Source organism: Cryptomeria japonica, chromosome 5 (assembly GCF_030272615.1).
Source record: "Cryptomeria japonica chromosome 5, Sugi_1.0, whole genome shotgun sequence".
Classification (NCBI taxonomy): Eukaryota; Viridiplantae; Streptophyta; class Pinopsida; order Cupressales; family Cupressaceae; genus Cryptomeria; species Cryptomeria japonica.
This window is the reverse complement of record NC_081409.1, coordinates 727,990,689-728,062,777: the sequence shown is the minus strand read 5'-3', so window position 1 is coordinate 728,062,777 and position 72,089 is coordinate 727,990,689. Positions and strand designations below refer to the sequence as shown.

The window sequence follows — 72,089 nt, the reverse complement described above, 5'->3', positions numbered from 1 at the left end:
AGGTCATTGGTTTGTTTTCTAAAGAGTAAATATGATGTTTTCCAATCATTTTAAAGAATTTAAAGCAATGGTTGAGTTGCAGTCTGAAAAAGAAAATAGTGTGTGATGACTGATAATGGAAGTGAATTTTCTCTAATAACTCTGATCTATCTTATAAATATTACGATATTTATAGATGAAAGAAAATTATGTATTCTCCTCAATAGAATGGAGTTGCAAAAGAATGAATAGGACATAGATGGAGCTAGGAGTATGCTGAGTGGTGCTAGTCTAAAAAAAATGGTTGAAGTTGTTGTCACTACTTGCTACCTTGTCAAAAGGTCTCTTACATAAACTCTTGTTAATAAAACAACTATGGAGGTATGGTTAGGTCATAAGTCTTCATTTAGACATCTAAGTAGAGTTTATGTATACAAGGAATATGCATATGTGCCAAAGGATGAGAAAACAAAGTTGGAGAATAAGGCTCTGTAATGTATCTTCATTGGATACAGTTATGATGTGAAAGGAAACAATTTTTGGAACCCTGTTGCATTAAAGGTGATGCAGAGTAGAAGTGGTATTTTTTTGAAAAAATAACCCTCATTATGTTACATTGTAGCTAAAAAAAACTAAATTGGAAGATATTATTCAACTTCCTTCTACACCTAACAAAGTTAAATTGAGACACCTAGATAGACAATAATTTGAGGAGAGCTCATCTAGCTCTGAATCTTCATAAGAGGAGGAAGAGCATCCAACTCTCCTTTTTTTAAGGTCTACAAGACATAGATGACCACCTAAAAGGTATTCGCCTAATGATTTGAGTTATATTTTTCTTTGAATAATAACATAGATGAACTTATATTTGTAGAAGAGGTATTATGTATGAATGATGTAGAATCTTGAAAAAATGTAATAGATGAAGGAGTGACATATTTGAAAAAGAATGATATGTGAGATATGTTGTACCATTTCTTAAAAAATAAAACCTATTGGTTGCAAATGGGTGTTCAAGAAAAATATTGGTTTAGACTGAGTTATTGAGAAGCATAAAGAAAGGTTAATTATGAAATGCTACTATTAGGTTGAGGGTGTTGATTATGGTATGATATTTTCTCCTATTGTGAAAATGGCATCCATTAGATTCTATCGATTGTTCTTATGATTTAGAGGTTGCAAAAGTGGATTCGAAAACTACTTTTCTTCATGGATATTTGGGGGAATATATTTGTATGACACAACTAAAGAACTACATGGTAAAAGGTAAAAGCAATTTGGTTTGTAAATTAAAAATATATATTTGTACGAACTCAAAAAGTCTTAGGATGTGGTAGTAGAAATTTAATATATATATGTTGAGTTTGGGATTTGAGTATTCTAAATCAAATAGTTATGTTTATTATAAATTTTATGGTGCTTATTTCTTGTACATTGAATTGTATGTTGATGATATCATATTCATTGGTAAAGTGAAAGGTATGATTTCTGAACTAAAGTCTCAGATTGCTACTAAATTTGAAATGAAATATATTGGTGGAGATAAACACATTCTTGGGATAGAAATTAGAAGACGTAGAGTAAATAGAAAGATATGGTTGGACCAAAGTATGTGAATAAAGGTTTAGCATGTAAGAGTGTAGACCATTATCTGTTCCCTTTATAGTTGGAATGAATTTATCTATCTTAAAATTTTGTACATCCCCATTACATATGGAAGACATGAGATAAGTGTCTTACTAGAGTACAATTTGAAGTTTGATGTGTGCTATGGTCTATACTAGACCAAACGTTACCCAAGTAGTGGAAGTTATTTCTATATATATGTATAATCCTGGTAGAGTTTATTGGGATGCAATTATTATAGTCTTCAAATATTTGAAGGGTACTTTTGAGTATTCTTAATGTTATCATGGTAATTTGATTATAGACAAGAATTCCCTTGATATTCATGGTTATGTGGATTCAGACTAAGCAAGCAATATTAATAGTAGAACATCAACCAATTCTTATATGTTTAATTATTTGGTGGTCCATTAATGAACTTGAGTATATGGTATCTAGTCATGCTTGTAAATAAGTCATTTAGATTAATAGATTGTCTTTAAATATTAGAATACAACAAGCTATAGTGACAATTTATTGTGATAGACAAATTGTGGTCTACTTAGCTAAGAACCTGACATTTCATGCTTGGTACAAGAACATTGATGTTCAATATCATATTTTTAGAGATATTTTCGAGGATGACATGATGAAGATTTATGCAGTAGATACTTTGATGAATTTTGCAAATTATTTAATTAACGTTGTGAGAATAGAGAATGTCAAATAGGGCTTAGAGTTTATGGGCCTCATGGTCCCTAGTAATTTACTTATGGTGTAGATACTCCCTTTTGTCTTGCAAGGTATTTGACAAGTAGGAGAATGCTAGGAAAATAGTGTCTCAACCTTGCCTTTACATAAGGTTACTATTTGTAGTAAGTTTACATCTAAGCACAAATTGGCCCAAAATTTATCCCAAAGCTATAGATTGGCTAGATAAACATGTTGGTAAATTTTGTTACAAGATCATGTCTAGATTTGAAGATATTAAAGTTTTCATTTTAAAAAGTAATGAACAAAATTTTTCAATTCAATTTTGAAGGCCTTAGAGGATCTAAAATGGCTTAAACGTAGTCATAATTGATGAAGCCATCTATATCCTGATAGAATGCTTCAAAATATTTCTAACACTTCATATGATTTATCAATCAAATGCCTTATTCAAAAGTTATGGCCTCTAGAAGTTGGGTCTCTTGGAATAGGAAATATAAAAAATGTGTTGGACACATAAATGAGTTGTAAAAGGGAGTTACATTTGTTAGTATGTATTTTGAGACATCATAGGGCATATTGGATTGGAGATAAGTTGGCCACAACTTTTTGGGTGGTTTTAGCTCATAGTTTTGTAATATCATTTTATGATTTTATGTATTGTATCTCCTATATATTAGGTGTGTGAGATGGAGGTTGTGTGTAAAAGTCTTATAGCTATTGAATTATCTCTATATCTTTGGTTGGTGATATTCCCATGAGAAGAATTCTATGCAAGTATGTTGTTTTGTATTCTTGATTTTTAAATAATATATTTGGTGGCTATTGGACTGTGGGGTTTTTCTCTAAAAGGGTTTTCCCCACATAAATCACTGTATTGTGGAATGTATGTTACTTATGTTTATTTTTATCAAGTTTATATAACTACTGTAAAGATCAAAAAAAAAATTGCATGAACCTCCTCTCAAGATTAGTGTAAGAAGTTGTTCCATGACCTTAACTTCCTTACAAGTGGTATCAAAGCTTGGTCTTTTTTTGTTTCATTTATGGGTTTTTTGAACTAATCCATAATTGAGTGGGAGCTTACAAAAAAGATACTTTGTGATCATGTTGCAAAATTTTTCAATGGCAAGCTTATTGGTGAGAATAGAGGTGGAGAACTTTTTTGGCAACAATTTTTAGATGTGGAAGTTGAAGATAAAGGATATGTTAATAGATTGAAATCTAAGAAGCTATTGATGAGAAAATATTTATACCTATAAATTCTATTGTGGTTGCTCAGTATGATGTTATGGATCATAAAGCCAAGGGCCTAATCAAATTGTGCTTAGGAGATGTCATCTTAATCAATGTCCAAGAAGAGTCCTCTACAAAGAATATATGGAAGAAAATTGATGAGATATATCAACCCAAATCCTTAGTGAACAATATTTATTAAGGAATAAATTGTATTCTTGCAAATAAACAAGGGTGAAAAAATTATGGACAACCTAGAAGCATTCAACATGTTGGTGGCTCAATTGACATCTATTGGTATCAAGATGGATGAGGAGGAGAAATTTTAGATCTTTCTTTGTTCTTTTCTTGATTCGTGGGATTATCTTGTTATAACTATCAGTAATACTTCTATTATTTTTAAGATTGGGGATGCAGTGGATGCTTTACTTTTTGATGAGATGAGGATGAAGGTATCCATCAATACTAAGAAGGCCTTAAGTGTTCATGGAAGACCTAAGAAAAAAGGAAAGAAGAAGGATAAGCATAATGAATCCATGTTCAAGGGGAGATCCAAATATCTTGCAAATTCCAAAGTGATTTATTGGAATTTTTAGCCTTGAAACTTTTGTAAGGAGTGTAAAAAAGAAAACAAGAAGAAAAAGAAAAAAATGATCATGATGAATTGAGTTAGAGAAGGAAAATGGTGATGTGTTACGTGAATATTACCTCAAGATTAATGATATCAATAATAATGCAATTATCTTGGGATAAGGCCTCCAAGTGTTGACGTGATGATATAATAAATCATAACAAAACCCGTCATGAAAACATAATTGAAGATGCCTTATTGTAGCTTGATGTTCGTTGAATTTATATTTACTCTTGAATAAATAATATTTCTCTTGAAATGTAAGAATGAGATAAGATAAGATAAGATGAAATGAATTAGGGATGTTGTATTATGTAGGGTTCTCAAGGTATTTTCACTTTTAGGCCCACTTATAATGGTCATATCGCAATTTTGAGGATATATTTAAAAATATCAAAGCTGGAATATTACTCTCCCAAAATTTTATTGAAAAAATATCAAACACTTCAAACTTGTCAATGTAGACACCTAAAATTGTCCTATCTAATTAAATAAATATTTTTATTTATTTAATTATTTAATCCTAAGTCTTCTATTAATTAAATAATTCTTATTTATTTAATTAATTCATTAATCCTCTTCTAAGCCTTTCCTCATTTAACAAATACTTTTATTTATTTAAATTGTCCTTTTCCTAAATTAAATAAATATTGTATTTATTTAATTGATCCCACTTCCTCTATTAATTAAATAAATTTTTATTTATTAAATATATTCATTAGCCTTTTCTACCCAAGACACATGTCATTCATCTCTTAATCCTTCTCTTACCTACCCCCTTTATCATTTAATTATTTCCTCTACCTACCCTCTAATCTTTGTCGACCATTTATCTTTACACTTCTTAATCTTATCCCTTAATTTCTTACAATGTCTTCTATATAAGAGGATGCACTCGTTCATTATCAACCCTAATTTTCTAGCAATGCAATCAAGGAGTCTTGTGATCAAGATATCAACCACATTTATATTCTTTGTTGAGCTCTTGTGCACATATATAATTTGAGAGAATATATATTAAACAAGATCAATGGAGATAGGAGGAAATGGAGATTAAAACCCTACTAGATGTGAATGGTATATTTTGGTTTATTTTTATTGATTTGCATGGTCTTAGGTATCTTCATTTGTGTATGGTGGATTGCTTTCATTGTTAGGCTAGGATTTTGTGGTTGGATCCCTGTTAGTCTCTCGATATTATTGACTATCCAATTTTTACCATATACATTTTGGCACGTCTGATGGTACTCTTGTCCCTTTATTTTAACATCTTGTTTGCAGATTTTATGTTTTTCAAAGTTGCAGGTTCGACATTGCGATGATTCTATGTTTTTATGCATTTATGACAGATCTGATCATGACTACGTTCTGTTTCCACATCTGCGACTGTTATTTCTACGTTTATAATTTTTTGTTATTTTTGCAGATTTGTCACCCTGAAATCGCGTCTACAGAGATTCTTATCATATTTTTGTCCTAAAATCACGTCTGTGTTGCATAAAGTTGTGTTTTTGTTTTTTGCAGGGTTGTATTTTTGGTTTTTTCTCAATTTTGCAGTTTTAGGTTTTTGAAATTGCATTTGTGAGTTGTTTTATCATGTATGTGCTCAGATCTTGCATCTATGAAGGCCTTTGTTGTGTCTGCATTCTATTCTCTAGTTTTGCAAGTCTTAGATCTAGGAAATTGCATCTGTCTTATTATTCGGTGTTTGTGATCTATTTCTGCATCTGTGTTTGGTATAGTTGCATTTGTGTTTTCAATTCTCCATTTTTGCTTTCGATTAGGGTTTTCAGATTTAGTTTTTGGGAATAATCTCTTTTGATCTAACTAACGAAGTGGTGTAGCTATTTAAAAGGGAGAAAACATCTTATCAAAGCCCTTATTTCTCAAAGTCATTTAAGATTTCTAAAAAATTTACCTAACTTATGTGCTTGTAGGAGGGGTATTCTTTGAAAACTACTAACAAGTTTGGTGCAGGACCTTTGACAAAGACTTGATTTTGAAATTACTTGCTTTGTCTTCTTTAGTTTAGCAAACACTTCAATTGGTGCTCTAAAATTAACAAGTGTCTTTTGTGTCTTCAGCAATAGGCTCTTTTTTGTTTCACCTTTTAGAGGGCGTGCCTCTCGAGTAGCCCATAAGGCCAAGTGAGAGGGAACGACCCAAGTGGTAATGAGCTAAAGCCAAGCTCTTCCAAGCCACTATAAATAAAAGTGTTTGTGATGAAAGTTTCAAGCAATGGGTATTACATGTTGCTATAATGATGTTATGACTCCCCATAAACCCTATAGAGCACAACCTCTATAGGCTGGGGGGCCTTCCATTTAATAAAGCATAACACATGGTTGATTATAGCCACCTAATCAAATGTCCTTACTAGACACCATTTTGTGTTAGAAGCCAAAAACCTTCTAGTTGTTGGCACAAGAGGTCGGACCTTTGAAGCGGCTCACATTCTTACAGTTCTTAGTAGAGATACAAATTTTTCCATGAGGAGTTTTCATGAGGACTGGTACTTGGCTGCCTCAGAGAAGTGAGTGCCATGGAGGGGAGTCAGTGGGGTCAAGCACCTAAGAATCTGCTCTGAATTGCCTAGGGTCAGGGTAACCCCCCAAGTGAGATTCAACAACTACTGTCTCAACTAGCCCTAGGATTTGTGCTTGCATGATGAAAACACTCAAACATTTTCAAACAAAACAAAGAAACATTGTGTCTATCGTGTTTTCAAGTGTATGCAAAACATTTTACATCACACTTCACATTTGAAAACATTTTTGATCCTTGGACAAAACACTTTTAAACATTGAGTTTTAACTGTTATTGTATCCTCTTACCATGAAAAGAAAACATTGAGATTTTGTGACATTAAACAACTTAAAAATTGGACACAATTGAACAAAGAACCAGAAAGCGCATCTATGTTAGTTGAAATCACCTTTGTGTTTGGAAAACACGTCTGTACAATTCAGAAATGCATATGCATCCTACAATAAACTATCAATAAGAAATTGTCATATTCATCAGAAAATGCATCTCTGTTAGTTAAAACCACGCCTGTGTAGAACAAAATTGTGTTTTTGATTTTCAGTATAAAATTATCGTTATCACCAAGGAACCATGTCTGTGTCTACTGAAACTGTGTTTATGATCAGAAGTCACGTCTGGGTTGATTAAAAATGTGTCTGTGTTCATAGTTGAAAGATTACAAAAAACTCTTGAGAACAATAAGGACTTAAGTTTTCAGGTCTAAAGAGCTTCTAAGGCTTCTTCCTATAGAGCTTCATTTTTTAGTCAATCTATCTTGGTCATACATAGTCAATCATTTTTCTTCACTTGCATTTCCCTCGGACATATTTTCTAAATTTGAGTCAAAAGGTTACTTTGCTTGTCCTCATCACACTTTAAAAACATACTACAATACAACACTAGGTGATTCCCATATCAAGATCTATCATCTTAGGGTCTCATTTGGTCTTCTTGAGTCAAGGTCAACTTACCTCATCAAGAGATCCATCATCTCTTTGGAAGCCACACCTTACTTTCACACATAGATACTTTGGTCTTACACTCTTGGACATTGAAGTTCACCCTAGATTCATCTACACTTCATATACCTCTTGGTCTTCCATAGTCTTTGCATTTTCATTGTATCTTTCATCTTGGTCAAGACTTTATTCCATGGTTGAAACCTGTTCCCAAAGGTCGAGAAGGGAAGCCGAGGAAACTTTAAGGTCTTTAAACATGTACTTATGAGTTTGATGGAGACTAATTCTATAATCCATTTGAAAACCATGGTAATATACTAGACAATGACAACAATGAAAACAACAATGGAAATAATAATGACAATGACAATGCATCCATGGATTCTACATAAGTTGAGGAAACTATCATGGATCCCCATTTTAATAGATTGGTTCAAGAAACCATGAAAAGGGATAGACAATATTTCCTACAAGTTATGGCACAAAGTGGAACAAGATTACCTCATGATTTTGATGTCACAAATTTTGGAGGATGATACAAACCAAATAAATTAAGTTAATACAAGACAAAGGAGGCCCAATAGTGGTGGTAAGAAAGAGTGTCTCATTCTTGAGTCACCTTCCTCCCTATTTCAAAGACTTGAGATTCCAAACATACACTCATTCTCATGCATGTTATGATAGAATCTCCCATGAACAACCCTGCAGTCATCCTTTCCCATGGAGAAGAACTACCACCATGCATGACTGTGATGATACCCAAGATAATATCAATGCATACAATTACACTCAATCTAACATTCAAAATAATGACACAAGCAGACCTTGTATCAGATTTGGGGACAATATCCAAGATCATTCTTATGAGACCTCATATCCTCATGGTCATTAAATGTATCAACCTTAACCTAGTGCTCCTCACTATAATACCATACCAAGTGGTCCATATACAAGCTATAACTATGTCCCTCCTCCATATGAAGACACAACCTATGATCAATACCATCCATATATGCATTATATAAATCCTCCTCCACCCGATGGCTCAAGCATGGGATTAGCTCAAAGAGAAAGGACACTACCCAAGAATGACTTGCAACAATAGATAAAGGACTTACATAAGAAAATGGTGGACATGAATACACCAAAGCAACAATATATAATGAAGGATATATGTTGTTATCCATTTGATAGAAGCATTCCAATGCCTCCATTCACTTCACATTTTGTGATACCAAAGTTTGATAAATACAAAGGCAAAGGGGATCCTAAGGCACACATAAGACAATTTTTTATAGCTTGCATTGAGGTACCAGGAGAAGAAACGTACTTGATGAGATTGTTTCTACAAAGCTTAGTTGAACAAGCAATGTAATGGTTCTCCCAACTTCCACTTGGAATTAATTCATGGGGTGATCTAAAAGAGGTTTTTATACAACATTTCCCATATAAAATTGAAACATATGTTTCATTAGCCACGTTATGCAATACTAAGCGGAAACATGGGGAATATTTTGCTTCATTTTTACAACCATGGAGAGGTCTTGCTAGTCCATGCTCTTGTGATATAACACAAAATAAAATGGTAGAAATGTTCACACAAAACGTCAACAAGGATATTGGATATGAGCTAAGAAAAGCATGTTTGTCTACCTTCAAAGAGGTCATTGAGAAAGGAATGGCAATAGAAAAGGTCCTTATTGAACAAGGTATCATTAAAATATCTAAAAAAACAAAGAGGAATCAAATGGGTAAGACAAACCTCTCTTTTGGAACAAGAATAATAACATAATAAATGATGGGGTAGTAGATGCAAATAATGTGAAACCTAAGATAACTTTCCTCGGTACAAGTTCTTCTAACTCAAACAATCAAGTGAACAATCAAAAGCAGTCAAAACCTTGAAGAAAGTACACTCCGTTGGGAGAGCCAAATGAAACCGCATTCAAGAAATTAGTGGCAAACAAGATCATAATACTACCATATAATCCACCATATGAGCCAAAAGTAAAGCCAAATTGGTGGAATAATGATAAATATTATGAATATCACAAGAGAAAAGGGCATATTACTAGCAATTGTCAAAGATTAAAGAATATCATACATGATCTCATTGATAGAGGTGACATAGAAGTTGATGGTCACGCCTCCAATGAAGAGCATGTGATGTTCAAGGAGCCATTTCCTAAAAATGACAAGGGAATATCAAAAACTACTGATAATCAAGCCAATTATACTAAAATGCCCTACAACTATGATTTCACTATTAATCATATTTCAATGGATAATCATGTTTCTACTATCATTATAAAGGACAAAACTCTTGAAGGTCCTAGCCAAAGGAGTAAAGTTGTTTTGAAAAGTATTGGACCATCTTCCTCATGTTCCAAAAATGAAACCTCTGAATGTAATGCCACAAACCATTGAGGTAAAGTCACCTTGCAAGGCATTCCATCCAAGCCCACAGCCTCTTCATCCACAAAGAATCAGTATGACCTTGTAGATAAGCTAGAGAAGACACTCACCCTCATTTCTATCCTTGAGATTTTACGCATATCCCCTACACATAAAGCCATCCTTGATAAGACTTTGAGAGAGACCTCCATACCCACTGATCTGAATGTGGACCAGTTTCAAGCCATGGTGGGATACCTTTCAATTCCACATACCCTCACATTCAAAGAATCAGATGACACATCCATAACCCAGCCTCATAATGCACCTCTATATATTGAGGCCTTTACCTATAAAAACCAAATAAAATGAGTCTTGATAGATGAAAGATGGTGCAACCATAATTGGTAAAAACCCTCAAAAGAGTCAACCGACTTATGCAGCAAAAGAGACACAATGGAAGCCACAAGAAAACATAACAAATTCACATAAACAGATCATATTAGAGCCTTAGAACTTTCAAAAATCATTCAGAATTATTAGATTATCATCAACAAACATTCCATAATCAACCGGTTACATGCAGGCTTCAGCCAAATACAATCCAACTAGGACTCTAAGAATCAACCAGATCATAACATACGAATCTCAATCCTTATTTTCTATTCTACTTCCTTTACCTCCATAAATGATTACATGATAAGATATTTATACCCATTGAAACTCTTCTGGGTCAGCCTCATAAGATTACATTCATCGATGCAAGGAAAATGAAACATGTAATTAGGTCGACCATAAGAATTAAGAAATATTTCTAGAAAATAAAAATCGAGTGGTGTGGCTCATCAAAAATATTGGCCACACGCTAAAGAACATTGAAAAAGACCCAAGATGGATCCAAATGTCAAGGATCACACAAGTAATGAAAGAAAAACCAACTAGTAAGCACAAGAATTGTCCTGAAACCCAGAAATAGTCAACCAGAAGTGATAACTAACCAAAAAAGAACCCAAATGAATTGAAAAATATAGAATCAAGCACATGAAACCATCTGGAAACCAAAAATAAGATCTTCCACAAAGAACAAGCAACTACTAGTACATACTAGTAAGAATACAGAAAACTGCACAAAGAACTAAACAAGAACAAAACTGAAAGGAAACATTTTTGGTTGATGCAAGATTGCTCATCGATTGGGGATGCTCCTACATTAGAAGAAGAGGTCTGAACATTTATACATTGAATCCTATTAAACAATTGGGATATTTTGAAGAGGTTATGATTTCTACACATGCAATCACCATAAAAGCATATGATGACGAAGAGAGTTCATCCAAGGGCACAATCACCCTACCTCTTAGAGTTGGGTCAATCACGAAGGATGTGGTATGTCAGGTCCTTGATATAGAGATCACATACAATATACTTTTGGGATGTCCATGGATTCATGAAATAAGATTTATTCCTTCAACATCAAGTTTCCACACAATGGAGTTGAAGTGACCACTAATGGTGATCCAAATATATTCATATATTGCAACAACCTATGGTCAAACTAAGGAACAATAATACCAATCAGCAGAGAGGAAACTCTATCATCCGTGTATGTTGATCCTGAGTAACTAAAACCATCAACATCAAAACTATGTACCTAAGACAAGTAATGGATTCTCCAAAAGAGTATGGACGACCACATCCTTCTAAAAGGGTGTCCACTATTACAATAAAATGGGATCAAACTATATTCCAAAAGTGGGGTGAAATGGAAGAAGAGGACTTATACAAAATGCTTTACAAGGAATTTGAAGAGGATATACAAGATCACATCATAATACAATGTGAAAAATATGGCAAAGGATTCAAGATATTACAAAAATTAGGTACAATGGTAAGAGCCCTCTTGGCCTAAGAAAATAAGGTATCACTCAACCTTTGAAACTAGAATTGACATTCAAGAATTAGCACTCAAAAGGACTTGGTTTCATACCTTTCAGGTTAAGTACTCATAAATCTAAAGAAACATTGCAAATCATAGACTCCAATGATCAACAAGAAAAACGCTATTCTACCAACTACACTGAGTGGGAATGGGGTTTAGAAAAATCATCTAGTGATTATGAGCTCACCAAAATATTCAGAGAACCAAGTGAACCCATAAAGGAAGAAGAGTTATATAGAAAATTTAGGGTTGGTCAAACTACTTCAGAATCTACAGCTCAAAAAGAGGATAATAAAGGAAAAGCTCCTGAGGATCTCAAATAGTATTTGTTTCTAGGTTCTAGGTCGAAATCACAAAGAGTAAGCACTGCCATTGTTGAATGTGGTTCTAGTGATGCCAATTTGGATTTGTTTATGATCGAGACAGATGAGGAAAGTGCTAGTGATGATCTCAACCATTACCTTGATATAACTGAAGATAATCGTGTATTTACCTTTGCTCCCGCTAACTTTAAAAATATTGATGGCCTTCCCCTCATTCACCCACAACTCATTGATTGGGACCATGAAGGACCTTTGTAAATAGACACATTTCAAAACGATGAGGATTTTATAGACTACTTGGGTATACGAGATGATCTTCTTCTTAGGGACCATAAAGCGGGGTGCATTATAGAACTCAATAGCGTGGCATACTTCGGTGAGGGTGTTGCGCCTTCTAGTCGCAAAAATATTAAAAAAAATAAAAAATCATGGGTCTTATGGTGAAAACCACACTGTTGCGCTATCTAACTCTAAAAAAGTAAAAAGAAAGGACGTATCTAAGGGTGAAAACCTCTCTGAGATGCCCGAAGATGGAAGGATCGACATCCTCCCAACATCATATGAGGAGAAATCATCCATTTTGGTAGAGGAGACTATCAAAACAAACATTGGCACATAAGAGATTCCACATAACATATTCTTAGCATGGTCACTGACAGAAAAAGAGAGAACAAAGTTCATAAGTTTCTTCACAGAATGATAAATCAATTTCACATGGTCATATGTGGATATGCCTCAACTAGACCCCGATCTAGTAATGCACCATTTGACAGTTACACTAGGAGCAAAGCCAGTGAAACAAAAATTAAGAAAAATGCATCTACAAGTGAAACTTGAGAAACTGTTGGATGTTGGATTCATAAGACCAATTTATTACCGCGAGTGGATCTTGTTGGCATTGTGTTGTCATTGATGTCAATTGGTATGGGATGACCACTAGTAGATGAGATGTATGTGCAACACTGCTATGAAGGAGTATAGGATGTGATATCTTGGATATCACCTTGTGTTGCAGAACACCGGTAATGTAAGAAAGATGACCTTAAGAGTCATCTGCACACAAGATAATGCCCGACTTGTGTGAAGAGATAGAGAGGTGTTTGAGTGGTTGTTTATGATGAAGAGGCAGAATGTTATCTGAATCACATCCACACCAGAAGAGAAGATTGAACAGGTCACTGGTATGCTATGAGGTTGATGAACAATAGGACTCCCACCGGATGAACATGTACTCATCACGAGAAGCAATGACTGACAGTGTATGTGCTAACACTGGTTCACATATGCTTGTTTGAGGATATGCTGCACAAACAAGGAACTCACATGAAAAGATGACAAGGTGTTTCTCCACCAAGTAAGTGGAGGTTATCCCCTATATGCATTAAATGCATTATGGTTTGGTGGGATAAGAGTAAATAGGGAAAGGCAAGAACTTGAAGGATCACTCTAGATCCACCAGTAAATTAAGGGAATGCCTTAAGTGCATGAGATCAGGTTTATGCATTGGATTGAAAGAGAAGGCATGCTGAGATGTTGATATAGTAGAAGAGTGATGTGTTTGTCATTCAGACAAACCAACTGAGTAGATACACTCAGAGGAGAATGGTTTGACCAATGAAGAAGTCTAGTGAAGGATGAAGACTGGTATCATCAAAGAGTGATAACTGGTATGTAAAGCTCACTGATAATATGAGCAAGATGCAAAATGCAAATATGATAAGGTTACCAATACAATGTGCGATACTAGCAAGGGTAATGAATCGGCAAGAAAAAGGAACCAGTTGAGTGGCTGATATTTGGTCCCATTTGAACCAACATGAAGTACCAAGCTGGCCGTTAGTCGATATGGATGTCACATGAAGTCAACATGGTGAACACGTGTTTGGATTAAAATGGAATGTACATCGATAGGGTTGTTACAGAGTTGGTCAACTTTAATGAGATGTCACTAAAATCACAAGATAGTTTGTAGAGCTATTGCAGGGGTTTGAGGCTCGAGATCTTGAAGACAACTACGAGTCAGCTAAGAGAGATTCAGAAGATCAAGGTGATGGAGGAAACAACACGATAGATCTTTTGTGATTGATCGAGGGATCAACTAGGAGGGTAAAAAAGCAAGTCACCAAAGATGAAAGGTGTGATCTAGGAGATGTAAAAATGGTGGAGTTGTGCAATTAGATGTCAAAAAGATCAAATTGTGTAAGATCTGATTGGATTAAGTTTCCCTTGAGGAAGGTGAGGAAACCCTAACCGCCTAGATTTTGAATTGGTTTTTGGAGGGAAAATTTTGCTATAAGTGTGGGGGCCGAAGAGAATGGTTGTTGCTGCTAAATAGAACAAGATGGTGTGATTGTGAAGTAAAAGACTTTTGCAAGTAAGAGAAAATCAGCCAAGTTCTCAACGAGCATGTGTGAAGAGAGTGGGAGTGAGAGAACCTAGATGAAGCATTCAACCGGTTAGAGAGAAGAACTAGTAGTACTCATACCGGTAGAATAGAGGTGAAGGAGACTGCAAAGAAGATAGATAGAGAACCAGTAGAGAGTTGAATCAGTGAAGAGAAGAGCAGTGAAGAGGAGATACAATGAGAGCAATTCAAAAGAGAGATAAACTGGTAGGGTGCAGTAACAAAGAAGCAACAGGTGAAGAGCACTAGAGAAGTGAGTGAGTGAGGCAGAGAAGGTATCTCACCGACAGAGTAAGATATGTATAATGCTTGCAAGATTCACTTGTAACAAGATGACTACTTATGTATTTGATGTTTACATTATGTACATTGAGTTGTAGCTTGGTGCAGGGGTTGTAGCTCCTTGGGTTGGTGCCTAAAAGTCAAGGGTTGGTGCTCCTTTGGGTTGTAGCCCATAAATCAGGTAGGGGTTGGTGCTCCTTGGGTTGGTACCCTAAACTTTGTAACTGTGTTTATTGCGAGGTTGGAATGGAGCAGTAGACTCCAGCAACATTGCTCACCAATGTTTTTCCCATCTTGGGTTTTCCTCATATATGCTAGTGTTATGGGATGTCCCCTTGTGAGTGTGTTTGCATTTAAGCTAGTCTCCTCCTTAACCAGTAAGTCTGCATTGAGTTAAATCTATCAACCGCTATGGTCACATATGATTGCAAAAGAGAAAGAGATTTGAGAACCACTGATTCACCCAATTGGTATCAGAGCCTAGGTTCCAAGTTAGAAGAGTGTTCTCCAACTTGGGTAGATTTTGGCTTAAGGACACAATGGTTTGTTTAGTGTTTGTCTCTGCTCTAGTATTTGATGGTTAAAATTTTTCTATTTGGAGTTGCAGAATGGAAATTTTCCTATACTCTTTAGGGTTTGATGTATGGATGTCAGTAGTTGATGGTCTCCCTATAAAGGTCAATCTTCCTACCAGTTTTGTAGAAGAAAGAAGAAACCATTACAATGAAGAAGCCATGAAGGCTATTTTTAGTGGACTCACCGATGATGTCTCTTCATAGGTGGACAAGTGTAAAATAGCAAAGAGCTTATAGGAAAGATAGAAGAAGCTCTATGGAAATGAACCCTCAACTCTAGAACTATAAATTAAAGCAAATATGAGAAATACCTTTCATATTTATCTGGATGATGAAGATAGAACTACTAGCAACCGCAACAATGATGAAGAAGGAGCTCAATTCTTCATGGCCCAAGAATCTGAAATTGGCTTGGCAAATAGTTCCCCTCAACAAGATATATTGAGCAATGATGATGATGATGAAGAGGAAGACATGACAAATAGATCTAGCCATCAAGATCCTTCTGATGATGAAGAAGCAGTAGAAGTTGACCTTGAAGGAGAGCTTGTAAATACACTTGAAGAACTCAATAGAGTTAAAAGGGAATACAAGCTATCCAAGAATGTTGCTATTGTGGAGTAGAACCGGTTAGTCAAATGCCTTGAAGAATCTGAGAAATGCATCTCGGGGTTGAAGACTCAGGCAAAAGACACCAAGAAATGTCAATGTGAAGATCTAGCCCCTAAGCTATAGATAAAAGACAAAAAACTTTAGTGGCTGCTTAAAGAGAACAAAGGCCAGACCTCTCTAGTTAGATATGCTCCTCCAAAGAAGGTTGACCTGACCACAACTAGTGTGGACTTGCAGACAAAAGTGAAGATCAATACTGCAAGAAGGAATATTCACGCAAATCCCACAGGTAAGGGGAAGATGGAAGAAGAAAACTCCAGTAGAAGCAGGAAGATGAGGAAGCAGCAAAGGAGACCCTCTACTAGCAGAGGACAAAAAAATGGTACCACCCATAGGGGGAAGCAAGTGTGGGAGAAGAAGAAGAGATCAGATGAAAGAGGTTCTTAGAATGGACAGCCAAGGATCCATTCTCAAAAAGGAAAATATAGGGATGCAAAACCGGCAAGATCTCCCCCTACATGGCAAAGTAAATATGTAAGTCATATGCCGTCATTTACTGGTTGCTACTTTACATGTAATGATTATGGCCATAAGGTAAGGGAATGTAGAAAGAGATCTAGAAGGGATAATGTAGGATATCATAGATATCATGCTTATGGGAAGGATGTATCCAGAAGTAGATACATGCATGTCTCTTCTCCTGGTAATGTAAAGATTGTTTGCCATAACTACAATGGATCTAGCCATAGAGAGTTTGAATGCAGGAAGATGAACCTGTAGTTACATGGAGGCTGACAAAATGGCCATCCTCTATAGATAAGTGAAAATAGAGCATATGGAAGGCAGATACCTGCATGGAACCAAAGGATAAATGTCCTTGTAGGAGTAAGAGGTCCACCGGTTCCAGTTGCTAGTCAAAGGAACATGACCAGGAGAAGATGGTAAAACTGGTATATCAAGAGATTCCCAAATCATGAAGTTGGGATGGATGTTGTGTGCTACCATAGCACTACTTCTAGCTATGATAAGAAATTAGGAGATGGAAAGACCTATCTTTAGAAGAAGGAAAGACCTGCTCCAAAGCCTTAAAATGAGAAGAAGAATAAGACCAAGCAGGTATGGAGGAAGAAGACCATGGACCGACACTGTCCACTCAATATATAGATGATATCTCCCAAAGCCTAAAGGAGATGTTGAACCTTAGGGGGAGTGGCACATTGAATTTATTATTCACCTGCTCAATGAAGAAGACAACATGGAAGAACATGTTGTTGCTAGTATGAAGGATGAAAATGTAAAGATAAGTGTGTGTAGATGCTACCTTGACTATACATCTATAGATTAGTGATGGATCACCACTACATGTTTCAAAGAGTGAAGGTTAAATATTGGCATCAGATGTTAATCGGTATGTGCAGGATGTTACCAACATGGATGCTAACAGGTACTTGTAGGTTATGCAAGACAATGAGGTTGGAGAGAATTGCATTAGCCCCGGTAGTATGGAGTGAAATTATGTCTCAAGAGGTGTTGATGAAGACCTGAAAGACATATGTTGGCCCCAATTGTTGGTCATGTAGACTTGCATGTTTTTGGGATAACTGGTTTGTCTCTTGGCATGATGATGTCATTGTAGGGCATTGGGAAAATTCAGGATCATGTCATTGGTTGTGGTGGATACAATGGAGTTGAAGGATCATCAGATGATCACACATGCACAGCTAAACCAATATATGGAGAAGATTGGAGTCTCGGTACTATACATGACTGGAGATAAGAATATGAGATGTATGACTCAGAGAGAGTTCAAGTGCTCATGATGAAGAAATGGCTTGCTTGAACTTGCAAGGATATTGACTGACCAAATTGTAGGAGATTGAAATTGCAGAGGTGTTGTAGATTTCTGTAAATTGAGTTCAAATTGCATTAGACATGCATGCTCAATTGGTGTCAGTTGATGGTATATTCCCCACCTCAAGTACCGTGAATTGAGAAGATGTAACAACTGGTGACAAGATGACAAGTGGTATCAAAGGAAGTGTTACGTCAAATTAAGAAGGGGGAGAAACGTATTTTGTCAGTGATCGGTACATACAAGAGAAATAATATCCTGACAATGCCCTTTGCCATTGTTGTCAAAGGGGGAGAAGGATTTTGTTGTATACTACATACTACATGTGCATGAATCCATGGATCACAGTAAGGGGGAGAAAGACTATGTAGTATGCTGAATACTACATGTGTTGACATCAATGCCAAAGGGGGAGATTGTTGGCATTATGTTGTCATTGATGTCAACTGGTTTGGGATGACCATCGTTAGATGAGATGTATGTGCAACACTACTATGAAGGAGTATAGGATGTGATATCTTGGATATCACCTTGTGTTTCAGAACACTAGTAATGTAAGAAAGATGACCTCAGGAGTCACCTGTACACAAGATAATGCCTGACTTGTGTGAAGAGATAGAGAGGTGTTTGAGTGGTTGTTTATGATGAAGAGGTAGAATGGTATCTAAATCACATCCACACTAGAAGAGAAGATTGAACAGGTCACTGGTATGCTGTGAGGTTGTTGAACAATAGAACTCCCACCAGATGAAGATGTAGTCATCATGAGAAGCAATGACTGACAGTGTATGTGCTAAGACTGGTTCACATATGCCTGTTTGAGGATATGTTGCACAAATAGGGAACTCACGTGAGCATATGACAAGGTGTTCCTCCACAAAGTAAGTGGAGATTATCCCCTATATGCATTAAGTGCATTATGGTTTGGTGGGATAAGAGTAAATAGGTAAAGTCAAGAACTTGAAGGATCACTCTAGATCCATTGGTAAATTGAGGGAATACCTTAAGTGCATGAGATTAGGGTTATGCACTGGATTGATAGAGAAGGCATGCTGAGATGTTGATACAATAGAAGAGTGATGTGTTTATCATTCAGACAAACTGGTTGAGTAGATACAGCCAGAGGAGAATGGTCTAACCGATGAAGGAGTCTAGTGAAGGATGATGACTGGTATCATCAAAGAGTGATAACCGGTATGCAAAGTTCACTAGTAATATGACCAAGGTGCAGAATGTAGATATGATAAGGTTATCGGTACCATGTGTGATATTGTCAAGGGTAACGAATCAGTAGGAAAAAGGAACCGATTGAGTGGCTAATCGGTGATCCCATTTGAACCAACATGAAGTGCCAAGTTGGCAGTTAGTCGATATGGATGTCACATGAAGTCAACGTGGTGAACATGCATTTGGATAAAGATGGAATGTACATCGGTAGGGTTGTTGTAGGGTTGGTTGACTTGAATGAGATGTCACTCAAATCATGGGATAGGTTGCAGAGCTATTGTAGGGGTTTGAGGCTCGAGTTCTGGAAGACAACTATGAGTAAGCTAAGAGCGATTCAAAAGATCAAGGTGATGGAGGAAACATCATGACAGATTTTTTGTGATTGACTGAGGGATCAACTAGGAGGGTAAAAAAGAAATTCGTCAGAGATGAAGGCGTGATCTAGGAGATGCAAAAATGGCGGAGTTGTGCAATTAGATGTTAGAAAGATCATATTGTGCAAGATCTGATTGGATTTGGTTTGCCTCAAGGAAGGTGAGGAAACCCTAACTGCCTAGATTTTGAATTGAGTTTTGGAGGGAAAACCTTGCTCTAAGTGTGGGGGCCAAAAAGAATGGTTGCTACTATTGAATAGAAGAAGATGGTGTGATTGTGAAGTAAAAGATTTCTGCAAGTAAGAGAAAATCAGCCAAGTGCTCAATGAGCATCTATGAAGAGAGTGGGAGTGAGAGAGAACCTAGTTGAAGCATTCAACCGATTGGAGAGAAGAACTAGTAGTAATCATACTAGAAGAACAAAGGTGAAGGAGACTATAGAGAAGATAGACAGAGAACCGACAGAGAGTTGAATCAGTGAAGAGCAGAGTAGTGAAGAGGAGATATAGTGAGAGAAATTCAGAAGAGAGATAAATTGGTAGGGATACCAACAAAGAAGCAATAGGTGAAGAGCATCAGAGAAGTGAGTCAGTGAAGCAGAGAAGGTATCTCACCAATAGAATAAGATATGTGTAATGGTTGCAAGATTCACTTGTAACAAGATGACTACTTATGTATTTGATGCTTACATTGTGTACACTGAATTGTAGCTCAGTGTAGGGGTTGTAGCTCCTTGGGTTGGTGCCCTAAAGTCAGGGGTTGGTGCTCCTTTGGGTTGTAGCCCATAAATTAGGTAGGGGTTGGTGCTCCTTGGTTTGGTACCCTAAACTTTGTAATTGTGTTTATTGTGAGGTTGGATTGGAGTAGTAGACTCCAGCAACATTGCTCACTGAGGTTTTTCCCATCTTGGGTTTTCCTCGTATCTGCTGGTGTTATGTGATGTCCCCTTGTGAGTGTGTTTGCATTTAAGTTAGTCTCCTCCTTAACCGGTAAGTTTGCATTCAGTTAAATCTGTCAACCAATATGCTCACATAGGATTTCAAAAGAGAAATAGATTTGAGAACCACTGATTCAACCCCTCCCCCTCTCAGTGGTGCATTGTGTCTAACAGATCTCTAATTTAGTACCAGTCAACAAGCCAAATCACAACATCAATCTATGAGCAGATTTCAGAGACATCAACAAAGCTTGTCCTAAAGATGACTTTCCGTTGTCTAATATTCACTTGATAGTGGATGTTATAGCTGGTTATGCAATGTTATCTTTGATGGATGGATTTTCTAACTATAACTAGATAAAAATAGAACTTGAGGACCAACAGAAAAAAAAAAATTACTTGTCCTTATGGATATTTCTGCTGGAATGTCATGCCCTTCGAACTAAAGAACACAGGTGCCACAGACCAAAGAGCTATTAATACCATTTTCCATGACCTTATGCATGTTACTTTGGAAGATAAATAAATGTTGATGAACTCCTAGGAAAATCATTAGAAAGAGGAACGCATTTGGACATTCTTTCAGTAGTCTTTGATTGGTTAGAAAAATACAAAGTAAGATTAAATCCTAAGAAGTGTGTCTTTGGAATAACCTATGGGAAACTCCTTGTACACATTGTCTCAAAAAGAGGAATTGAAGCCAATCTGGAAAAAGTCAGAGCTATATTAGAAATGGCATCACCAAAGAATATCAGTCAACTTCGGTCTCTATAGGGAAGACTCCAGTCTATATGAATATTCAAAGCTCAACTTGCAGATAATTGTCATCCTTTTCAACATTTACTACACAAAAACATCAAATTCAAATGGGATGATAAATGTTAGCAGACTTTTCAAACACTCAAATATTATCTCCTAAATCCACCAGTTTTGATGTCGCACACTCAAATATTATCTCCTAAATCCACCAGTTTTGATGTCGCACACTCAAATATTATCTCCTAAATCCACCAGTTTTGATGTCACACACTCAAATATTATCTCCTAAATCCACTAGTTTTGACACTGCCAATTCCAAGAAAACCCCTGTTACTTTACATATCAACTACACAAACAAGACTGGGAGCACTCTTGGCACAACATGACAATGAAGGAAAAGAAAGAGCAATATATTACATCAGTTGCACTTTTGTTGGCTATGAACTTGACTACACACTAATTGAGCGTGCATGTCTTGTTGTAATTTTTGCCTCGCATAAATTACGACATTACATGCTAACTCATAAAACCAAGCTCGTTGCAAGGATAGATCAACTAAAATACCTTCTCAATAAGGAAACACTCACTTGCAGATTAGCTAAATGGGTTATGATCCTAAGTGAATTCTATGTCAAATATGTGTACATAAAAGCAATTAAAGGACAAGCTATTACAGATCAATTGGCAGATGCACCCATGGTTGATGATACTCCTATAACTTCAGAATTTCTAGATGAATCCATTCTGATGGTGACACACACAAAGCCTTGGTAATTATACTTTGATGGTTCATACATGCAGATCACGGTGCCGAATCTTGCATCCTCTTTATCACACCTCAAGGGGATTCCATTCCTAAATCCTATCAATTTTCATTTCATCACACTAACAACATAGAAGAATATGAGGCATTGGCAATAGGATTACAAATTGTGGTTCAGTGCAAGATCCAAGAACTTCATGTTTTTGGGGACTCTCAGCTTGTAATTTGTCAAGCAAATGATGACTACCAAACAAAAGATGAAAAATTATTGCCTTATAAGAAAATGGTAGATGATTTTAAACAATACTTCACGGAGATAATCTTTGAGCAGATCCTAAGACAAAACAATCAAGTTGCAGATGCCATGGTTGCTATCGCTTCATTGATTGATCTACCAGAGAATGAAACCCGCTATGACTTCTTGGTAGACAACCTTTTGATTCCCTCATATGAGACCACTCTTGCTGAGATGATATGTGTCATTGGTCCCGATTCACCTTGGTACAGTGCCATTTTTACATACCTTCACAACAGTACCCTTCCTCCTGACCTATCCAAAAAATTAGTGTCATACTTTTATCTACCAATCTTCCCACTATGTCATTTTAGTCGACACCCTATATGATCGAGATCTATATGGAACTCTTCTTACATGTTTAGAAAGGGATGAAGCTCATATTGCATTATGAGAGGTTCATGAAGGTATATGCGGTGCCCATTCTAGTGGTTTGACCTTAGCCAAAAAACTCATCAGGACTGGATACTACTGGCCTAGTATGGAAAAATATTCATATCAGTTTGTCAAGAAATGTAGGCAAAGTCAGATTCATGGAGACCTTATTCATGTGCCAACTCAAGAACTTCAACCGATTGCGACTCCTTGGCCTTTTTATCAATGGGGACTCGATCTCATAGGCAAGATTCACCCTCCTTCTTTCAATGGCCATAAATTTATTATCACTGCTACAAAATATTTCAAAAAATGGATTTAAGTTGTACCTCTTACCCATGTCACTAGAAAAAAGATTCCTACATTCATCCTTAACTACATTATCTGTCGCTATGGTGTCCGTCTTTCTATCATCACAGATAATGGACATCCCTTCAAGAATCAGGATGTTCATGAACTTTGTGATCGCTTCCATATTAACCATCGCTTCTCCACTCCATACTATCCCCAAGGTAATGGTCAAGCTAAGTGTCTAATAAAATCATTCTCAAAATCCCCAAAAAGATAGTCGATAACGTTAGCCAAAATTGGCACATCCAACTTAACCCTGCACTTTGGGCTTATCACACAAGTGTTCGCACACCTACAAGAGATACCCCTTATTCACTTATCTAGGCTGTTGAAGCTATCTTGCCTATTGAGGTCAAGTGAGCATCTTTACAAGTCTCTTTGCATGATATAATAAGTGACGAAGACTACAGGATCTCTTGCTTACAGGAACTAGAACTATTGGATGAATGATGACAAACTGCTTTTAATCATCTTAGACTTATCAACAAAAAATGAATCATAGCTACAATCACAAGGTAAATCCTCGCACATTTGAGGTGGGTGACTTATTATTGAGAGAGAATCCTAGAAATCAGAAAGACTGAGAAAAGAAAGGAAAATTTGAGCCCAAGCTTGAGCCCAAATTTGAGCCCAACTGGCTTGGTCCTTACATCATCACAACAGTCTATGGATCAGGTGCATATCAACTCTCAACACTAGATGGAGAAACTTTGGAGGATCCTATCAACTACATGCACCTTCTCAAGTTTTACACAACTCTTAAATATGTCCTAATATCAAAAAATAAAAATAAAAAAAATCAAAATTACAAAAAAAAATTAAAAAATAAAAAAATAAAAAAATAAATTGTTACATGATGAAAACCTGACAAATAAGTGCCTTGTAAAATTAAAAAAAAAAGGAGAAATAAATTTTTCCAATAGTGAAAACCACTTTGATGGTGCCTTGGGCAAGTACCATGGTGAAAACCGGGTTACCGATGTCATGTGCAGAGACATTGCTCCTCCCTCCTTCAAGATTCAATCGTATCCTTTTACCTTGCACACACTCACATCCTACTCCATAATAAATTTACCCATTCCCATCATGGCTTGTTATTGATCTAGCTAAGATTAGTTAGCCCTTCATAATAAATACCCCCTTTTTCACCCCTTTTCTTTCATAATAAATCAGGTCCAATCTGCAACTGGGTCAAAAATCCTAAATCTAGTGATGGAAGTGGTACCTAGAGCATCGCATGTTTTGAGGACCATTGTCTTTTCATTCCTCCTTTTCATGCATAGTCCTTAACAAAAGATCATTTGCATCACCAATCTGCAATAAAGTTTTGTTCTTCTTCGCAATAAAGTATCAATTTCATGGATTCAATCAGTTTCAGATGAGACACAAGCAACAGTGGGCTTTCAACAAATCAAATCTTTCACCAGACTTTGACAACAACATGGTTTTCAACATTATCTATCCCTTATCAGGATGACATAATTGTGATCAAATCAAACATGTTAACATATGTGGCAAGAAACACAAATAAATTGAGGACTTCATTGTATGTTGGTGTCAAGTCTTGGTTTTCTTTTGATTTTATTTTTTGGTGACATGTCTTTTATCTTTTCTGGGATGTCTCTAACTAGAGATTCTATCTCCAGGATGTCTTTGACTAGAAAAGCGAGGATGGGATATGTTAACATATTATTTTGTTGTCTATGGATTGTCTCTTAGTAATGCTATGACTTGTGCAAGAATATGAGGACACTGTGAGTCTAGTATGAACTAGGGCATTCCTTGTTTACAACTGTCTGATCTTCATGCAAACGAGTACAATGACTTTCAGGGTCGAACCTATATCTGGATTTTCATAACCTACTTGCCATAATAAATCTCAATGATGATAAAGCACAAGAATCTCTTTCACTTCCATATCTTTTATCTTCCATCCCCCTTTTGTGATTGACCTCCATCGTCCTTCCTTGAGTTCATGTGGCCCACTATTACATGACTGAGTATAATGACACACCAAAAATATCTGCATTTCATGTAGTTTGCACCCGCGTAACCACATATTAGCATTTCATACATACATATAGATATCACAATCACATCCCATCTTTCATATATCATTGTTTAGTATCTACATTCTCATATAAAACATAAAATTCCAAAATAATAACACATCATGCATCTCACCCTATAAATAATCATATCATATCATTACCATACTCATCTGCATAAACTTAGAAAAAGAACAAAAACATATTGCATATCATCATATACATATTTTCATTCATAACATAAGATCATCATATAAGATCGTAACCATCATAATCATCATTATATTCATCATAGAATCATTATAGAAAAATGCATACATAAACTATATCATCATCAGCATATATAAGCAACACATAGGAACATATACATATAGCTTCCACAATGATGGATAATCTCATATATATATAGATCAAAAAATAATAATAAGTGTCATGATACAATGATGTCAAAATATCATATAAGGCTACAAAATCACCCGTAGGTGTCTACATCATCATACAAAAAACTAATACAAAATAGGATCCAAGAGAGCTATGATGAAGACCCTCCCTTGGAGCCAGCTGGTCTCAAAGGAATCTAAGCCCTCGAAGGTCCTTCTCCAGGATCCTCTCCTTTGTCTCTCCCTCCTAGTGGTGCAGGCGGACCCATAACTCCACCACTAGATGTTTATCATCTATCCCCTCCCCCTATGGTAGTAGTCCTGGAGGCTCTCCTAAAACTCCAAGCCCTCAACTCTAGAGGAACAATTGCATAGTATAGGTCTCTCCAGTAGGCTATCTCCTCCCCTTCCTGTAGGACATATACATAGTTGACCCTTGTGTCCTTCATTACTCTTCTACATTCCCTCAGTGCCTTCTTAGCCTCAGTGTATCATTGGATGGCATGGTTTCTCTCCCTCTCCATATATGCTAGCTATCACCTTAATCAAGTCATGTCTCTCTCGAGATCCTTGATCTCATTAGCCTATCCTGCTGCAATCTCTCACAGCGCTAGAAACTTATCCTCCTCTTCATCCCTACCCCGAGCACCCTCCTATCCAGCCTATCCCTGTACCTATCTCGATGTATCTCTCCTTGGTACCTATAACTGTACCTATCCACCAACCTATAACATCCATCCTCCTCTACCCCTCGGTGGTCTCCCTACCTATGGCTCCTCTCTCTACTCAGCCCTCTCTTTGTTATCTCTCTCCCCAAGATCCCTCTATCCATCTCTGTCCCTCACCACCCTCCTTTTTGCTCCTCTCCTCTGCCTCCTCTGTCTCCCACCACACATGTCATCTGATGGTATGATGAAATAATAAGTATCTGGTAGATTACTGAAAGGGGGGGATGAATTAGTAAACTGAAAAACTGATACAAACTTCCCAATCTCAAACTCAAACTCAAACTCAAACTCACAAAGTAAACTTATCAATAGAATATTACTGTCAAGATCAATACTCATAAGAATACTCAACATCAACTGGTTAATTGTTAAAGCAACTTAACAGTAAACAACGTTAATCTTGTAAACATCCAAATTCTTGATCATATATCAACACACTCCATCTCTCAATGCTTCCAGTCATCATGCCTTATCAGAAGTTAATCAAATCAACAACTAAGATCATAACCACAAAAACATTCACCACATGACACAAATGTTTATACACGAAAAACCCAAATAGGTAAAACCACGGTGAGATGAGACTCACAAGATAGCTATCTGATTTCTTCTAAAGTTCACCCTGTTAGGAGCCAAGCTTGTTAAAGCTTTTACAATAAGTTTTGTTACGAACCAATCCTGTTAGGAATCACTTAGTTAGGGGATTTACAAAATGCCTTGATAAAAAGAAAATACCCTGTTAGGAGTAACCTCGGTAGAGGATTTGAGAATCCAAGCTAATGAGCCACCTTGTTAGAGGATTTAAGAACTAACCAAGCTGGTTAGAGCTTACCTGGTTAGGGGATTTCAATTCTACTGTAATTGTTAGAAGACAACAGGTTTTTCTTGATCCGTCTGAATAGAGCTACATTTGCTTGAAAAGATCCTTTTAAGCTTTAATCTACCTTTACTCAAACTACAGATCCATTCTTCAGTTAGGCAACCACACACTCAACTGATTTCAGCCAACACTTTTCCAACACTAAACAAAACAACTTCATTGACCTTAAATATAAATCAATTAGGTCGATAACATAACAAAAACCTAATTTCTCATAGAGATTACAAACAAATCGGTTCAAGTGCGACCGTTGGATTTACATAGCAATCTATACACATTCTTCAAGAAAATTCCAACTACTCCATGATCATCACTTCAACGGACTTGTAACTCATCACACCCTTTGCATTAGATGCAATCCACTTTGCTCATTCCCTAGAAAATCAAACAAATGCACCAAAATAATATGAACTTATCTTCTTACAATGATCACACGTGTATCCATCATTACGACTCATCATCAAATAATAAACCAACATAACCATTCAACAAACTTAACTAGTTAGGGTTTAACAAAAACAACTAGTAGGGTTTACCAGTTACATAATATAGAAAGGGTTTAACCTTAAACACTGGTTACCGATTCAACTCACAAACTTACATAGTGGTTTACAACATCTTCGTCAAAGCTCTTCCTACCGGTTAGAAGACAATATCAATAATAAAAATATCAACAACATCATAAATACCATTACCGGTTCAATTAACATCAATGACAACATAACATATCATTAATGCAATCTTCATGCAAATGCCAACAATCTCCCCCTTTGGCATTGATGGCAATACAAATATCTATGCCTTTGATTGTTGCTATGAATGGTGAATAGGAATCCTAGTTTACATTACCAAATATTCACCATGCTCTGTCTATCTTCAGCTCATCGCTGGTTTCCCTTTGCCAATCACATAATTCTTCTCCTAATCACATAATTCTTCTCCCCCTTTGACAGAAAGGCCAAATTGCAAGTAAAACATATAGTTGCAATTTTTTACTAGGCATCAACAACATACTACAACTTGATGCTCCCCTTGTGGAATACATCCACTTCTTCATCAATCCTTCTAAGATTTTGCAAGTGATTCAGGGACTGATGCAATCAGTGTCATGCTCAACTAACTTCATGAAGAGGGACAACCCCCAATTGACTTCTAGGATACTCAAAAGTGATCTTAGGGAGAGGTTTGGTAAAAATATTTGCAAGTTGTTCCTTGGTAGAAACGTGCTCTAAGATAACATCTTTACTCTGAACTTTTTCCCTCAAAAAGTGATACTTCAATTCAATGTGCTTGGTTTGTGCATGCAAAACAAGATTCTTAGAAATATTTAGGGCACTTGTATTATAGGACAATGGTGAAAACTTGTATTCTTTTTCATCAATAGACTTAGATTCATCTTTCTTGGACAACTTACAGCCTGTAACCATTGGTGTTCCAGCTAGTTTATAGTCACTCATGCCAAAAGTCTTCAAAACCGCTTTCACATACTTAGATTGTGTAGTGAAAATACCATTCTTCATTTGTTGTATCTACAAGCCTATGAAATTTTTTATTTCCCCTACTAAAGACATTTCAAAGTCATTTTTCATTTCATCTATAAAACTATTGCTCATGACATCATTACCTCCAAAAATAATATCATCAACAAATACTTCATTGACCACTATTTCATCTCCTTTAGACTTGAGATAAATATTACTATCATCATTGGTTCTTGCAAATCCTATCTTCATCAGATGTGTATGAAGTCATTCATACCATGCTCTGGGTGCTTTCTTTAATCCATATAAAGCTTTATGCAATCTACATACCATGTCTTTCTCATCAGTCAATGCATAACCATCTGGCTACTCTATGTAAACCTCTTCTTCTAGTATCCCATTCAAAAATGCAGACTTAACATCCATCTGGCATTCCTTGAACTTCTTATGGGCTGCAAATGCAAGTAAAGTTCTGACACCTTCCAGTCTTTCTATGGGTGCAATTTTTTTTCTATAATCTTCTCCTTCTTCTTGAGCATAACCCTTGCAGACTAGTTTGGTCTTGTTGCAAACTACAACACCATCTTCATTTAACTTGTTTCTGAATACCCATTTAGTACCTATAACATTCTTATTTATCAATTGGGGTACCAGGGTCCAAGTGTTTCTCTTCTCAATTTGATCCAATTCCTCCTCCATAGCTTTAACCCAATAATCATCACCAAATTCCTCCTTAGCACTTCTAGGTTCAATGGTGGAGATCATGCAAGAGTTCTCTCTTATTCTTCTTCTAGTTAGTACTCTAGCATCCTTATCCCCAATAATCTACTCAAGACTATGGTTCAGTCTCACATACCTAGGAATAACATGATCATTCTCTTCAGGTTCAGCTTCTTCATTATTAGGACCCTTTTACGAAAGTTAATTTTAAAGTTGAGGGTGTTGAAATTTGAATTTGTTTTCTTCCTTAAGAGGTATAAAAATTGATAAAGTATGCCAATTTCCTGGATTTAAGTAGAAAAATATAGTCAATTCCGACTCCCCAAATTTTGGGAAAAAAGCGAGGGACCAAGTGCAAGTTGTACTTGGTCCAACCAAATTTTTCCAAATTTTTCAGGGATGATAGAAATTATGATTTTATTGCAGAATCCAAAAAAACAGCTGATTTGGAAATGTCTAGATAGGTTAAATTAGTAGTCAAAGGTCGAAATAAGAGATTCTTAAAAATTAGGGTTTTGTTGTTTAACCACTTATTTTTCAGAATTAAAAGACAAATTTGAATTATAATTTAGAAAGAGAAACTAGATCTGAATAAGTAACTAAAATTCTATACCTCACAAGCTTAATTTCCTCAAAACAAAAAAATAAGGGTTTTTATGCAATTAACCTCTAAAATTTGCAAAAAGATCAAACTTGGAAATGAAATTTTGAAATTCAAATTGCAATTATTCAGCTCTAACAATGAGAAATCAGAATTAAGGTGTAATATGTCGGGTTCACCAAAATTTAAATTGGAAAATTGGTTCTTAGTGGTTCCCCACCTAGGAGAGAGAAAGGAAACCACTAGGATGATTTTCACTTGGGAGATACTTTACACTCAAAAGAGGGGCTGAATCCACTAGATCCAAATCCAAGGGAAATAAGGATGAGAATGCCAAGTTAATTACAAGGAATGGAATGTAATTTACCCTCTTTTGTAAATTGATATGTTGACTTGTTGGCTATGCAAAAAAGGAAGACAAAATGGATGAAATAAGGAGCTAACGATTCGGGATCGCATTGTAACTTCGGATCTAGGATATTAAGACTAATATAGATCTTTCCTGCAGATTTGGAGAAAAGTCATTGGGACCAAGTTGAAGTTGCAATTACAATGAAGGCCAAACCTGCAATTACAACCGTGCACCTACAACCTACACATAGAAAAGAAGAGAATCTGAAGGGTTGTGGATAGTGGTTTGCCTTAGTCAAACCCCGGTTGACGAATCAACCTTGAAAGAAAGTAATTTCAAATGCTTAAATGTAAATAATAAAAATGTATACCTTGTAGATCTGTAATTTGTTGATGATGGTTGCTTTGCATCTTGAATGTGATCACAAGTGTTGCATGAAATGGCATGTAACATGACAAAACCTTAACACACACACATGCTTGCAAATGGATATTATAATGTTACTCCAATGAATGAATGAAGAAGACTTGATGAAGGCTTGAATGCTTGAACACTTGAACGCTTGATGACAATAATGAAGACCTTTTGCTTGTTCATCTCTATCATCCTTCTTCTTCTTCTTCTTCTTACCCAAATGAGAGAATTAAGCCCCCTTTTATACTTGCCTTGGAGGGCTAATTATCCCCTAATCAAACGCTGACATAGGGGGAATTTAATTCTCAAAATAAGATTTAGGTCCAAGGGTCGAATGGACCCATTTTAGGGCCACCCAAAGAGGGAGGACAGGGGTGCCATGCCCCTATCTTGCCCTATTTTGGGGCCTAGACAGGGTCACAGGGTGGCACAAGAGCTAAATAAGGAGGAGATTTAGAAGGATGATGTAGAAAAGGGGTCCCAATTGAGTAGGGAGATGTAGTCGCTAGGGTGAGGACCTAGAACGCGATCAAAATTGCTAGGGTCATAATTTTACGATGCTACAATATGTCCTCTATTTGAAAAATTAAAATTAGAAAAAAAATAAGTTCATTTTCATTTTGTTTGGTGACGTCGCCTATAACCTGATTTTCAACATTTTTCAAAAATAAAAAAATTGTCTTTGAATATATAAAACAAATGTCAAATTTTTAAAAAATTTTTAAAAAAAAATACAGACATAAATTTCATTAATATTTCTATATTTAACCAGTTTACATCATTTTGAAATTCAATTTAGAAATGTCACCTTTATGCAGTTGAAGTTAAACAGTTTTAGTTTTATTGGTCACTTCCTTTATTAAAGTGTGACACAACATTGTGCTTTTACCCTAATGCATAAAGTTTTAACCATTATCCTTCATAAAGAATTCACCATTCTCTTTCAAAGAGGAACATGTTGAAGTTTTAAAGTAAGATAGGACTCATACTCAATGAAAGAAAAGCTCCCAAAATACTTAGAAGAATGGGAAAACTAAAATGAGTTCTAGGTTAGTGTAAAATTGGACTTAATAATTAAATGAGTACAATTTATGACACTACACCATCATCATATTGCATTGAATATCAGCTACATTTAGCACATCTTACACAATATATCATTTGTATTTGTATTATCATTATCATTCAATTTTTTTATAAATTATTTATATTTTTATTATCACTCCATTTTTTTCATAAATCATTCATATTTAAACTATCAGTTGCATTCATAGAATATTAAACACAAAACATATCACAAACGTCTCACCATAGTGCATGCATATATCATAATTATAAATAAATAACCACAACATAATTTTATACACAATAATTTTTTTCACCGATAGATTCATTATATATCTATGTGTGTGTATGAGAGAGAGAGATTATGATACAATGTGTGTGTCATATACATGTCAAAATGGCTCTAGACAAAAAAATATTGATGCATGTAGGTATATATATGTATCCAAAAATATCTTTGAGAGCCTTTAGCTAGTGCTCCCACCTTCTGATCATCTAGTGAGTCTCTATGAGGTGTACCTTGAGGTGAAAGTGGTCCATAAAAATGAATGGCCCTAGTCTTTTTTATCTTGACCTCTAAACCTATTGCTCTTTGAATAGACCAACTCCCTCCTATTTAGTGACATTATTGCATGCTATAATCCTTGATAATATTGTGTCTCTCACAACCCCCATGATATGTCTGTATAGTGTATTAAATAATTTTCACTTCATTCCCTGGGTTATCATAAATTCCATAGCCATGTCCCTCTCCTATATCACACAAGCCACATCATCCTATGAACTATGAACCATCAACTAGGCAAAGCCCCATTCTATAGTTAATGGCTTTATTAGAGTCTCATCTCCTCCTTGTCCAACACTTACTAATCTCTATAGCCAAGTCACCTTTTCCTGTAAGTTGTCCCCCATAGCCTAAAAGGTGTATGACTCCATTTTGGCCTGATTTCTCTCTACTCATAGTTTATCTTTCTTTGACATATTAATCCCCAATTATATCAAGATTTTGTCATCATCCCTACCATCTCCACCTATATCTCACTAGTCATCATCCTCTATCTCTACACCATCCTCCTCCTCTCCTATTACCTCTTCAAATACTCTCTCCAACCTCTACCACACTCATTGTCCCTTTTTGTCTCCACCATCACCAAACCATGATGGCCCATCCAACCAACGATGTAGTGCATGCATTTGAGCTATGATATGTGTAGCTTACATCATCCTCCCACTCCTCACAACCTCTCCATGGCCATCATATAAAAATATCTATGTCATCAATCACCTGTTTCCATTAGGCCAAAACACCCTAATGTTACTAGTGCATAAGACCTGCATAAAAAAAGACACATGGCATCCCTCTATTCCTCTTACCTTATTAATCATTGATCAAAGTGGATATATTTTTGTAATCATAAATGTACAACAATTTCACACCACAACAAAGAGAATATAGATTATCGTGCTCTATTATAGGACTATGCCCTTCCTAGTGACTCATGACAAGCTTTGATGTAATGATATTGCCATCATCATTTGTTAATTAGTTACATCAATAGGCTATGTACAATGTCAATAGGGTTATAGGAGGTGAGCACAATCAGTGTAAGAAATAAAAAAATAATAATATAATACTGACTTGATACTAATAATTCTAAATTTTAAACAAAACATATTAATTACAATATAATAATGACTTAATATTAATAACTACAACTTTCTATTTTTGTTGTCTTTTAGCTGTAAACATGATTTGAATAGTTTAGTTTTGAATATTAGTTACAATATCATAATACAATAATAACTTGATATAAATTGAAATACAATAATATAACTTTTTTTTACAAAATAATATACAAATAAAATAATTACCTTAATAGTTCTTGATGTGTTTACGTAAAAATATTTAAATATAAAATAGACTACCATATATGTTTCCATATAATAGATTTCTACATCTAAACTATAAATCTTCTTTTAGTTAAATTATTTATGATTTATTGACAAATACATCTAATAAACATCTAATAATCATCAATAAAGAAATCATGAATACAAATAATACTTGTTTAAAAACAAATAATAATAGTATTAAAACCACAAATCCACTAAGACGACTCCATTACAATTGGAAAGTCTTGATAGAGATACTACATTTATCCCTCCCTTTTTTGGTTCAGATAGGGAAACCCACATATCACCCTGTTTCCAGAAATCTTCTTTGTCCTCGCCTCGCTCTCAGCAAGCGCATCTTTTTCACCCGTGTCTTGTTTTGAGTAGCTGTGATGATAAATCGTAGCATCCTGCGCAGAGGTCAAAAGGACAGGAGGTGCATTTGAAATAGAAAGATATCTCGATAAGCTTCCCACACATGTCGCAAATTACACCCCCCTGTTCAGGCATTGGACTTTTCACAAATGGCAGCAAAGTATGGTGGAGATGGTGGTCGTGGGGAAACAAACCATGTTCAAATCTCTCTTTTAACAAATCCTCAATCTCTCCACAACTGATTCCTTCCATAAGCATATCCATATGGCACTCTTACTTTCACTCATCACCTCTCCACTTTCATCAACCATTGTCATCCACACCCCTCTCATTGATCTATTGTTAAGTCAAAGAATACCCAATGATACTCTGTATTTTGCCAGATTTTCACTATCATCTGCAGCTATCAGCTCCTCCAACAAATAGTCGACACGTTGCCAGAATTTCCAGGCATCCACATAGGATAAGCTCAACCAGTGCATGCCTTGTCTATTTCTCTAATGTAATCCTTCTTCAGAAATTAAGTTATCTGCTTCAGCATGTCTCCTCTCAACATAAATGATTGGAATACTAGCACTAAACCCGGATGAAGTCAACACATCTGTAAAATCTACAATTTGCAATTTTGCAGAGGATCTCCACCATATAAGTATATCTGCTGGCCTTGATGAATAGCTTCTTTCCCCTGTGGCAATATAGTGCAGTGTTAACATGGTTTTCAATTAAAACGTTTCAAAAACCTGAGGATTTCATCCTACCATATCAACATCAAATGGTTTAATAATTCACCTGCAGTGAACAGTCAAAATTCTTGAAGAGAGCTTCTACACTTGATTTTGCCTTAAGTTCATCCAACTGTGCCTTCCTCAGTTTGTCCAGCTTCTCATAAGTGAATGGATAGGCCTCGACTCCCCAACTCTCTATCGTTTCCTTGAAATAGTGATTACTAATTTTCCCCTTGTCTTCAACCACAATCAGCAAAGTACTTTTTTGAAAGTTGAGGTCTTCTCTGACAAACTTCAGTACCGCTGGTTCTATGGACCAAGGATCTCCCATTGCCGGCCATGGCATATTTTCCATAGTTCTAACATAAGACCCCAGGTATCATGATAAGGATCCACAATTGGCATCCAAACAATTTCGAACTGATGGCTGCCACAGGTTTCAATGTACATCTCTTTACAAAACTCCGTTGGAAAAATTTGCAGTTTTGAGATTAAGAGAACCATTTTATCTTGCAAACTGTCAATGCTCACCTGCAACCAAAACAAGTGAGACTAAATTATATAATAAAGAAGATTATTCGAGGCGTATTGGAAATAAAAAAAATCATATACCTTTTTTGATTTGCTCAGGATAAAGTCTTTGCCTTGTGTCATTAGCAGTGATCTCAGTAATTCAACATTGTTCCTTTGTGCAATTTCTGACAGTGTTTTGATACGAATGTAATTCTCTGATTTGGAGTTCCTCTCATTGAACAGATTTGATATATTTTCCCATCTGGAAAACTGTTTAGTGCCTTCCACTTCCATCACAGTCGTGGTAATGGCATAGTCGGGAGTCTCGGGACTGCCGTAAATGTAACTGGGGCCTATGACTTTTGAAAGTAACGTCTCAAAAGCCAAACTTACTCTGGAGTAGTCACAAGGTATTCCCAACGTTATTCCTTCTAGCCTCCCAATTGACGCTTGAATAAACCCGTCAGATACAGGAAATCCTTTTCTAATGTAAATTGTTTGGAAATCGGTACTTTCTTTCTCAGAATTTCAATATTTTCCATAAACTGTTTCCAGGAATCTGTGGAAATACTCCATTTAAAAACAAGAACTAGCTTGGTTTTTGGAAGGAGTGTAGAGGGCTTGAATTTGCAGGCTTGGTAATAAAAAAGAAGACACTCATCGTTGAAAAACAGTAAGGCCGCCTTCCTCAACAAGCGTCCATCCTCATTATCCTACAATATTCAGTCAATCAAGCATGTTATTATTTTATTTGAAAAAACATGAATACTAATTTATAAGTATGGCTTTATCTAGATATACAACACCTTCTATTATCTATCAGTAAAATTAATATTATTAGCACTGTAACTATGCGCACGTACCTCGTATGTATTTACAAAAATGTCCCAATCTCTGACTTTTCTTATCTCTGTCCATCGACTTTCAGCTGGGAACTCCCTTTAATATCCACATAATTTAAGGCCTTACAATTAATGACGGTATCGATCCATAACCCTTTTAGCTTGTGACACCTGCTCAGATGCAATTTCTTTATCGAGGGAAGGCAATCAAAGTCGCTGCATAGCTCTTTCAATTTGATACAACCGTTTAAATTTAGCTCTTCCAGAGCTGGAAGCGTGACAAAGTCAGTGGAGAGTCTCATTAAACTTTTGCAATGACCCAATCTCAAATGTTTGAGACGTTTCAGCTCTACAAATCGTTCCAGAAGCCTCTCCAACCCAAAGTAATCGGGAAGTTTTAGGATTTCCAGATTCAACTCACAAATTTCTTCGGGTAGCTGTTTCAGTGCAAAACATTGGTACAGCAGGATATTGCTTGACAACTATTTGAACTGCTTTGTACAGTTAGGAAGCCTCTCCAATCTCCCACAAAATATCTGCAATTCAACTAGAGATTTTAACCTTCCGAAACGGGCAAGCGCTGTAACTTTCTACAGCCTTCTAACCTCAAAAGTCTCCAAGCACTCGAGTTCTGCGATGCTTTCCGGTAATCCTTTAAGCTCTGAAGGAATGGAAAAGAAAAACAGAGTCCTTACACTATGCTAAAGAGATCAGACATAAAACATCACATTCAAAAATATATCAGTAATAAAGACTTGAAAACAGAGTATGTTCTGTTCTGTGCGAACAACAGAGACTAAAAACTGTATATATTTTCTGTATTGAAATTAATTACACAACGACAGTATTAAATAGCTTTATTCAGCAGCACATCCACGCTGCGATAAGCACCACAAAAAATAGACTACCGAAGACTAAAATCCATTCAACATTCTCCATGTATTCAGAATTTCATGCACGTCTTGAGAAAATAACAATTGAGTATGCAGTAGTGCTATTATTAGGCACAAACTGATGTAAAGGTAGACTTCAACCACAATCTAAAAAAGAAAACAAAACTAATCGTAGTGCGAAATCATGCAGTTTATTAAACAACGAACGAAACTAAAAAAAGCTTTTGCAGATAAAACTCCCAGTGTGAATCTGTTACATGACCATAGCATGTCTTCAATCTCCCCCTAGATGAACAATGGAGATGAGGCCCAACAAATTCTTTAACTCAACAAAACTGAGTATAGCAAGAGCTTAGGTGAATATATCTGCAACTAGGACAAAAGCGTAATTCTATTTGTCTTTCTTGAATCAAATCACGAATGTAATAGTGGCAGATCTATATGTGTTTGGTTCTTGCATGAAATACTAGATTTTTTATCATTGCAATGGTGCTACTGTTATCACAATAAATTGTTGTTGGATATTCTTGAATCGAATATCCTACAAGATCCTACGAATCCAAACGGCTTGACAACTTGTTGTTGCTATGATGTATTATTCTTTTGCAGAAGAGAGAGTCGTGATTGCCTATTTCTTACGACTCCATGAAATAGCTCTAGGATCAAATGAGAAAACATAACCAAAGGTGGATTCTCTATCATCCACTGAAGCAGCCCAATCTAATTTGTGTAACCAACCAGTTCAAACTTGTCAATAGGAGAGTAATGAATGCTAAAATTTTGTGTACTACTCACATACTTTAGGATCCTTTTTGTAGCTCAGTAATGAGTCTCATGTGGATCCTACATAAACCAAGAGATAAGGCTCACAACATACATAATATCAAGTTTTGTAGTAGTAAGGTACATGAGGCTCCCAACCAAACTTCTATATAAGGTGACATCTACCTTGGAACTTGCATTTTCCTTGGTTAATTTTTCACTAAGGGCTGTAGGAGTGGCAACTAAAGTGCATGACATCATTGTAAACCTTTTCAATAAATCAGCTAGATACTTGGATTGAGAGATAGATATACCTTTAGAATGTTGTTGCATATCCACACCAGGAAAATAATGCACGAGTCCCAAATATGACATCTCAATTTTTTTCTTCATTTCAGCTTGAAATTTCTCTATGAGAGGTGTGTTATTCCCTATATAAATAAGATCATCAACATAAAGACAATCAATGAGAATATCAGTACCCAAATGTTGGATATAGAGGATTGGCTCGGAGGGACTTTGATGGAAGGCTTTCTTTACGAAATAACTATCAATCCTTGCATACCATGCACATGGAGCTTTCTTCAATTTGTAAACCAACTTTACTTTACCTAGAATTTCATAGCCAATAGGTTGCTCCACATAGACCACTTGTGTTGTGCAGCAATAGCCAAGATAATCTTGAGTATATCAAATCTCGCAACTGGAGAAAATGTTTTTGAATAATCTACGCTAGGTGTTTGAAAATCCTTGTGTGACTTATCTTGCCTTGGGTCTTTCCATAGAACCATTAGCATGCTACTTAACCTTGTAAACCCATTTGACATCAATTAATTGTTTGCCCTTAGGAAGTTGCACCAACTCCTATGTATTATTTTTTAAATTGCATGCATCTCTTCATTCATAGCAACAATGCATACTTTTCCTTTAACTACCTCCTCATACATAGAAGGTTCAACTTGAATTGAACTAAACAAGGGAAAATTGACAAATGTATTCATATTAGAGCTCCTTTAATAAATTTCATCTAAACTTCGTACCTTTTCGAGAAGAGCTTGGACTGGATACTAGACTTGAACTATCAATTGATGGAGTGTTATTTAGAGAACTTGGTGGACTAAGGCTTGGAAGGGTCACACTTGAGCTATCATTGGAGCTTGAGTATCCACTTGAGCTTGTGGGAGAGGAGGAACATGATCATCTTCAATACCCATGATGAGTGGTGCAGTTTTTCGAACACCTTTCTTCCATTGTCATACTCCCCCTTCATCAAAAACCACATCTCGAGTAATGATCCATTTCTTTGTGTCATGATTATAGAATTTGTACCCTTTAATTGCATCAAAATAGCCCACAAACATACAAAGTTGGGATTTTGTATCCATCTTCTTTTACGTCTGATCTAGAACATGAACATAGGCTGGACAACCAAATACACAAAAGTGAGCCACAAAAGTCTTATTACCACTCTAAGCTTCCTTTGGATTCATATTCTTAACCAACTTTGTAGGTCTTATATTCAAAATATACACTGTGGTGGCTACTAATACTCCTCAATAGCAATTGAGAAGATTTTTGGATTGCAACATGCTTCGTGCCATCTCTATAATGGTACGATTCTTCCTTTTAGAAACACCATTTTGTTGGGGGTAAAGGCTATAGTAAGCTATCTTCTGATCCCATTAGTGCTACAAAAACATGAAAATTCTTTAAAATTAAATTCTCCCCCTCTATATGTTTTGAGTTTTTTGTGAGAATACCCACTTTTCTTCTATATCAAAGCCTTAAATTCTTTTAAGCATGCAAAATCCTCTACTTTTTGTTTGAGAAAATAAACCCAGGCGTGGTGTGAGAAATCATCAATAAATGTCAAAAAATAGAGATTCTTACCCAAAGATTCCTCTTGCATCTCACGATAGATGTTAGGATGTACAAGCTCTAGAGGAGTTTTTTCCCTCCATGATTTTTTCACCAAGAAGCTATCTCGATGTCGCTTGTCAAGTGCACACCTTGAGCACACTTCTTTGGCTTGAATTGCTAGGAGTCCTCTCACCACATTCTTTTTTTGAAGCCAACTTAGTCCTTGGAAATTTAGATGCCCATATCATTGGTACCATAGCCATGAATCATTTGTGGTTGCTTTGAGAGCATGCATCCTAGTAGAACTTAATGTAAGAGGAAAAAGCCTATTCTCTATCATATAAGCCTTTGCTACAAGATGATGGTTATCATATTTATCGAAAAAATGCAAACACATATCTTCAAACACAACTTTATAATTTTTTTCTAAAAGTTACCCAATACTTAAGAAATTATGCTCTAACTTTGGCACATGCAAAGTATCATGAATTAAAATAGTATTTTCTTCCTTAGTTTTCTTTGATTGCAAGCTTCTACTAGGCTCTTCATAGAATGCTGCATACACTCCTCATGTGACTACAAAGAACCTATCAAATCTGGAACTTGGAAGGTAGTTGGATCTTTACTTTCTTCTATGGATATCAAGACAATCAAACTTTGGAGGAAGAGATCTTAAAATTTTCTCTACAATTTTATGCCATGTGATCGTTTCTCCTTGAGTTTTTAGCTAATTAATAATATCTTGAATCCTAGTAATGAATTCATGAATAAACTTAGCTTCTTTTATCCTAAGATTTTCAAAATCCCCTCCAAAGGGTTAAAGCCTTATCAATCTTACTTTGTCAGATCCTTGGTATGCTATTTATAAGGCCTCTCATGCATCTTTTGACTTTGTCATGCCTTCAATACGGAAAAATATTGAAATATCCAATGTGGATTGGATGTTGAAGAGAGCTCAATTGTCCTTCTTCCTGTCTTCTTTCAACTAATTACATTGATTTGCATTCAATGTATTCAAAGTCATTGTATCCAACTTCTACTACTTCCTAGAGATCTTGGAACTTTAGTAGGGCCTTCATCTTTATGCTCCAATATTCATAATTCTTTTTGATAAATAACAGAAATTGCAAAGATATGTTGTTGTTTGCCATTGAAATTTTTTTTAAAAAAATTACTATCTGCTAAAACAAAAAAAAAACAACAAAACTGCAACCATGCTTTGATACCAATTGAAAGAATGAAAAAGAAAAATACAGTCCTTACACTATGCTAAAGAGATCTAACATCATACTCAGAAATAAAGACTTAGAAACAGAGTATGCTCTATTCTGTGTGAATAGAAGAGACTAAAAACTGTATATATTTTCTGTATTGAAATTGGTTACATAAAGACAGTATTAAATAAGGTTATTCAGCAGCATATTCACGCTGCGAACAGCAAGACTAAAAATAGACCATCGAAAATTAAAATCCACGTAACATTCTGCATTCTATATGTATTAAGAATTTCATACATGTCTTGAGCAAATAACCATTGACTATGCAAATGTGCTATTATTAGGCACAAACTGAAGTAAAAGAAAACAAAACCAATTGCACTGCGAAATCATTCAATTTATTAAACAACAAATGAATCCAAAACAAACAAACAAAAAACAAAGCTCCTTCAAATAATTATATTTTATTCTGTTAAAAATTCAATTATGTTTAAAATACAGTTAGCCTTAAATCTCACACACTAAATAATATATTCAATTTCAAGAATGTCAGTCAATTCTAAATATTTAACAATTTTAAGTTTAAAAATCAAAATTTAATATGTAAACCATCTGCTAAAATACACGACCATCAGAAAACTCCCAATGTAAATCCGTTGCATGAACATAGCATGTCTTCAAGCTCGCTACAACTACATAAATTCAAGGTCCGCTTTGACTTCAATTGACCCCAACTCTTTGGGAGTTGTAACAAACCGCATTAAAACAGAGACCAAGAAATCTCTCTATAGAGCTTAAAGAATTTGACTTAAAGCATTAATGGTACAACTTCTTAACTGTCAAACAAAACACTAAAAACAATGGAAATTTTTTAAAAAGATTTTTAAATAATTGAAAATTAAAAAGCTCGAAATATATATTTGCCATCACTTATTCAACATACTTCCCTTTGAGGTCATACTGTAATTTTAGAGTGCTAAAAATTAGAACTTTGCACTTATCTTCATGTCGTTACGAAATTTACACTCCATAGAAATTTCACATTGCATGCTGTCCTCCCTCTAGCTCTTTCATATAAAATATATTAGTCACAAAATGTTAACACTAAATTCTTCTATTTCAAGCAATTGAATTATGTTTCCAGCTTTCTGAGTCTAATATGTTTTAGATAGGAGCACTACTTACAGATGCTTGTGATGCACTGATGTCATACGAAAATTGATTGCAATAGTCGTCGGAGCAATTACCTCCTCACAAATATTCCAAAAGTAATGCTCCTACATGCAGTCACGTTCAACAAAATACTTTCAACTTGTCATTTTGAATCTAAAGAACATTTTGAATCTAAAGAAGTTGATCCAAAGATTCTCAAGCGTCCAACTCGACAACTACTCAAGAAATTTTATTTATTTTTTTGTTCAACAAGTTTTATCTCACTCTGCATGCTATCTTCTTGAAGCTCTCTCGTTATCATCTTTGTGGGATCGTGAAGAATCACAAGATTAAAGCAACAATATTTTCTTTGAAGTTTATGCATAGCTTCCAAATGATTTTGTTTCCTTTTGTTGTTCCCTTCCTCTGTTCATCATTCTAGGTTAGCGTTTGGAGGATTGTGTTGATATAATGTAGCTAAATCGTTTTCTATTACAACTTATAACTTTTTTATTTTAAAGAAATTATATTTACATTTGCTAATGCTATCCCAAAATCCTAGTTGTTGTGATGGTAGAAATACCCAAAAGACAGGTTTGACAGAGGAAAGCACCTTAAACAATCATCCAAATGTTTTCCCACTGCCTTTTTTGTTTACCAATCTATAGAGGAAAGGAGCAACATTTTAGGAGCAAATTTTGGACGTTTTGTAGTTTTTTTCACACATTTGGACAAGATAACAACATGGGATGAGGACATCTATGCACACTAATGTCTAAGACAAAAGCTTCCAGAAAGTTAGAAAAGACTTTCTAAGACTCTCTAAGGTAAATCTCCAGCTTGAAGAAACCTTAAGCTGTGACAGGGATTGATGCATATCTGGTCTAGCATTTCTACTGACAGCTCTAAATATGGGACTCTGTTGCCGGCCAACCATATCCCTTTTATTCGATTTAACCTCTACCAAAGACCAACAATACTAAACTTCAGAAATAATGTAACGGACAGTATGTATTTATTAAAAAGTTCCGAAGAGATAGGAAATTACCATCGTACCTTTTGCACTAGTAGAGCAGAAGACAGTTCCTGCGTGTCACCACTCTATGAAAGACCAAACAAAAACTTTGGCTCATATCCCATATCCTGCGTGTTACCACTGAAAGGCTCGCCTTTTTCCAAGCCTTGAAGTACTCTTTCAATTGCTTCAGCTCCCATATTCTCTCTCATTCTCCTCCTTAAGTAACCTCCTACCAATTCCAGGACCAATGGAATGCCGCTGCACTTTTCTGCTATCTGCCTAATTTTAGGCATTTGATGATCTCTACTTATAACTATTTTTCTGTGCAACAAATCCAGGCAGGCCTCGATACCAAGAGGTTCGATTTCATAATCCTGACAACACTCGATGCCGCAACTTTCCAGAGTTGCCACCGCATCTCTCTTTCTAGCAGTCAAAAGGAGCCTGAATTTCTTTGGATTGTCAAGTTTCTTGGGTAAAATCTGTTCAATGTCTTCTTCTCTGAGAACATTGTCTACATATAAAAGGACGGGCCCTTCCTTCAAACATTTGTTTAACTCAACCTGACCAAGTTTATAATGAGAAATATCATGCTTTTGCCCTGTCAGGTCATGTAAAATTTGAGCCTGCAATTCTTCTATCTTCTTACTCAGATGTACATCTTCATGCAACTCGATATTAGAAGTTCTGTAACCAGCTTCCAGTCCCTTAATCAAATTTGCAAACACAGCATCTGTAATGGTAGTCTTCCCAATCCCTCTAACGCCATAAACAACAACAGCCACAACAGCCATGTCGCCTTGGCAATCCAAATATTCAGTAACAGTTTTCACCTGATGATCTATTCCAACTGGTTGCGGAAGGATCACACACATTAAGAGAAAATAAGCTTATTACACTGATAATTTTCGAAAGAGGGAATATGGAATAGTTAAGACTTACTTGCATAATCAGGATAGGGGAACTCAGTGGGTCTGTTATCAACATTGGCGATCATTGTATGTAAAGTTAGATCCTCGTAAAGATGCTGTATATCTAAATTAAGTTGCTGTAGATCTTCCCGATTCTTTGAAACCAACAAAAACCTGCTTTTTTTGGCTTAATTAATCTCAAATAACGCATCTTTAGCTGTAGCTTAACAATGATTGATGCTCATATGTATCCAGAGCACCAAAACAGAGGCAACTACAGACTTGCAATGTATTAAGGCCCTACCATGGCTAAAGAATAGCAAAGCGCAGAACTAAACACACAAGAAGGATTTAGACAGAGATATGTAAACATTGTAAAGAAGGTTCCTTTCAAAAAGGATTTAGATCGTCTCACCCTTGCCTGGGGGTTTCGGCAAAGGGTAAATATGGGTTGAGGCGTTGATATCATATGTAAATTTGGCGTTATATCTGCAAATTTTGGTGAACTTCGAAATCAACATCTTCACCTAAACCCAGAGTAATTCTTAAAACATACAGTCGTTAATTCAAACATACAACCATTAATCCAATATGTATGGAATGCATTTCTAAATTAACTCAGCCTGCTTTGAAATATTTTTTCAACAGATTCAATCGTTATTTATTCTGCAATATGCTCTGTTTGCTCTACATTTTATCGGTTATAACATTAGTTAGAAGATTCGACCTGTTCAACAAGGAGGGCAGAAAATGGGAACATCTGACAGACTGGCGGTATTATCAGTCCTTATTCTACTGTATAGGGTACACTTCCCCCAAATTGAAATTTGTAAAACCATCTAAATCGCTTACAAATAAAAATTATTGAAGCCAAATATGAATGAATCCTGATCCGGTCTTTTAGAAATAAATAAAAATTAGAATGCGGGCACTCACTTGTAAAATTTTCTCATGCCAATCTGAGTAAAGCACATTATTGCTCCTTGAACTATGAATTGGAAAGCGTCTTTTATCTTCTTCTCCAACTCATGATCTAACCCTGACTTAGCTTTGAGAAGTCTAATGCATTTGGCTAGATTATTCATTCTTTTCAAAAGTACCAAGCACTCCTTCTGATTGAAAGAAACCTTTTCCAACCTCTCTAAAACAGAGGCTATCACTAAAAACCCTGCTGCCGCCCAGTGAGCATTTCCGAGTCCATGTAGGGCACTCACAGCCGTCCTCTGTGCTTCACCGGATAAGTTGGATAACAGCTTTTTCTATAAATAAAAAATGCCATGAGTTGTAACAAATTTCAGCGGTTCAATTTACTAATGTCGACCAAGAGGACATCAACAAAGAAAGTACCTGATCGGATATCATTTTAGCCCCCTGCGAAATTCCTTCGAGGAGTTTAGATAAATCCGCAGAAAGAGGCGGGAGAATGTCAGAAAAGGTATGCCCCTTTGATTCTTTACGGCGGGAGGACTTCTGCATAGTCAACTTTTGCTATTATTTACAACATACAGACTCAGTTGGGCATATGATAGTAAGTTGCAAAGAAAAGACCAAGAAAATAGAAACCTGGGCAAGGAAATTGTCTATTCTGGAAATAAGATTATCAAGACTTAATTCATTATCATTGCCGACAGTTGAAGCAGAAGTCGAAGCCATAGCGCTTATGGAGGTAAATTTATTGGAATCCAGACAGCCTGCGTAGATAACCAGAGTGATTACCCGCACATCATGGAAAGAATGGAACCTTAGTTTGGCGCTCTCCGGAATAAGAATTTCACTTTACATTGTCCAGATATTGGTTTTTTTTTTTTTTTTAATTATTGGAAGAAGTTTCTTTGTGTTTGTAGGTGTTGGCATTCCCTCTTATGATGTAGGTGGTCTAGCGCTGTCTTTATTTGCTGATGTAGCTGTTCCATTTATGCTGGTTCAGCAGTGTCTTTGTATTCCTTTACTTTCTTTAATTAAACTACTTTAACTTACATTATTATCTAGGTATTTCAATCTATATATATCACTTAAGTTGTCCATTTAGCTTAGCCCCTTTAATTAAGCAAGTTCAAATTCTTGTGTTTTCTCCAGTGACAATCTACACTTTATAATGTCTTAGGAACCTAAAGTTTTAATATTTTTATTTTTTTTTATTTTTTAATATAATTTAGTTGTGATTCAAAATTTAATAAATTCAAAGTCAAGGATGACTAGTGTTCAAATTGTCTATTGTCTTGGGAAAGGACCAAGCACTTCACCTAAAATTCTAATATTTTTTTTTCTTTCATTTACTTTTTAATATGATTTAGTTGTGATTGAAAATTAAATATACTCAAAATCAAATTGTATATTGTCATGGGAAAGGACCAAGCACTTCACCCAAAGTTTTAATATTCTCTTCTTTCATTTACTTTAATATGATTTAGTTGTGATTCAAAATTTAATATGCTCAAAGTCAAGGATGTATAGCATTCAATTTGTCTATTGTCCTCAGAAATAACCAAGCATTTCACCCAAAGTTCTAATATTTTCTTCTTTCATTTACTTTTTAATATGATTTAGTTGTGACTCAAAATTTAGTATACTTAAAGTCAAACTGTCTATTGTCTTGGGAAAGGACCAAGCACTTCACCCAAAGTTTTAATATTTTCTTCTTTCATTTACTTTTTAAGATGATTTAATTGTGATTCAAAATTTAATATAGTCAAAGTCAAGGATGTGTAGTGTTCAGATTGTCTATTCTCTTGGAAAAAGACCAAGCACTTCACCCAAAGTTCTAATATTTTCTTCTTTCATTTACCTTTTAATGTGATTTAGTTGTGATTCAAAATTTAATATACTCAAAGTCAAATTGTCTTTTGTCCTAGGAAAGGACCAAGCACTTCACCAAAAGTTTTAATATTTTCTTCTTTCAATTACTTTTTTATATGATTTAGTTGTGATTCAAAATTTAATATACTCAAAGTCAAATTGTCTATTGTCCTGAGAAAGGACCAAGCACTTCACCTAAAGTTTTAAATTTTTTATCTTTCATTTACTTTTTAATATGATTTAGATATGATTCAAAATTTAATATACTCAAAGTCAGGGATGTATAGTGTTCAAATTGTCCATTGTCTTGGGAAAGGACCAAGCATTTTACCCAAAGTTCTAATATTTTCTTCTTTCATTTATTTTTTAATATGATTTAGTTGTGATTCAAAATTTAATATACTCAAAGTCAAGGATGTATAGTGTTCGAATTGTCCATTATCCTTGGAAAGGACCAAGCATTTCACCTAAAGTTCTAATATTTTCTTCTTTCAATTACTTTTTAATATGATTTAGTTGTTATTCAAAATTTAATATACTCACAGTCAAATTGTCTATTGTCCTCAAAAAGGACCAAGCAATTCACCTAAAGTTTTAATATTTTTTTCTTTCAGTTACTTTTTAATATGATTTAGTTGTGATTCAAAATTTAATATACTCAAAGTCAAGGACGACGAGTGTTCGAAATGTCTATACAAATGCTAAAAGAACAAAAGCTCCATGATATGAGAGTTTTTGGAATTTAATGATTAAATTAAAAATCAGAATAGTGATTAACAAGATAGTTTTTGAAATTTAATAATTAAATTAAAATTGAAAACACTATTCTAATTTTTAATTTAATCATTAAATTTCAAAAACATCCTATCATAGACTCTTTTGATGCATTGACATCTCCCCTACCACCACCATTATGCAACCATATAAAAAGTATATAATTTACTTTTTTTTTGTGGTTATTATCCCATCACTGGTAAATGAGGCAAATAAATGCTTTGCGTAGACCTGGGTGCATCGAAAAGGGTGGAAGTCGGTACGACTTATTTGTCTGAATAGCAATACAAAGATTGTGTTGAATCAACATAATCAACAAACAAAGATAGGGGAAAGGAGCCAGTAGTCGCCATAGCTAACTTCGTGTAGCTTAAGCTCTTAAACGGTTCATCCGATTTTAACGATTTTTTTTTTGTTCTCTCTGTATGCGACTGTAGCGTCCTAAAATTGCGACACTTGCAATTTCGACTGCATTTGGGTCTTCACGATGGCGGCGCAACACTGAACCTGAATGGAGACCCCAAAACTTATTCATGACACCCAAAACTACATTTTTCAGCACCCTGGCCTGATCCTCCTTGCACCCTACTGTCCCTAGAGGTGGGACCATGGTGCCCAGCGCCCTGGTCCTTCAGGACCATGGCGCCCAGCGCCCTGGTCCTTCAGGACCATGGCGCCCAGTGCCCTGGTCCCCCAGGACCATGGCGCCCAGTGCCCTGGTCCCCCAGGACCATGGCGCCCAGTGCCCTGGTCCCTGGCCCTATTTTGGGCCCGGTCTCTTATGGGGCTTCGGGTCTTTAAGTTTGCAAATTGGAAAATAATCTTCCCAGGTCGGCCTAAGGTCGGAAAAATTAGTCTATCAACCCTAATTGGCAAGTATATAAACTACATTTCCTCTCCCATTTTGGGAAGATGGAAAAAAGGTGGAAACGATATTCAAACATTCAAGCATTCAAGCATTCTAACAAGCAATTGAGCATTCTAAGTCTCTATTCAAGGCTAAGTGTTGCATTCAAGACAAGGATTCAACCATTGAAGAGGAGATCACATACAACATACAACATTTACACCTTCGCATGTAAGAATACAAACATTCTTACAACAAGGTATCAGTACTTGTTTACATTACAAACATTTACATTTACAACATTCTCATTTCTTGGTTAATTCCAAAACCGGGGTTTGACCTAAAGGCAAACCCCTAATCCCTAACCCCCAAATCGTCCTCTCTTTTCTGTGTGTAGGTTGCAGGTACGCGGCTGTAATTGAAGATTTGGAATCCTTGTGCAGAGACGAACAGATCCCCCTTCGTTTCGTGGATTTTTCGGAGGACCGTGTGCACGCCGGGCGCCATCATCCCGTCAACTTTCGCCCGAATTTGCAGAACAACATCATCTCGACATTTTATTGCTAATTCCAGGTCCGCAGCTTCATCCTATATTCCTATCTCTGTTTATAAGCGAATCTTTCTTGCTTCTACATACATTCCTAGTTCAATCTTCTATCCACATTCTTTACAAAAGAGGGTATCCTTGATGTCTCAACCCTTGAAACTCATTTAGAATCCAATCTTGCATTGTGTGGGATTGGATCTTGTGGGTTTCAACCCCTCTTTTGAATGTAAAGTCCCTCCTAAGTGAAAACCGTCAATCCTAGTGACCCCCTTTCTCCTTGGAGTGGGGGAGAACACCTAGGGTTCGATTTTCCGCTTTACAGCGACTTAACTGCTTAATGTTATTGTTTTGGCTTGTGGGTAGTAACGATGCACATTGTGGAATTCATTATGTGCATAGAGGTAAAAAAAAGTACACATTTCAAAGTGTGGTCCAATATATGATCACCTTTGCGCCAATAGCAGATAACTCAAAATAGCTGGTAGTAGTGGACAAATGCCCCATAGTAATCGACAAATGTCCAATAGTGGTGCACAAATGTCCAAGTAATGAGCTAATTATGATTAAAAAAGCTAAAAAATGCACCACTATTGATACATGTGATATTTATTAATGGAGCTTCCATTACCATTTTTTTTTGACTCTTATTATGTCTACTAATGAAAAGTGAAGTTGACAAAAAGATCAGTTATTGAAATTGCTTGGAAATTGTGCCACAATTATTTGAGCCAAACTAAGATGTCCATCCTTTTCATGATGTTCAGGTAATCACTCTGGTTTTATGCAGGTAGTCTGGATTCCCGTTAGTTTACCTCCATAAACCATGGCTTCGACTTCTGCTTCTACTGCCGGCAATGAGAAAGAATTAAGTATTCATGTGCTTATTTCCAGAATAGACAATTTCCTCGCTCAGGTTGCTATTTTCTTGATCTTTTCCCTGCAACTTACTAACATGATATGCCCAATTGACTCAGTATGTTGTAAATAATAGTAGAGGTTGATTATGCAGAAGTCATCCCGCCGTAAAAAACCAAATGGGCGCACCTTTACTGACGTTCTCCAGCCTCTTTCGGCGGATTTATCTAAAGTCCTCGAAGGAATTTCGCAGGGGGCTAAAATGATATCCGATCAGGTACTTTCTTTTTTAACGTCCTCTTGCTCGACATTAGTAAATTGAGCCGTTGAAATTTGTTACAACTTATGGTATTTTTTATTGATGTATAGAAAAAGCTGTTATCCAACTTATCCAGTGAAGCACAGAGGACGGCTGAGAATGCCCTACATGGACTCGGAAATGCTCACTCGGCGGCAGTAGGGTTTTTAGTGATAGCCTCTGTTTTAGAGAGGTTGGATAAGGTTTCTTTCAATAAGAAAGAGTGCTTGGTACTTTTGAAAAGAATGAATGATTTAGCCAAATGCATTAGACTTCTCAAAGCTAAGTCAGGGTTAGATCACGAGTTGGAGAAGAAGATGGAAGATGCCTTCCAATTCATAGTTCAAGGAGCAATAATGTGCTTTACTCAGATTGGCATGCAAAAATATTACAAGTAAGTGGAAAAATTCGATTTTTTATTTATTTCTAATTTACCTGATCAGGATTCATACAACTTTAACTTCAAAAATTTTTATTTGTAAGCGATTTAGATGGTTTTACAAATTTCAATTTGGGGGTAGTGTACCCTATACAACAGAATAAGGACTGATAATACCACCAGTTTGTAAGCTGTCCCCTTTTTCCTCCTTATTGAATCTTCTAACTAATATTAACCGATAAAATGTATCAGCAAACAGAGAATAAATAGAGATTGAATCTGTTGAAAAAATATTTCAAAGCAGGCTGAGTTAATTTAGATTTGTATTCCACACATGTTGGATTAATGGCTGTATGTTTGGATTAACGAGTGTATGTTTGGTAGTTGATGTTATGGACTAACAACTAAGAACTATTATGGATTTAGAAGATGTTGATTTGGAAGTTCACTAAAGTTTGCCCAAATCTACATATGAAATGAAAGCCTCAACCCAGGCTCAACCTAGATTCAATTCCTTTTAAGATACTAACCATGGCAACTATGAGAGTTAGATCTTGTAAACTAACCACCACTCTCAATCTAAATTGAAACATACCTCAGCGGAGACCACAATCTGTCAGAAGAAGTCGGTGAACACCATGGGGCAATTGATTCCAGCTGTTACTCAGCCGTCTAGTCAAGCGGATAACGTGATAGGTTCTTCTTACACAATCTCTCTGTTTAGGGCCTTTTTTGTTACTTTAGCCTTTGGCGAACTCACCAGGGAAGGGTAAGAGGATCTAAATCTTTTTGAAAGGAATCATCATTACATATCTCTGTCTAAATCCTAGTTGTGTGTTTAGTTCTGTGCTTTACTATCTTTTAGCCATGGTAGGGCCTTGATACATTGCAAGTTTGTAGTTGCCTCTGTTTCTGGGACTCTGGATAAATATGAACTTAAAAAATTGCTAAGTTACAGGTAAAGATATGTTATTTGAGGTAAATTAAGCCGAAAAATGCAGGTTTTTGTTGGTTTTAAAGAATCGGGAAGACCTACAGCAACTTAATCAGGATATCCAGCATCTTTACGAGGATCTAAATTTACATACAATGGTCGCCAATGTTGAAAACAGACCAACTGAGTTCCCCTATCCTGATTATGGAAGTAAGTCTTAAGTATTCTATATTCCCAATTTTTAAAATAATCAGTGTCATAGTCTTATTTTCTCTTAATGTGTTTGATCATTGCGCAACCAGTTGGCATAGATCATCAGGTGAAAGCTGTTACAGAATACTTGGATTGCGAAGGCGACATGGCAGTTGTGGCTGTTGTTGTTTATGGCGTTGGAGGAATTGGGAAGACTACCATCACAGATGCTGTGTTTGCAAATTTGACTAAGGGATTGGAAGCTGGTTACAAAACTTCTAATATCAAGTTGCATGAAGATGTACATGTGAGTAAGAGGATAGAAGAATTGCAGGCTCAAATTTTACATGATCTAACAGGGCAAAAGTATGATATTTCTCATTATAAAATTGGTCAGGCTGAGATCAACAAAAGTCTGAAGAAAGGACCCGTCCTCTTATATGTAGACAATGTTCTCAGACGAGAAGACATTGAACTTATCTTACCCAAGAAACTTGATAATCCAAATAAATTCCGTCTCCTTTTAACTGCTAGAAAGAGAGATGTGGTGGCAACTGTGGAAAGCTGCGGCATTGAGTGTTGTAAAGATTATGAAATCGAACCTCTTGGTATTGAGGCTTGCTTGGATTTATTGCACAGAAAAATAGGTCTAAGCAGAGATTATAAAATGCCTAAAATTAGGCAGATAGCAGAAAAGTGCAGCGGCATTCCATTGGTCCTGGAAGTGGTAGGAGGTTACTTAAGAAGGAGAAGAAGAGAGACTATGGAGGTTGAAGCAGTGGAAAGAGTACTCCAAGGCTTGGAAAAAGGGGAGCCTTTTAGTGGTAACAAGCAGGATATGGGATATGAGGCAAAGCTTTTGTTTGCCTATGATGATCTAACACAAGATGCTCAAGATGCTTTCCTTGACATTTGTATGTTTTTCAATGGCTGGAATTGTGAGAAAGTGGCTTCCATCGTGGGTGAAGAAGAATGGCTTACTCTGCGCGAAGGGGCGCTGGTGAAAACAATTGCAGATAAAGCAAATGTCCATGATGTTCTTGTTGGAATGGGCCGTAACAAAAGCAAAGGCGTCCGTATCACAAACACAGAGGAACTGTCTTCTGCTCTAAAGGTAAGATGGTATTCCCTATCTCTTCTGGGCCGCGGCTAAATTGGTTTCAAAAAGTTATTAAAAAGTACGATTTTAGTATATTTTTTCTCATAAATTAGAGATCCTTGATCCTAATCTGGCTTTGATTTTTTATAAAAGTCAATAACACAAACTTTTTGGAACCAATTTAGCTGCACCCTCTCTTCTGAACTTCTTAATAAATACTGTCTGTTACATTATCTCTGAAGGTGAGCATTGTTGATCTTTGATAGAATGTAGATAGAATAAAAGGGATATGGTTGGCCGACAACAGAGTCCCATATTTGGAGCTGTCAGTAGAAATGCTAGAGCAGATGCATCAATCCCTTCGTGTTCTCGCACTGGGTGACTGGACGATCGTAAGCGGCACATGCAACAACACATTTCACAGCTTAAGATTTCTTCAAGCTGGAGATGTTCCTCATCTGCCATTCAATATAGATCGACTTATTCACCTCAAGTACTTCGCCAACGGCTCCGGCAAACACATCTGTATGAACACACCGTCTCAGGCGAGTCACTTTACCTATATACATACTTTATTAAAGTTGACCGTACTATGACAACAGACAACTACATTATGCAGGATATTCTTTTTTAAGTTATACAAATTATTAGTTTCTGGGAAGAGCAGGATATTTATTTATTGTATTTTATTTTTCATTAATTTAGTCAATCATTGTAGAAAATTCAAAATTCAAAATTTTTATAATTTTTTTTAATGATTGTTTTTTTTCTTTTGATTAATATTATAAAATAGCATTACCCTGTTGACCTGTTGACCTCCGGGAAAATATCTTTAACCTTGTTAGCTAGCTGTAACTAAAATAATACTTCTAAATTTTATTGTGAGATGGTACACATGCACTACAGGGGAGGAATGTGGACTTTAATGTCCATGACTTAAAACATGATGGTTTGTTTTTTGAGTTTTTTCCCTCCTATGTTAACTAGGTACTTTGTAACTCATTTGGCGAGAAATTTATCTTCTAAATCTCTCTGCACATGCGTTACGGATGTTTCACCCTTCCCTAACCTAGTTCACACTATGACACCAACTATAAAGTTGTGTTATTAACTAAAACTACGTAAAATGTGCATTGTTTATGGGATTTATTGAACAACTTAAAAAATATCATGGAGGAGAATAATTGTTATCGGTATATATAAAAAACTTAACTAGGGGAAAGGATCCAATAGTTGTGCACCCTAACTTCACGCTTCTCAAAATCCTACGTGGAAATTTCAAATCACTCCGATTTTTTTTACAACAGCTTACTTGGCAAGTCCATTGCTTATAACTAAGGTTTTAGGGCCACATCATCAACTATGATACCACATCAGCATGCTTTTTGCCAAGGTGTCCAAAACAGTCCAAAAAAAAAGTGAGACCAATAGGTGTGCAAAAGGGCCCCAATACTTGTGCAATTCATGTGGCATCACATGATTGGTTACTTTTCACAACAAATGGCATATTTCATTCAATTAATGGTACTTATCATACAACTATTGGTGCAATGTTATACAAAGGTTGGACATTAAATCAACAAGTATGGGGGTATTAAATTAACAACTTCTATCACAAGAACTGGAACGCGCTCAACTACTGGGTCTTTTCCCCTATATATAAATTTTTCTACATTAGGAGAATAATTTAATGATGGCATCTTTTCTAGAAGATGTATATTCAAGAAATTTAACTATGTAAATTTTTTATCATACAATATTAAAATTATAATTCTAAAAGTTATTTTAAAATAAAATATCAAATTAAGATTATATATTGTAAAGATGAAAAATATTAATACATATAATACATTATTTATAATGATATATTTTTATTCATAGAAAAGGATTATATAATCATATTATATAAATTTTTTGACATAGTAATATATAAGTATTGATATACATAAAAATCTTGTAAAGTTGATAAAAATCTTGTAAAGTTGATAAAAATTAGTATATGTAATAACTTTTAATTTTTTAAAATATTTATGAAAATTTATCCTATTTTAAGAGATTATATAAGTGTGGAGGGAAACAAGTGTTTTTTTACCTTTTTATTTATTCAAACATAAAATCTTATAATCAACTATAATTCTATGCCAACAATCACAAAATAAATATATAAAACATATCTTATCCCTTTAATGTTTTTATATTAAATGCTTAATTAATGAATTATTAATCTATTTATAACTCTAAATTCTAAGATAGGATATTATTCTTTATTAAATAGATTAAAATATCATAGATCATTAGATGAAATATTTCATCCTCATATATAGATATCTATCATGCAAGACTCTCCATAAAAATTAGTATTTATTGGAAAGCATATTTACTAAAATATAAACGTAGCATTAATTTCTTATATATATCTTTTTATTTACTTTCATAAAAATTGGTTAAATTAAATTTTAACTTTCCTAATTATTTCTTAGGGGTAAATTAATCGTCAAGATAATCAGATGTAAAAGAGTGAATCACAACTCTAAATCCAATTACAATAAACTCCCAAATGACAATGAAATAATGCTAAATCAATTGAATAATAAATAAAATCTAATTAAACTCCCTCAATTGATGTAACAAGGCTTCCATTTCTCTTCTCCAAGTTGTGTGGTAGGTGGCTCTCAAGTGTTCCACTAGGATTTCCTGCATATGATTGATACAAATATTTTGAAGATTGTGATTCTCTGATTCTGGATTCTAGATTCTAGATTGAATTGAGAAAATGATGTTATTTATATAAATTTTCAAGAGAGGTGGGGAGGGATTTTGAACTGAAGTGCTGATTGTGAGTGAATTGAGTTAGATTGACTAGTTAACAAAGTTGATTGATTTGTTAACTCATTTGATTGAATAGTCAACTAAATAGATTGAGTAGTCAACTAGATTGATTGGATAGTGAACTAAATAGATTAGCCAGTTGACTAGATTGATTGAAGAGATGATTGATTTGATTGATTAGTCGAAAAAGGTGATTTAGAGTGAAAAGGGGAGATTGAAGAGTTAACCGAGTTAACTTATTTGATCAACCATTTTTGATTTCCAATGTACTATAGGAGATTAAATTGAAATTCATTTTCATTTTTATTTTTATTTGAATTTTGATTTTCGAATGCTGAAATGCACATGAAATTTACTAAAATTTATTGAAATTCAGATTTGGTGAAATGTGAATGAAATTAGATGAAATTGTTTAAAATTTGAATTTGGGGATTTGGGGGAATGAAATTATTTAATCTTTAGAAATAGAATTAATTAAATAATAAAGATTATTTCATTAAGTTAATCAATCATAATTAATTAAATAATTAATATTTGAGAAAGGGGTTTGATGATGAATTGATTAAGAAATGATAGAAATTGGATAATTAGTAAGAAAAATGAATAATGATGATTAGGTTAGTTGAGAAGAATTAATTAGCTTAATTAAATAATTAAAGAATTACTTAATTAATTAGGAAAAATAAGTAGTGTATGAATAATGAGACATTTTTAGGTGTCTATATTTGCCCATCTTTGAGACAATGTTGAAACAACGTTGCTTCAAAGAAAACAAAAAACATTCTGCCCTAGTATGTCCCGGTGATGCTAAGATATAATGCCCCCTCGAGAGATTGTTTGGGCCTTTAAGGCATGAATGATTTCTCGGAAGAAGAATGTTAGATGAAAGATGGAAGAATGGTTAGTTTGGTGACATGAATGGGTTTTAGAGAAAATAAATGGTTGGAGTGATAAAGATAAAGTTTAGTTTCAGGAAGGACACATCCTGTATAAGACAAAGATGATCAAAATGTCTGGTTTTAGGAAGGATACATCCTATATAAGACAAATGATAGATGATCGTGTCTGGTTTCAGGAAGGACTAATTCTGTATATGACAAATGATAGATCAAAATTGGACGAATAATGAAATATGATGAAGGTGAGGAATAATTGATTGATAGATAGAATAGTTAATATGAGGAAATGATAGAATTATCGATGAAAATACTGGGAGTAAGTGATGAGAGAGATCATGTTAGATGAAAAAATGATTGGAAATAATTGAAAAGGTTGATCGAAAAAAAAATGCTTCATGAGTGGGTAAGTGCACAATGATCGGGGACCAAAAAGGGGTCTTAAGATGCCACTTTTTTTTCTTTTTTGAAATCAGTAAAGTCTGAACTTCAATGAGAAAATGAATATAGTTACACTCAAAATATGAGGATGCAGTAAGAACAAGAGTTGTAGTGCTCTGAGTCTACTTTCTAAACTATTATTATTTTTTTAAAATGGTGGAGATTAAGGGTTTCAAAAAGGGGGAGCACATAAAGTGGTGCTATTTTTTTTAGAAAAATATAACATAGCACCTGGTGTGCTGCCCCTAAAATGTCAACTTTTTGGGGGAATTTTTAAAATCGCTCCAGTTAAAAATTGGCTCACACCATGTAGTTTATGCTAGATTTTTTGGCTAATTTTTTAATGAATATATGATTTTTTTACTAATTTTTGAAGTGGACACTAATTTTTTAGTGAAATTTGAGCATGCTCCCCCTAAAAATTTGTGAAAACTAATCGAAAATCAATTTTTTTTTTTTTTTTTTAAATTGTGTAGAATGGAGTCTAGTTTTTGAAAATATAATTTTTTTTAAAATTCAATAAACGAGTAAAAATCTATGGCCGAAATACGACATGTTGGTTTTTGACAAAAACCAAACACAATGACAAGAAATTATGGATGAAGACCTTAACATTATCAAAAATTGAATATAATTATATCGTTGGATAGCTAAGAGAGAGCTTGACGATTGTATGGTGCGCTTTTTGATTTCATTGAAACACGTGCAAACCTGATGGAGAGCACGAACAAAAAAGTAAGAAATTTTTCAATATTTGCTGGAAAACATATCATAGGCCTGAGAATGGTGTCCAATATTTTGGGTTGGATGCCCAAGGCAAATCCAAGCCAAAGGATTGGTATTTTCCAAGGCAGAGAGTTTGGCGAACGCCAAATTTGACGCGCGCCAAATGAAAAAAAATTAAAAAATTCATTTGGCGCATGCCAAATGAATTTCATAAAAAATTCTCATGTCACAAAGAAAAATGTGTTCTCTTCCTTGGAATATATACATAAAATATAAAATTTAAGTATAAGAAAGAAAAAAGACATAGAAATTCTTTCTTATACTTTAAGTTATGTTTTATGTATATATTGTCATGATGTTTTAGAGTGGTTCCAAATCTCTAGGAGTTATAATGTAGATTCTAGTTTTTTGAGTATTCATATAAATTTTAGACTTAGTCAAATTTCAACAATCAACATGCTCATATCAACATTATCTCTTTGGTCTCTTCCATGCATTCTCCCTCTCTCTTACTTAACCTCTACCTTTCTATCTCTCTATCTCACTCTCCTCTCTCAAGTGTATCTATCTATCATTCTCTCCCTCCCCCTCCCTTTCTCCTTTTCACTTAACTCTCTCTCTCTCTCTCTCTCTCTCTCTCCATCTCTCTTCCTCTCTCATTCTTTATCTCTTAAGTCTCTCCCTCTCAAACTCTATTTCTCTATCTCACTCTCCTCTCTTAGCTGTATCTCTCTCACATTCTTTCCTTCTCTTCCTCTCTCTCTCTCTCTCTCTCTCTCTCTCTCTCTCTCTCTCTCTCTCTCGCTCTCTCTCTCTCACCATCCCTCCCTCCACCTCTTAGGTATCTCTCTCACCTTCCTTGCCTCCACCTCCTAGGTCTCTCTCACAATCTCTCCATCCACCTCTCAAGTCTCTCATCTCCTCCACTCCCTATCTCTCTCTCCCCCTCTCTTAGGTGTCTCTATCCCATCCTTTCCCTCCCCATCTCTCTCTCTCTCTCTCCCTCTCTCTCTCTCCCTCTCTCTCCCTCTTTGGTGTCTCTATCCCATCCTTTCCCTCCCCATTCCCCCCCCTCTCTCTCTCTCCCTCCCTATTGTCCTCTCTCTCTCTCTCTATCTCTCGCTCTATTTCGCTCTTTGTCTCTCTTTGTCTCTACTTTTCTCTCTCCCCCTCCCTTTGACTTTCTCTATCTCTCTATCTCCCCCCTCTCTCTCAAGTGTCTCTCCTATTCTCTCTCTCTAGATCTCTCTCTCTCTCTCTCCCATTCTTTATCTTGTAAGTCTCTCCCAGGCTCAACCTCTATCTCTCTATCTCACTCTCCTCCTCTCTTAGATGTATCTCTCTCTCTTTCCCTACCTCTCTCCTCCCCCTCCCTCTCTACCTTTCTCATTATCACTCTTTCTCACTGTCTCCCTTTCTCCCTCCCCCATCCTATATGTACCCTCTCCCTCTCTCCCTCTCTCTCCCTTCCCCATCCTATCTCTTCCCTCTCCCTCTCTCTCTCACCCTCCCTTGCTCTCTCTCTCCCCCATCCTATCTCTTCCCTCTCCCTCTCTCCCTCTCATTATTTTCCTCCACCCTATCTCTCTCTCCCCCTCCCCCATCCTATCTCTTCTCTCTCACTCTCTATATCCCTCTTTCCCTCTCTTTCCCTCTTTCCCTCTCTCTCACTCTCTCTTTCCCTCTTTTCCTCTCTCTCTCTCTCTCTCTCTCTCTCTCTCTCTCTCTCTCTCTCTCTCTCTCTCTCTCTCTCTCTCTCTCTCTCTCTTTCCTTCTCACCCTCTCCCTCTCCTTCTTTCCTTCTCAAGTCTTTCCCTTCCACTCCCTTTCTCTTTTTCTCACTCTCTCTATCTCCCTATCTCTATTCTTCCTGTCTCCCTTCCTATATCTCCCTATCTCTAATCTTCATTTCTCTCTCTCTCTCTCTCTCTCTCTCTCTCTCTCTCTCTCTCTCTCTCTCTCTCTCTCTCTCTCTCTCTCTCTCTTTCCCTCATTCCCTCATTCCCTCTCTCTTTCTCTTTCCCTCTTTGCTTCTCAAGTCTCTCCCTCCCACTCCCTTTCTCCTTTACTCCTTCTCTCTATCTCCCTATCTATATTCTTCATTTCTCTCTCCCTTCCTCCCTCCCTTTCTTCTCTATCTCTCTCTCTCTCTCTCCCTCTTTCCCTCTCTCCCTTTCTCTTTCCCTATTTCCTTCTCAAGTGTCTCCCTCCCACTCGCTTTCTCTTTTTCTCACACCCTCTATCTTCCTATATCTATTCTTCCTTTCTCCCTTCCTATATCTCCCTATCTCTATTCTTCCTCCCTATCTCCATTCTTCCTCCCTCTCTATCTCTATTCTTTATTTCTCTATCCCTCCCCCCCTTTCTTCTTCAATATCTCTCTCTCCCTCTCTTTCCCCCTTTCCCCCTCTCCCTTTCTCTTTCCCTCTTTCCTTCTCAAGTCTCTCTCTCTCTCTCTCTCTCTCTCTCTCTCTCTCTCCTTCTCAAGTCTTTCCCTCCCACTCCCTTTCTCTTTTTCTCACTCTCTATTTCCCTATCTCTATTCTTCATTTCTCTCTCCCTCCCTTTCTTATTCTCTATTTCCCTCTCTCCCTCTCTCTCCCTCTTTCCCTCTCTCAAGTCTCGCCCTCCCACTCCCTTTGTCTTTTTCTCACTCTCTATCTTTCCCTATCTCTATTCTTCCTCCCTGCCCTCCTATATCTACCCTCTCTCTCTCTCTCTCTCTCTCTCTCTCTCTCTCTCTCTCCCTTTCCCCATCCCTTTGCCTCTCTCTCTTAGGTGTCTCTGTCCCATTTTGTCCATTCTCTCCCTCCCCCTCCCTTTCTCTTTCTCTCTCATATCTCTCTCTTTGCCTCTAACTCTCTTTCTCTCTAAAGTCTCTCTCTCTCTCTCTCTCTCTCTCTCTCTCTGTCTCTCTCTCTCTCTCTCTCACACACACACACACACACACACACACACACACACACAATTCCTACATCCACCTCTCAAGTCTCTTTATATCTCCCCCACTCCATCTTTCTCTCTCTCCCTCTCTCAGGTGTCTCTATCCCTCTTTCCCTCTCAAGTCTCTCCCTCTCACTCTCTTTCTCTTTTTCTCACTCTCTATCTTTCCCTATCTCTATTCTTCCTCCATCCCCTCCTATATCTCCCCATCTCTATTACTCCTCTCTTTATCTCTATTATTCATTTCTCTCTCTCTCTCTCTCTCTCTCTCTCTCTCTCTCTCTCTCTCTCTCTCTCTCCCATTTTGTCCATTCTTTCCCTCCCCCCTTTGTCTTTCTCTCTCTCACATCTCTCTCTCTTTACCTCTAACTCTTTCTCTCTCCTTCCCTCTCTCCATCTCTCTTTCCCTCTCAAGTCTCTCCCTATGTCTCTTTCTCTCTCTCTCTCTCTCCCTCCCCTTCCCATTATTTCCCTCCCTCTCTCTCACATTCTCTTTCTCTCTCAATTATTTCTCTCTTTCCCTTTAACACTCTTTCTTAATCTCTTCTATTTTCTCTCTCTCTCTCTCTCTCTCTCTCTCTCTCACACACACACACACACACACACACACACACACACTCTCACTCCCAAGCCTAACCTAAGTGAGAGGGAGAAAGGGATGGAAAATGAGTAAGAGACTAGAGAGAGAGCCCAAGTGAGAGAGATGGGGGAGGAAGGGAAGGGTTAAGAGAGAGAGGTTGATAGAAAGAGAAGAAGAGACTAGAGATAGAGAGATCCCATGTGAGAGAAAGGGAGGGACAAAGGGAGGGGTTGAGAGAGAGAGAGTTGAAGTGAGAGAGATGGAGGAAGGGAGGGGTTGAGGGAGGGAGAGGGGGAGAGAGATCTCAAGTGAGAGAGAGGGAGAGAGGAAGGTAGGTCTCTCTCTCTCTCTCAACCCCTACCTTCCCCTCTCTCTCTCTCTTTTTCTCAACCCCTACCTTCCCCTCTCTCTCTCTCTCTCTTTTTCTCAACCCCTACCTTCCCCTCTCTCTCTTTCCCCCTCTCTCACTTAGGTTATCTTCCTAGTGTATCCCTCTCTTTCCATCAATCTGAGCTCCCCTCCTACCTCTCTCTCTCTCTCTCTCTCTCTCTCTCTCTCTCTCTCTTAGGTCTCTCTTTCTCTTTTCATCAACCCCTACCTCCCTCCCTCCATCTCTCTCACTTGGGATCTCTCTTTTCCTCAACCCCTCCCTCCCTTTCTTCCCGTCCCTTCCTCCCTCTCCCTGATATATCCCTCTCTTTCCATCAACCCCTCACTTCCTCCCTCCATCTCTCCTAATTGATCTCTCTCTCTCTCTCATCTCACCTTCTCTTTCCCTATTTCCCCCTCTCTCTTCCTCAACCTCTCTCTTGCACTTGGGCTTTCTCTCCTTCTAGTCTCTCCCTCAACCCCTACCTTCCTCCCTCTCTCTCTTTCTCACTCTCTCCCTCCAACTCTATCTTCACCTCTCTCTCTCTCTCTATCTCCTTCTCCATGGTTGATGTAAATAAAGGCAAATACTACACACACACACACACACACACACACACAGAGAGAGAGAGAGAGAGAGAGAGAGAGAGAGAGAGAGGTCAATGGAAAGAAAGGAAAATACCAAGGATAGAGAGATCCCAAGTGAGAGAGAGAGAGAGTTGAAGTGAAAGAGAGAGGGAGGGAGGAAGGAATCTAGGTTGAGAGAGAGAGAGAGAGAGAGAGAGAGAGAGAGAGAGAGAGAGAGAGAGAGAGAGAGAGAGAGAGAGAGAATGTTGATATGAGCATGCTGATTACTAAAATTTGACTATCTCAAATTTATATGAATACTCTAAAAACTAGAATCTTCATTATAGCTCCTAGAGATCTAGAACCACTCTCAAACATCCTAACAATATATACATAAAATATAACTTAAAGTATACTTAAATGTTATATTTTATGTATATATTTAGACAAAAGGAAGCTGCAAGAGAAGGATAAATTGCAGTTCCCAAATTGAAAATGCACTTGTCAAAATGCAAATGCATTTGGCACACGCCAAATTTGGCGCTTGCCTTATTTGGCATGTGCCTTATTTCGTGTGCCCAAACCTTAGGTTCGGCATGCCAAACCTATTTGGTGTGCACCAAATAGGGTGCATGCCTTATTTGGCATGTGCCAAAAGGCTTGATGGGGGCCCAAAAAAATTTGGCACCGTTTTGGTCCTCCATCTTGGTGCACTTGCCTGAGAGAATGATTTTGAGAGACAATTAGCATGATGAGATTGATGATAGAATCATGAACTTTTGTGCCTTTATTTTTTAGTGCAACGTTTCATCATTGAGCCTTATTATATATCAATGAAGCTTTGTACATTGGGGTATAAGGAACCAAGATGTAAAGATATGTCATTGCAAATAACAAACACGTAGCAGACAAGGAGTGAACCCTCCATTCTAGGAATAGTGCCAGGGGTCGAGGTATGTGAGGTAGTCATAAGCATAGATAACCCTGACTTTTATTTTTGCATAGGATACTTTCCAAATGAATGTACCAATCACAGATACCCACTGAAACTATTGCCCCAGAACTTCATTGGTTCATACCACAAACAAAAAACAAGAAAAAGATCATGCCCATCACAACTCCTCTAGTCACTTTTGGCTATCCTTGAGTAGTATAGTAACATGATCTAACATAAATTGATAAAAGATAAATTAATGAAAGATAAGATAAACTTGACCAAATGAGTCAACAATCGTATTGATCTTCTTGCCAAGGATAAGTGTTCTTTCATAGGATGATTGTTTGATAGGATGTCCATTGTAGGAAAGATGTATCCGTTAGGATATGATATCTGATAAGTACCTATTTTAGGAATGATGTATCCGTAAAGGCATGTTTTTTGATAAAGATGTTGAAAACTGATAGGCATTTGATTGGTTAGGTTGTAGACGAGCTTGGTAGTTTTTCTGTTGGTACATGATTTGTTAAGCTCAATGTTTTGATTTATTTTACATTTTGTGTCTATTGAAATGCTTGCCATTTGCAAAGGATAATTTATTGTGAATTTTGATTGATGTATTGTTTTTGGATTTTTAATTGTTTTTCTGATTTTTAGTTCTTTTCCAAGGGATTTTTTGATGTTTTTGGATTTTTCAGGATCGTATATGGATGTTTTTATTAGATTTTTATCATTTTTGGTTGATTTTGATTTATGGATTTTTTTTTTTTTTTTTTTAATATATTTTTTGCTTTTTGGATTTGATTCAACATGACTTGCCATCAATGGATAAAGATAAGACTAAGTAGGACAAAATCTAGTAGCCATACTGATCTATGTCATTGTTTTGATCGTTTGATGATTGATAGGAATGTCTGGTTTGAGAGAGTGAATACCCCATGTAAGATCTATTTGTTTGGTTTCAAGTGTACCCTTCCCTGTATAAGACATGTTGATGTTTGATAGAGTTTGATTGATAGATTGATTAACAAGACATGTGATCAGTTTGATTGCAGACTTTGAGAGTTTGTCTAGTGTTGATTTGATTCTATGCATTGATTGTCTATGATTTCTTGATTTGACTTTCAGTTTTTAATTTTTTAATTTTTCAATTTAGTTTTTATTTTTAGGGATTTTTTCAAGACATTTTTTGATTTTTTTGATTTTTTCATGACATTTTTATGATTTTGAGGATATTTTCATGATATGTTTATGATTTTTTAGGACTTTTTTAGGACTTTATCTGATTTTTAAAAAAATTTCAGGACTTTGGACCTAAATTTTAGGATTTTTTCAGTTATGCCCCCAATATGCCGATCTATTATGACATGATGATCTGCAGAATGGTGGAGACAATGGATTTTTGATATGAGTTATGCTAATGCAAAATGCATGACTAATATGCAATTCTTATTTGAACAAGGATGAATGTGTGTGTCCTTCATTCTGAAATAAACTAATTGGATTAAAGGTGTGAAACCTTTCAAAGATAGGAGTTCAATCCATTCTCAGAAGATTTTAGACCATCTAGCCTAACACACTATGTAACCAAGATTTATGAATGGAGGTTGCAAAAACTTCTCTATCAATTCTTGAAACTTTGATCTTCTTTTGCCCATGTGTGTGCAACGAGTTTATTCCTACCCTTATAACCATTATAGACCCTTGTAATTCTACGTCACTAGCTACATGAGTTATTCTGACTTCAAAAGCAACTCAGATAGAGGCTCGGTTCCAACAAAATTTTAGGGCTTGGATGAGGTTATACACCATAATCTCTTAAATATTGCTCCATTTACATGAGGTGTCCATAGCTCTAATGGAGTTATTCACATGTTCCCTTAGTCAAGCTTTATTACACATTTTTGCCTTGAGATGGATATTGGCATAACACTTTTATTTATTTATTTTTATTTTCTTACCTTGACTTGTAAGTAATGAAATCTACTTGGGTATGATGATTATAGTGGCACTAAAACAAAATTTTTGATTTTTCACTAGCCACATGACCAACTAGGTATTTGTAATGACTTAAAGCATGCGATTAATGTGTGAGATATATAGAAATTAATAGATTTTGGGTAACAAGACTCAATAGTGAAACTTCTACACAACCAAGGATAAATCTCAATCACAAGGTGACATTGAAGATGAATGACCAAAGACCTCCTAAAAACTTCATGAACAAGTATCTAGTAAATGAGACAACCTTCGCTCCTTTCATTGCAAACAGGTAAATGACTTAGACAATTGCCTTGTTTTATTGATGCAACTATATGAAAAAATAGTAATGATATGCATCTATATGTTATACAATTTGAAATACAGATATGCGTCATAGTGAAATTTAAAATAATCCAACCCTTAGATGTAATTTCTTTTAAGGTGGATGTTGTTATTGGGTTGGTATGAATTTTGTGTAAATAGTTCATTGGTCTTTGTTTGAAGTGTCAGATAAACCCGTCTTTTTCAATAGGATATAAGGACTCAACTAGGTGTACATGTACATGTTCGACATCTCTAATGTTGATTAACTCTATTTTTGGATTTTATGGATCATCAAAGGGAAATCCTGCTTTGGTACCCATGAATTTAGCTATAGCCTCCTTATTTTCAAACCAATCCAACTGTGGTAAATCTTCTTGCCCTCAGTCTTTCAAGTGTGGGTGTATGAGGAAAATAGATTTTAGTTCTAAAGTTGTGACATGAGCGGGTTCTATGCCTGTTTCTATTGATGCACTTGAAGATGATAATGAAGCCAACCGGGTGTTGATCTCATTAGCTGGTGTTATGCTTACATGCTTGAAGCAGATGATGGAACAATTTGGGTGTTGATTTCATTAGCTAGTTCTATGCTTGATTCTGTCACTAAATTGGCATGTGAAAGTAGCACACATAGAACCATTGATAAATTGTTCTCTGTGGTATGATCTAGATTGGTGATTTCATTGATAAGGAGTTCATGAACAACTTGTGTAGAGGCATTGGGATCATGAATGGGACTAGGAGAAATGGTAAGTTCATTTGAGAGGGAATATTGTGAGGGACATGGATGATTATGACAGAGATGAAGGGATGGAAGGATCTTGATAAGGATCTAGAGAAATAATGGTATTTAGTTTAGGACATGAAGGTGAAGGGATACTTTGATCTTGATTTGGAAAGGGATTATTAGGAAGGATGGAAGGGATGTCCTGATCTGATCTTGCTTAGGAGGAGGATGTTGGATGGGACTTAAAAGGACACTTTGTTCTTGAGATAAAAGGGTATCATTATGAGTGGAATATAAGAGAATGAGGGGATCATCATAGGATTCTTCGTCGATGGGATCTTGATAAAAAATTGGATAGGATCGAAGGGTTTGTTCTTGATCTTGAATTGTTTCATGACTGATTTCTTTTGATTTTGGATTATCCTCTTGATAGAGGGAAGGAGTTTGGATATGCATGGGATATTTTTGGAAGGCCTTAACACTTTGGCTAGATGAGAAAATATTTTGAATGGGACTCTCTAAAGTGGGTTTTGTTGGAAATGGAATATATGGTGGTATTGGACCTTGAATTTTTGAAGCATGGAAAGGACTAGCATAATGACTTGGACTAGATTGAATTTGTATTATGGATAGCCTTTGGGAGATTGTGTTACTGGATAGAAATGGTGTGGACAACTCTTGTGTGGTTTTAGGGGATGATGAAATGGTGGATAGATATGATTGATTTAGACTTTGGTTAAATGGGATTTGATTTTGGTTGAAAGGGGTTAGATCTTGGTTTAAAGGGGGTTTGAATGTTGGGTTGATGTGATTGGTATGATTGATGTGTTTGGTTGAAAGAAAAAGAAGGTTAACTTGATTCTAATATTGGTTGAACTGAACTAGGAATGATTTTTTTAGAGAATGAAAGTTGGAATGTTTTAATGGTCTCACAAGAAAAAGAAGGTTGTCTTGATAATGATTACCTTGTGGTTATCACTTCCCTCATCTAGTTTTCTAACCAATCCCTATGGTTGTTAAGACTAGTCTTGTCTCTCATTTGTTGTTACAAAATCTTAATTTGTTGAGCTAAAATCTCTATGGATGACGATGGAATAGGAATGGAAGGGATGAATTCTTCACCTTCCCTACAAAATTTATAACACTATTCCATGATGTTTTCTTGATTAGTTTGGACCTAAGATCACAACAAATAAGATGTTTTCTCCATTTCTCTGAAAGTGGCAATTTTGTTTGATTTGATTTTGATGTTGATGTTGATACTTGAAGTTTTCTTTGAGTTTTGAGATTCTTGTTGATGTTTTTGATAAAACTTGGTTGAAATTCCACTTTGTAATGTTTGATCGTGTAGAAAAGATACAACAACAAATAAATGGAAAATAACTTGACATAACCCAAAGAGAGCAATGTTTAAAGGATTTTTTCAAACCCTTGTGAATGTTGAGATCTTTTTCAAAACCTCATTTTGTTTTTGATAGAACTTTGGTCATTTGATAGCACATCAAGCAGAATCTCCTATGGTCAAAAGGTCACAAATATTACCACGACCCACATATTGATACTCAGCCAGCTCAAACAACCCTATCACACCCTAAGGTGCGCTCATTTTTTTGCCTTTGTCCAGAAATTAAATGAAAGAGGATATCTCCTCAATTGACTCATTATCCTGGGAGATATATGGTGAGTGTCTTGGGGGTGAATTCTTCCCCACCCTTGCACTATGATACTATAAGTGTCTGGTTACTGACTTAGATTGGCCTCTAGATCCTAATGTATTTAATCAGGCTTCTGTTTAGGTGGTCATAATCAACATTGTGTTACACTCTGTTAAGGAGGCCTCCCAGTCTGAAGAGGTTATGCTCTATAGATTTTCTCATAGCATATAGGCACTGAGGGAGGCATAATGCCGTTATGACATCATATATCACTTGTTTCTTACAATTTTCATTGCAAACATATTTATTTATAGTGGTTTAGAATACTTGGCATTAGTCATTAACACTTAGATCATTCCCCCTCACTTGACCTTATGGGCTACTCGGGAGGCAAGCCTTCTAAAGGTTTTATCCTAATGCAAAATTGACATAAAACATGAAAAAGGTGGGTTTGGCTTTTTGGTCACCTAGTTTAAGGGGAGAGCATATGCCTACCACCTTGAAAACATGAAAAGAAAAGTTCTTTTTAAACCTTCATCACAAAATTATCTATGCTACTTGGAGATGTTGCTCCAAAAATACATGGTGTTCATTTTAACTGATATAGAAATGATAAAATTTGTGTTTCCTTTTTAAGAGCACCCAAAAAAAGATTTAGCTAAACTAAATCCAACTATCCCTACAAGAAACCATGAGAATTGTTAGCACATTGTGGGCTCTCCAGCCTAATTTTATTCTTCTGGTTACAATTTTTTGCTTTACTATTTGTTAATGACCTATTTATATAACAGAACAGTAAAAAATATCAGAGAAAAAGATAGAGAAAAAAGGTTTTTGAACTTCCAGTGAATGTGAATCACCGTAAAAGTGAATGTGCATTCCTATCAACTTGAATGCGAATCACTGTAAAAGTGAATTTGCATTCCTAACAACTTGTATGCGAATTTCTATGCACCCAAATGTGAATTTGTGTCAATTCAAATGCATTGCAAGTTTTGATCGAATGCGAACGAGTTATGAACAGAGTTAAAAGATAGAAGAAAGGGTTAATTGATCATGACATGAGCTGAATCTGTCTATGTACTTGTGCATAATGTGATAATATCGGGATAGGGTGACCGCTTCTTTAGATCTTCAATTCTCTTTTATGCTCTTATCCATCATTGATGTGCTTTTATTTGTTTCTTGTGTTGTTTTATCTTCTCAGCCCCTGAAATTTTGAAAGTTACCCTTCTTGCCATAGGTTAAAATGCACTATATATAGAAAACTAGAAAGTTTCAAATTTTTAAAACAATTGTAGGTTGGAAACGTAATTAAATAATAAACAAAGCAACAAAAAAGATTAATTATGCATCTAAACCTAGCGAATGCAAATCAACTACTAGGTGAATGCAAATTTCTACTTTATCGATTGCGAATTACTATCACGACAAATGCGTAGCCTTGTGAGTGAATGTGAATTATTGCAAGAAAATGCATGACGAATACTTATGTCCATGCACATCCTGCAAAACAAAAAATCAAAAAAAGATGAGAAAGTTATGTTTCGTGCATCATGTTCACCATTTGTTTCTTAGGGGTAAATTAATTGTCAAGATAATCAGATGTAAAATAGTGAATCACAACTCTAAACCCAATTACAATTAACTCCTAAATGACAGTGAAATAATGCTAAATCTATTAAATAATGAATAAAATCTAATTAAACTCCCTCAATGGATGTAACAAGGCTTCCATTGTTCTTCTCCAATTTGTGTGGTAGGTGGCTCTCAGGGGGTGCACTGAGATTTATTGCATATAATTGACACAAATATTTTGAAGACTGTGATTCTCTGATTCTAGATTCTAGATTCTAGATTGAATTGAGAAAATGATGTTTACATAGATTTTCAAGAGAGATGGGGAGGGATTTTGAAGTGAAGTGCTGATTGTGAGTGAATAGATTTAGATTGACCAGTTAATAGAGTTGATTGATTTGTTAACTCATTTGATTGAATAGTCAACTAAATCGATTGAGTAGTCAACTAGATTGATTGAATAGTGAACTGAATAGATTAGCCAATTGACTAGATTGATTGAAGAGATGACAGGTTTGATTGATTAGTTGGATAAGGTGATTTAGAGGGAAAAGGGGAGATTGAAGAGTTTACATATTAGTTAATTGATTTGAACCACCATTTCTGATTTTCAACATGTGTTGTAGGAGATTGAATTGAAATTCATTTTCATTTTGATTTGAATTTGAATTTGAATTTTGATTTTCGAATGCTGAAATGCACATGAAATTTACTAAAATTTATTGAAATTCAGATTTGGTGAAATGTGAATGAAATTAGATGGAATTCTTTGAAATTTGAATTTGGAGATTTGGGGGAATGAAATCAATTAATTAAATAATTTAAATGAAACTATTTAATCTTTAGAAATAGAATTAATTAAATAATAAATATTATTTAATTAAGGGAATTAATTGTAATTAATTAAATAATTAATTTTTGAGAAAGGGGTTTGGTGATGAATTGATTAAGAAATGAAAAAAATTGGATAATTTGTAAGAAAAATGAATAATGATGATTAGGCCAGTTAAGAAGAATTAATTAGCTTAATTAAATGATTAAAGAATTACTTAATTAATTAAGACGAATAATTATTGTATGATGAATGAGATATTTTTAGGTGTCTACACTAATACTTTATTTTCTAAAGGATTATATGTGTTGCGAAAACTTGTATTCTAAGCACATTTTTTTGATTCATTTTAGATTTATTTTGATCAAGTGTTTTAATTAAATCGTTTCCTTATGTGAAAGAGACAATCTATTTTTTACAATCAACGGAAATCATTGGTGGAAAATGGATGCAAGATGATTCAACACATCTTATCCGTTCATAAATTTTCCTATTTTTTTTGCTTTCTTTGTTATTTTTAGTTCCCAGTTTGACATGTACATCCTAAAAATGTTTTACATAGACACAAAGCTATTTTGCCTAGTCCTACACATGCTTCCGTAATGTTCTGCTTTTCAATTGGATTTCTTTATTATTTTTCATTCCCAGATTGACACGTACATCCCAAAAATGTTTTACATAGATACACAACCTTTTTGCCTAATCTCGTACACGCTTCCGTATAAAAAGTATTTTTATTAGAACATCATTTGTAGAGAATTTATCCTTTTTAATTGTCATATTTTACTCCTCGACATCGGTGATAGCACAACAAGACATACCTCAATTGCAGTGAATAGAGGAAAGGACCCAATAGTTGAGCATGTTCCAATTCTTGTGATAGAAGTTGTTGATTTAATACCCCAATAATTGGTGATTTAATGTCCAACCTTTGTATAACATTGCACCAATAGTTGTATGAAATATACCATTTGTTGTGAAAAGTAACCAATCATGTGATGCCACATCAACTGCACAAGTATTGGGGCCCTTTTGCACACCTATTGGTCTCTCTTTTTTTTTGGGCTGTTTTGGACACCTTGGCAAAAAGCATGTTGATGTGGTATCATACTTGATGATGTGGCCCTGAAACCTTAGTTATAAGAAGGGGACCTGCCAAGTAAGCTGCTGTAAAAGAATCAATGTGATTTGAAATTTCCACATAGGATTTTGAGAAGCGCGAAGTTAGGGTGCACAACTACTGGGTCCTTTCCCCTATATTGCGTTTAAATTTTTTTTTCAATATTTTTGACATTTCCTTAAAAATGAAAAAACAACTAGTGTGTTTATGAGGGTGGATACAAGTTTGGAGGCATACATATATAGGATCCACTTTTTTTTGGTTATGATTCGGTTAATATCCTAATTGTTTTAAACATATTTTAAGTATTTTACTATTATTTTTTCTTATTTTTGTATACTTGATTAGAGATTGAGAGTATAATAAAAAGATTTAATTTGAAAATAAATTAATTACTATATTGTGTGTGCAATATTATAATAATAGATTGTTTTTTTTTTTTTTTATCGGTAAGAGGCCGAGGCCAAGAATTTTATTAATTATTTTAAAGTTACAGTACAACTCTCCACTCGTGCGGGCGCCGGTAGGAAAGAGTGGAGGTAAGAAAACCTCCGGCCTTGCCCGGAACCATAGTCCAGCATAATATTACATAATAAACAATAATTACAATTTTTGGTACAACCACCACATAAACCAAAGAGACCCCGGGCTGGGGAAATCAGGAGGGGTGTTTTTATGTTACCCCTCCTTTACAAGCCCTTATTTGCCACATTCAAATAAAAGATGTCATTATTCTTTAGCTTCCAACTTTTAGCTCTGTAGATGATCTTTGATTGAATAGATCCATGTTTGTACGAATTCTGCCTGTTTGGCCTGCATAGTCAGTTGCTCAAACACTAGGCAGATTGTTAGTAACAGTCAGCCAATATAATGGATGGAAACTCATCTTATGAAACCTGTCTTTTAAAGAGTATTCATACGAAAA

General features: G+C 35.8%; 2 protein-coding genes across 4 annotated transcripts; one reads left to right on the top strand and one right to left on the bottom strand.

Annotated features, from left to right (window-relative positions):
• Positions 1 to 33,846: 33,846 nt before the first annotated feature.
• LOC131070472 (uncharacterized) lies at positions 33,847 to 45,706 on the bottom strand. Of its 2 annotated transcripts, XR_009112343.2 has the most exons (9): positions 45,503 to 45,706; positions 45,287 to 45,409; positions 44,876 to 45,198; positions 43,971 to 44,113; positions 43,067 to 43,878; positions 36,148 to 36,787; positions 35,384 to 35,997; positions 34,836 to 35,302; positions 33,847 to 34,731 (listed from the first exon to the last, which is right to left on the bottom strand). XR_009112343.2 is itself a non-coding variant. In XM_058006103.2 (5 exons), exons 1-5 carry the CDS (start codon positions 45,590 to 45,592, stop codon positions 43,112 to 43,114), a joined length of 1,446 nt encoding a protein of 481 aa, XP_057862086.2. In that variant the 5' UTR covers positions 45,593 to 45,706; the 3' UTR covers positions 42,635 to 43,111. The 2 variants fall into 2 exon arrangements, 1 of the variants encoding a protein (XP_057862086.2); XM_058006103.2 differs by lacking the exons at positions 33,847 to 34,731; positions 34,836 to 35,302; positions 35,384 to 35,997; positions 36,148 to 36,787 and having other exon boundaries at positions 42,635 to 43,878.
• Positions 45,707 to 49,611: 3,905 nt separating this feature from the next.
• LOC131070583 (TMV resistance protein N) lies at positions 49,612 to 53,321 on the top strand. Of its 2 annotated transcripts, none has more exons than XM_058006191.2 (6): positions 49,612 to 49,816; positions 49,913 to 50,035; positions 50,128 to 50,450; positions 51,437 to 51,579; positions 51,672 to 52,675; positions 52,927 to 53,321. In XM_058006191.2, exons 1-6 carry the CDS (start codon positions 49,727 to 49,729, stop codon positions 53,254 to 53,256), a joined length of 2,013 nt encoding a protein of 670 aa, XP_057862174.1. In that variant the 5' UTR covers positions 49,612 to 49,726; the 3' UTR covers positions 53,257 to 53,321. The 2 variants fall into 2 exon arrangements, with proteins under 2 accessions (XP_057862174.1, XP_057862229.1); XM_058006246.2 differs by having other exon boundaries at positions 52,968 to 53,169.
• Positions 53,322 to 72,089: the final 18,768 nt, after the last annotated feature.

Excerpts from the sequence above, each read along its gene's own strand:
- LOC131070472 (XM_058006103.2), bottom strand. The coding sequence starts at position 45,592 with ATGGCTTCGACTTCTGCTTCAACTGTCGGCAATGATAATGAATTAAGT. Across the intron at positions 45,199-45,286 it reads CTAAAATGATATCCGATCAG|AAAAAGCTGTTATCCAACTT; the intron begins GTACTTTCTTTG and ends TTTTATTTATAG. Across the intron at positions 43,879-43,970 it reads CCCCTATCCTGATTATGCAA|TTGGAATAGATCATCAGGTG; the intron begins GTAAGTCTTAAC and ends TTCCGCAACCAG.
- LOC131070583 (XM_058006191.2), top strand. The coding sequence starts at position 49,727 with ATGGCTTCGACTTCTGCTTCTACTGCCGGCAATGAGAAAGAATTAAGT. Across the intron at positions 49,817-49,912 it reads TAGACAATTTCCTCGCTCAG|AAGTCATCCCGCCGTAAAAA; the intron begins GTTGCTATTTTC and ends TTGATTATGCAG. Across the intron at positions 50,451-51,436 it reads GGCATGCAAAAATATTACAA|GTTTTTGTTGGTTTTAAAGA; the intron begins GTAAGTGGAAAA and ends CGAAAAATGCAG.